The 72,089-nt window shown below is 34.7% G+C and overlaps 1 protein-coding gene across 3 annotated transcripts; it reads left to right on the forward strand.

The window, feature by feature from the left end:
* Window positions 1-3,977: 3,977 nt before the first annotated feature.
* BPG2 (P-loop containing nucleoside triphosphate hydrolases superfamily protein) lies at window positions 3,978-57,407 on the forward strand. 3 transcript variants are annotated; one of them, XM_089813785.1, is made up of 5 exons: window positions 3,978-5,434; window positions 5,676-6,084; window positions 55,100-55,267; window positions 55,682-55,966; window positions 56,650-57,407. In XM_089813785.1, the coding sequence occupies exons 1-5, from the start codon at window positions 4,239-4,241 to the stop codon at window positions 56,698-56,700; spliced, it is 2,109 nt and encodes a 702-aa protein (XP_089669911.1). In that variant the 5' UTR covers window positions 3,978-4,238; the 3' UTR covers window positions 56,701-57,407. The 3 variants fall into 3 exon arrangements, with proteins under 3 accessions (XP_089669911.1, XP_089669912.1, XP_089669910.1); XM_089813786.1 differs by lacking the exon at window positions 56,650-57,407 and adding an exon at window positions 56,396-56,522; XM_089813784.1 differs by lacking the exon at window positions 56,650-57,407 and having other exon boundaries at window positions 55,682-56,318.
* Window positions 57,408-72,089: the final 14,682 nt, after the last annotated feature.

Genomic DNA, 72,089 nt, shown 5'->3' on the forward strand with positions numbered 1-72,089 from the left:
ACCCTCTCCTTAGTGTACAATGTTGTCATACTTATTCACTTTGCCTATTAAACACACTAATTCGAAGAAATTAAAACCCACTCAAGTATCACAAAGAGGGAAACTCAAGAATTAGAAAGAGGGGAATTTCTTTAGAACAATACAATGCTTTGAACATTATTGCAAACCATTCTTCTTGGTTGGAAGGCAATCACGAAGTCTTTAATGATTATACAAGGAATTACAAAACATGTGAGAATCATTGATAATAATAACATTAAGATTCCATTCTCTCAAAATCTACCTTATGCACAAAAACCATTGTGTTTGTTTGCCTCAATAGGTGCAACCACTTATAATATACTCTATCAATGATTCACTGGGAACTTCACATACCGAGAAAAGACATGAACCCTCTTCAAGATCAAGCTCTAACATCTTTCCAAGAAATTATATATTTTATTTACTGTAATTCTAAATGATGTGATGAGCTTCATTGGACCAAAAATTTTAAGATGCATTGCTTGAGGTAATATAAAACATTCCATGCCACAATAAAAGAAACAAACACTCTTATACTTATTACTGATATAAGACAATAACATAAACTAAAGTTCCAGATAGAAAATCTAGTAACATAAATAGTTAAAATTTATTTAATTAAAATATGAAGATTATATAATTTAGTGCATTGACTAAATTTTAATTAAAAACAAAATAAAGACATATTAAAAAAACCTTATAAAATTAATTGATACATTGATAATCTTTATCTAAGAAATTAAGTATAAAATGACACATTCTTGTAAAAACTGATAAAGTACTTCTTTTTTTTAATCTAATAAAACATATCAATCATTTTTATATTTACGCCAAAGGCATTCCCTATATGAACTTCTCGAGCTAATTTATTCGATCAACCACATATGTTTCTCCATAGACATGGATGACCATCAAACACAATCTAGTCATTCATTTCATTGGATAAGACAAACAACCTTCAGAGTTATTACACTGAATAATAATAATTTGCCATTTCTTATGATGAGGCATTTCATAGTCAAAGACCATAATGTGTTAGTAGTTGATTGTGACTCAACAAACTCTATAACATTTGACTTTTTTTTCTACCCTGTGCAAAAATACAAGCTTTGAATCAGGGTATGACTATCATTGAAAATGTTATTAAAAATGCTTTGGTAGACATGTATGCAAAATGTTCGCAAACTGTTCAATAAAATGTCACAAATAAATAATCTGTTTATTAGCGAACATGATAGAATGAACTCAATACCTCATCTTTCAAATATAATTCCTTTGCCAACTCAGTGGGGCTATACAAAGAAAGTACTACACTCACTGGTGTCCATTCATCTCCCTTTTTAGCATTATGATATGAACTAATAACACATTTGGAGAAGGAAACATTCATGTGGGCATCTTGCATTAGGTGCAGGCAGAACATGTTAGCCAATAATGACTTGCCCATATCATATCATCATATGGGCAGGTATGTTGAGCAAGTCATATTGTGCATAGCAAGTTTTCTGCTTCTCATGCTAGACATAGAATGAGAAGACTTTCTTAAATTAGATTGATCATATCATGCAGATGAAGTTGAAAAACAATTTCTTTTTCCCTAAAAAGTGGCGATGCAGAATACGGTTAAGTGGAGGAAAAGGGTGAGAATGTAGTAGACGAAAATGAGAATGAGTTTATAACATTCAAGGGCATGAAATGTGTTTAGACTAAGCTTCGCAAGATTTTGTGGGTAGCTGAGCTCTGTGTGAGTATTGTCAATGATGTTGTAACTCTCCTTAAAGCTTGCAAAATTTCCATACTTGGTGACAACTTCAGTGACATATTTGATTTGGAAATGTCTGAAGGATAGAATACGGGTGAAGCCAAATTGTTAGGACACATTGCCATTGTGTATTTGGACTTTAAATAAGGTAAAACTCTACACTGTTTATGATCACAATTTTTCGTTGATGACTCCTTAAAGAAATGTGTTCTCATAGACTACAATAGTCGTAGGATATGCACAAAATGGACTTGTTGAAAAGGTCTTAGAGACTTTCAGGCAAATGCAGTTTTTTTGTGTAAAACCAAATTCTATGAACTTTTTCAACATCCTCTCTTTTTGTGCCAAAATAGGAGTTTTGTAATAGGGTATGTGTATCCATCAAACCATAATGAGTACATGACTTTTTTCATATAGACAAGGCACATAAAGTATTTGACCGAATGTCTTAAAAAACAAAGAAAGTGATCTTGTGTAACTTGTTGAAGAAACTTTAGACAATGGTAGGTGTAAAACTAGACTCTTCAACCTTTACCAACATCCTCCTTTCCTATCCAATAATGGGAGCTCTGAAACACAGTATGGACATTGCAACGAACCATAAAAGATAAAGGAATTTTGTTCGGAGGTTCAATTGCAATAGTTATGGTAAACATGAAACATAAATGCAAAATGTGAAAGGATAGACAAAGCATCCAAACTTTTCTACATGTCTATGCCATTAGTCCTTAACATTGGAGTCTCTATCAAGAGGCTAGAATGGTCTTCAAGATTCCGGTTCATTTTATGTTTCAATAATTTTTGCATTTACATATTTTGAACGTTTTTTTTTTTTTTTTTTTATCATTTAAAATTGGTTTTTCTTTAACATCTTTTATCTTTAATATCACCAAGATGCTACCTTGTAGCATTGAAACATAAAATGAACCAGGGATACTTATTAAAGAAGATGAAAATGGATGGTTTGTTTAGTCATACTCTATAAAGTTGCGACTAGTGAATGCATCTAAAAATGGATGATGAAAATTAGTGATCAGGATGTATTTCATAGTTGTTCATGAAACATCTCAGATTCTTCCACTCCTCCACATCTATTGAGAGAAATCACCAAATTATAATTATTAGTGACATATACATCTTTATTTGATTAGTATAATGATAATCAATTTTAAAAAGTTTTAAAACAAAAAAATAGATTTAATTTTATGAACTATTTTTAAAATTGTTTATCAACAAGGTCATGTTGTGTTTGGAAAATGGGAGTGAGGTAGATATTGAAGGGGTAATTGTGAGAGAGAAAGAGGTAAGGAAATAACAATAAGGAGGGAGACATAGATATGGAGATGGGTATGGAGGATATATATATATAGATAGAGAAGGGGGAGGGGTGGTGGAATATATAGGGATGGAGGGATAGAAATATGAGATAGATATAGAGTGCGAGATGGGGGAATAAGTATATAGATCTAGAGATTTTAGGGCCTGTATGGCAACGGGAATACAATCGGAATAGGCATATGTAAATTCTTAAAATTTTGAATTCCTCGTTTGGATGCACCAAATCGGAACTGGACTACGAAATAAAATAGGAATACATATTCCAATTTTGGCCCAAAAATGAGGTTTTGCAATTCCACCCAAATAGGTGTTATTGGAATAGGTATTCCTATTCTAATTTTATTTATTTTAGAAAACATAAATTTTGGGGTCCACGAATTCCCCATCAAATATTGGCTGAACCAAACAGAGAACAGGGATACGTAGCCCCATTTTCTATTCTAGAATAAGTATTCTAGAATAGTTATTCCTATTCCCACAACCAAACGGACCCTTATTAAGGTATAGGAAGATTGTAATGAGGAGAGATGGATGTATAGGGAGATACAAATAGATCGAGAGGTAAAGATAGAAACAAATCTATGAAGATTGGAAGGATGCATAGAAAGGGAGAGATAGATAGGATGAGATATTAAGAGATGTAGATGGTAAGTTAGATTGATGAAAAGATAACAAGAATAACTTTAGAAATATTAAAAAATAGGAAAGGAGAGAGAGATGAGATGTAGAGAGGATAAGAAGGAGAGATGCATAAAGAGGCAAATACTTTAATTGAACTTCCATAATTTATGGTGTACCTATTGCACACTAAGATGGGATTACTAGCTACTAATAATTTAACATTTACCCAAATACATCAATGTCATAGATTTGTCACATGAGTTTAGACTGATCACAAATTTGTCAGTCGGCGGATTGGCCTCCGAGTCCAATTGCCAGTCATATGGGGAGTGCAATGTTTATTACGGATAAGAACAATGCAGAGTTCAGCAACATGGATAAGAACAAGTGCGGAGGAGCATAACTGGTTAAGTTGGCAGGACATCGAAGTTATAGTGGTGGGCATTTTGTAATGGTGGTGCAAGAAGAGCAACCAGGTTAAAATGCCAAGGTAAGAATGGCAGTTCATCTTTTAGACATAGCCTTGTTTCCAAAACTGTTGAGCGCACCACCGAATAAATGCGCCATAACGACAACTACAATATGTTGCAAATTTCCAAACACAAATTCGAATTTTACGTGGAAACATTCGCACATTTCTTCACATCATTTGAAGAATTCGAACTATATTATTTGCCACGCTGCTAAAGATGTTAAAGCACGAAAACCCACTTCAGAAAAGATATCTTTCAGGGAGGCTGCCATGGAGGGCATTGGGGATTTCAGTCAGGGGCGAGACGAAGACGCCGACCGTTTGGTATGTCCAGGCTGCGGAGTTTTCATGCAGGACGAGGATCCCCAAGCTCCTGGTTTCTTTATTCGCCCTCTCCAGAAAGATGCCCTCGAAACCTTACAAGCGGAAGGGGATGATGTAGATTTTTTCCAAGAGGAATGGGATAGTGAGGATGAACAGCTGGATTCGGATAAGGGACATCCAGATGAAATTGTGGACGAAGAAGATTGGAGGACAGAACCTAAAGGAAAAGGTTTCAGAGGAGAACCTCTGGAAGGTAAAGTTTCGTGGAAAGACAGAATGGAGATTCTAAAAGCCGAGCTGGAAGATGAATACGAGGAAGTTCTCGGAGAAGAAGACGACGATGGTGAGATGATTGATGAAGAAGACAAATACGAGGAAGAGGGAAATATGGAGGAAGCAGATATCGACGGGGACTGGTCGGATATGGAAGAAGAGGAATGGAAAAGAAAACTCCAACTCGAAGCTTTTGCAGCAGCTGGGCCGGGTTACGGCAACATCACAGACGAAATTATAGAAGAAAGGGCTTTAAAAAGTGAAAAAAGGAAGAAAGTTAAAGCCGAGCAGAAAAAACGTGAAGAAGAAGAAATGGTAGTGGTATGCGCACGGTGCCACTCTCTAAGAAATTACGGCAACGTGAAGGACCAGAAGGCTGAGAACTTGCTTCCTGAATTTGACTTTGAAGCCGCTATGGGCAGTCGACTGATGAAATCTAGAGGCGTTGTGCGGACTATTGTGGTTATGGTTGTTGATACTGTTGATTTTGATGCTTCATTCCCTCGACGAGCTGCGAAGATGTTAAATTCTGCCTTGGACAAGTCGAGAGGGCTGCGACTGGTTTTGGTGGCGACAAAGGCAGACTTGCTACCCGGGCAGATTTCACCTGCCCGATTGGACAGGTCCAGGCTAACTTCTTTCAGTTTTGTAGCACTTAGACTGCTCATTCATTAACTTGTTTCAAAGCTACTCATCAATTTTTATATTCAATGGACATGAGATTCCCTAGATAAGCGTTTGGTGGTTTTTGCAATTCCACGCAAATTTGTTTCGTCAATTTACACGTTCTTTTAATTAGAAAGATTCATCAATCACTCAATGGTTGTAAAAGAATACTCTTTCCTTAAATTCTTCTCGGAACAGGTGGGTTCGGCACCGGGCCCGGGCAGCAGGGGCACCAAAGTTGAGTGGGGTTTTTCTGGTAAGCGCACATAAGGATTTGGGTGTGCGAAATTTGGTTGCACATATTAAGGAATTAGCTGGGCCAAGAGGGAATGTGTGGGTTATCGGAGCTCAGAATGCAGGGAAATCAACTCTGATCAATTCTATCGGGAAGAAGGAACGAGGCAAGGTCACCCATCTGACAGAGGCGGCAGTTCCGGGTACTACATTGGGAATTATAAGAATCGGGGGTATTTTGCCAGCCAAAGCGAAGCTCTATGACACTCCTGGACTGCTGCATCCTTATCAGATGACAATGCGTTTGAACAGAGAGGAGCAGAAGATGATAGAAATTCGCAAGCAGTTGAAGCCAAGGACTTACAGAGTGAAGGTAACTTTCTCTCATTTTTTTCCTTTCTGAGATTTATGATGTTCCTGTTAGATAAAATTCAGTCTCTTTTATCTACCATAGATGATAATAATAGCGCATATAAAGGGCAATTGCCATAATTTTTATATGTCAATTATTTTACTTGATAGTTTTCAAGTTTGAAAAGATTATTTTACATGTTTTATATCAAACAAGAAAGGATTCTAAAATTACCATACACTACACTCTGAAACCTGCACTAGTAAACATGACTACTGAAGACGAATGCTACAGAGATTTTCAAATCTTTAACAAATATGCTTAACCTTATTGCTAAAACTTTAAAGTTGAGAATTCAATGATAAAGATATTTTTTTTTGCCAAATAATATCCGATTCTCAACTTCATTAGATGAATTAATACAAGTATTGTAAATTGTGATGATTAAGTGAGAAGTAGAATAAAAAAATGCATTATGAGGTCATCATTTGCTAATTTTTCGTATTACAACAGCATACCATTTAAATGTGTGAGAAGCCTTTATGGAGAGGGATTGCTCATTGCATTGATTGTAGTAGATAAAGGGTTCAAGGTACACACCCTTACGAGTTCAGTGGATCATTTTTGGAAGATGCAATAAAAATACAAATCTTTTGGTTGATGATCAAAAAGAAATTTGAAGAATTAGCATTGTAAATTGTATCCCCTTACAATTTCACTCTCTTGGGCCCTTGCTTTAGTATGTCAGTCTCGTGACTAAATCCTATGTCTTGGGACCTGATACTCTGCAATTACCTTTCTCTAGAGGATGAGGGCACCTGGCACCCAGCACCCTAGTCCTAAATTGGCTCAAGATCAAATGTGTGCAAGTGTCAATTTCTGCCAGTTGTGATTTGATTTTGATATTTTCATTTGACCTGTGGAACTTGGCTTAATTTAGAATATACCTTGAGAGCCCTGGATAAGGCAATCATTTATCATTTACAAACCCATGTATTAATTTCATTCCAAGTTCTAATGTTCAAGCATTCCTTTTAATTCAAGAGCGGATTTGAGTACAAGGAGCAACAAGCTACGACAATTTAGCTTCAATTATGATTCTATGATAGATTTTGTCATGACTTATCATGTCACTTGGATCATTTGTCTAAATAGCATTGCATCACCACTATTATCAACCCTAAGATAGAATCTTGTGAATTCAACTTCTCAATTCTGACCAGGCCTCTGACCAATTAGGGGTAAGCTCTCTTTTTACATCATCATTTCTGTTTTGTAGTTGGGAATACTAACACGGGGTTGGACTTAGGCAAGCCCTTTACAACACAACCATTTTTCTCACTTTTATGTGTGTAGGTATAGATCTGACAGCCAAAGGTTGCAAATCCACACAGAGCAGATTGAGACAGACAGTGTTAGACTCCAAACGTGCAAAACCCTTGGACTATGCCGAGTAGCTCACTTGTTTGATACTTTTAGGCTGATTTTTGGAGAGAAAGATCTATAGAGCCTCTTGATCCAAAATCTAAAAACCTCTGTTGACAAAGACACCTACTAGGGCACTCATCTCCATAGTCCGACATATTTGGCTCTAGATTTCAGCTATAGGTTTCTTCTCTGCATCTTGTTCGCAGGTTTGTACTTCTATGTTGGCTTCCAGCTTTATATCTTTCTGTTTACACTGCATATTGTCAGTTTCCTATCATTTTACATAGATAGTGTATTTTCATATCAAATTGCCACTCATCTCCATAGTCTGACATATTTGGTTCTAGCTTTCAGCTATAGGTTCCTCTCTGCATCTTGTTCACAGATTTTTACATCAATGTTGGCTTCCAGTTTTGTATCTTTCTGTGTATGCTGTATATTGTCAATTTCCTATTATTTTGCCTCGATTTTGCTTTTTCATATCAAATCATATCGATCAAGCACAACCCTTAAAAATTGGAACAAATAAATTTAATTGTTCGCCTTTCCGTTGGACCACAATTGAACCTTGCTTGTTCCCAAATGAAAGAATTAGTGAATGAATAAAAGCTTACTTTACATTCCTAGGTGAATGCTCCTATTGCCAACCAAAATTTAACCTAAAAGTGTTAGACAAGTGAGCTAATCAGCATAGTCTACATTTCACTTGATCGGTGCGATGGATGGTAGAGACCACACCTATTCAACTTCCTCATGGCTTTAGGTGGACAATTAGTGTTTTTGAGATTAGTACCTTTAATGAAGCTAAAAATGCTAAGACCTTGTGCAACTTGTTAGATGAGGTGTTGATGAAAGTTTGAGTTCAAAATGTTGCCTAGGCGGTGATGGACAAGGCAATTACATGTGGCAACTAGTAGAATTTTCTATGTGGGGCGACCTATGCCATTTTGGAGTCCTTTTCTTGCCTATTGCTTTATCCTAACTTTGAAGATATAAGGAAACTTGGATGGATGAAGAACGTAGTGTAAAAAGTAAGGAATAACAAAACACATTTATAACCATCCATGGGTCTTGAATCTCACAAGCGATCATGTGAATGAGTAGCTCACATACTTGGTAGTTAGATGGTTTATGACTAATTTCATTACATTGTGAAGTATTGTAGCCACACTTCCATCTCTTGATTATGTGTTTGAGAATGATAGGTGGCTGAAGATTCCTTATTCTTGGAAGGCTGAACGGAAGAGGGTCATGGACACCATTTTTGAAGATTCTTTGGCCAAATACATGGAGGAGATTATCAAGGCAATTTTCTATTAGAATTTATTTTTTGATTATGTTATTATTTGCTGACTTTTAAATTAAGGATATTTTAATTTATTGATTTTCTATTTTTAATTTTTCTTGATTTATTTAAATTTTCCAAGATTTCAAATTTCAAAAGTTCTCATTTTAGATGTTAAAATTGTTGGTTAGGTTTCTTCAATTGGTGGATGGGGATATTTTTTTGCAGGTTATTTATATGAGGCCATGGATAGGGCTAACGAAGCAATCCACCATTTGTATATGCCAAATAAGACCAAAATTTGAAGCCATTTTACACATTATTGATCAGAGGTGGAACTGACACTACCACCATTATATTCATGTTGTTCCTCATTATTGGGCTCAAACTATTTATTTTCTAATTCATGTTGAATAGATACGAAGGTTGTGGATGGGCTCAACGCATGCATAGTGAGTATTGGCCTCGATGAAATTCTTAGAGACATCATGCACGATGAGGTGCAAATTTATAAGGGCACAAAGAGAAGGAATTTTTTTTAAGTCTATTCATCTATTAGAGATGGACTTTGCAACTAGATTAAAAACCATATATTTAGTAAGAATGAAGTTTAATGCTTAGTTCTTTTTTTTATGGACTTATAAGACATGCGGAACCATGAGACCCAAATTTGGTGATGGTGGTTGGTAAATGAGATCAGAAATCTTGGCAGTACTCTGGATGATAAGGATGTAATAGAGAAATTTTTGAGGACTTACTGGAAAGCTGCAATGACAAGGTCTCAACATTCAAAACGAGAAAGTTTAGAAAAGAAAAGAAAATCTGAAACAACATTCAAAGTGACAAAGACTGATGAAGATCTAGAGGAAGAGAAAATAGATGAAGCAAAAGCAAACCTTGTAAGGAGGTTGAAGAAAGCAATCGGTAAGTATAAAGATATCTTACCTCTTAAATGTTTTAAATCTGGAAAGGTTGGTTACATAGCTACTAGATGTTTGGAAATAGAAACAGGACCAAAACTGAAATTCAATAAGGCTTATTTTGTCAATGAAGATGCTAGTATCTCAGATGATGAATCAAAAGAAGGTGAATATTTTATGTTGAAGAAGTTGAATGTGAAATGAACCCTGTTGGATCTCAAACAATCTTTGCTGAAGATTTGATTTTTTTTTTGTTTTTGAGGTTTTGCAATTTTTGATACAACAATATAGCAGCAAAATAGAAGAGATTGCAATAGTAATTTCAGCTCAAATATTTGGATATTACTTAGAGAATACACAGCTGAAAATTCCAGAATTTAATATCAACTTAGATACTGAAAATTTTCACAAAATACCAACAACCCTGTTGATGAAATATCCACTATTATCTAACTTAACATTATCCAGAAAAAATATAAGTTATAATCCATAAACTTATAGGTAAGACATGCCTTGAAACCCTTTGAAATGAAGGCTATCAGCAGCAAAAGAATTCTTCAACAAACAAATGCAGCTGTAGATATGAAAAACATTACTCCCGAAGTGTAGATAGAAAATAATGTCCAACAACAGATATAAATGGGTGCTCAACCAATTCCAAATTAATCAGCCCACAACTGCTTCTCAAAAATAGTAATAATAGTATGAGGAGACGCCAAAATCAACCAATCAAATTCAATATGCTGCAGCACTGAATTTGTATAATCAGTTCAACTTCAGACACCATTTCAATTGCTTTACAACAGCAGCAATTGATGAATCGTTTAAGAGGAATCAACGCTCAAGGATCATAGAAAACGACAATTCCAAAACCCTCAGTAGGAATTATATCAAAAGCAATAGACAAGAATGATCAGTTCTCATAATGGGAGCCATATTTATAATCTCCATTGTGCAACTTAGCTTCAGTTACGCACCTTTCACTTAAAAGCCTTTTTTCTTTATACTTAGGCACATAATATAATTTATTAATTTCTTTTTTAGCTCCCAAAAATGACCTTTTCAATGATATCATGAAATTCTGACACATAAGGTCATTGTTTCTTGTGCTCAAGATTTCAAACTTTTCAACCCAATTCCAATGAGCTATGACACTAAGGTGACCAACATACAATACCATAAAACATGACAACCTCAACACATTTAGTTAAATAGTAATAATAATTCACCTGTCTTGCAAAAATGATTGAGGAAGCATCAAAATCTAAATCTGACAACACAGGAGTGATCATTGATGAAGAAAAATGATGGTCGAACCTGACGGAGTGGCTTAGTAAAAATAGACACTCCCTCCAAGAATCTTCAAGCCCATATCAGAATCCTGAAATAAAAATTGAGAGCATCACTCAACTCCTCTAACTCAACTGATCTCATTAGAACCAATTGTTGAGTCCCTCAAGATGAAGCCAAAACACATCATAGGCCATTGGAAAGCCTACTAACTCCGCAAAAAAGACCCTCAAATCCCACTATCAGCTCATGAGGTCGCAATGATGAACTGATAAAGCCAATTGCAAGAACTTGCTAAAAATGGGGACATTACAGAATGTGAACCTCAAATTACTATTAGTAATATGACATTTGCAAAAAGTAATATGGAAATTGTTGGAACTGCAATACATGTTAGAAGAGTTCAGAATGAATGGCAGATTGGGAATGGTTGCTCTAATTATATGACCAGTGAGAAAAGTAAGTTTGTAATTCCTGAGAAATATGATGGTGCTTATGTTAGATTTGGAGATGACTAGACTACATAAATTGCTGGAATAGGTTATGTTACTTTTGATGGAATGCATAATAGTGACAATGCCATGTGAAAGGATTGCGTTGCAATCTTTTTATTGTTGATTAGATGTGCAAAAATGGTTACAAAAGTTGTCTTTTAGGATGGTGGTTGTGAAATTCTAAATGGATCTAGAATTGTTGTCAATGTAGGCAAAATATGTATCAATTGGATGCCTCTACAAGACTTTGGTTGTTATCATAGATCAATGAAAGCTGGCTATGGCATCAAAGGATGCGTCACATCAACTTTGACAATTTGGTGAAGATTAGTTTCACAAGAGTAGTAAGAGATCTACCAAGATTATCCAAATTGGATAACAATGTTTGCATAGAATGTCAGGTAGGTGAACAAGAAAAGGGACCTTTAAGAGGAAAAGAACAATTTGCTGCCGGATTGTTGGATTTGGTGCACATAGACTTAAGCGGTCCAAGAAGTCTACAAGGTGAGAGGTATTTTGTGCTCTTAATTTGATGATTATTCTAGAATAACTTGGTTACATTTGTAAGAGAAAAATCTGAGGCTTTAGAAAATTTCAAGACAATCAAAGCTAGAGTTGAAAATGAAGTTGATAGAAAAACCAAATGCTTAAGATCTTACAAAGGAGGAAAGTTTATTAGTGATGAATTCGACATCTTTTCTGAGATGCATGGGATTAGAATACAACTATTTGTTCCTAGGACACCACAATAGAATGGTGTTATGGAGAAAATGAACACTATGAATTTGATGAGTCCACAAGTAGAGAAACAAAAGAGTAGACTAGAGAAGAAGATGAGCAAAGAGAAACCCAAGATACTCAGGCATCTGTATTAAAAATGCCGAAGTTTGTATAGGAAATCACTTTAAAATGCATATCATTGGAGAAAAGAATAAAAGAGCCGTTACCTGAAGCAAGATTGTTGAAAAAAAAAGTTCAATTGTGTTTAATTTTCAAGAGTAAACCTAAGATAGTGAAGAAACTTGTTGTGACCAAAATTGGATGAAGGCAATGAAGGAATAATGGATTAGATTGAGAAAGATCAAACTTGGGAGCTAGCTCCCTGACCAAAAAACAAAAATGTTATTGGAACAAAGTGGGTGTTACGGAATAGAATGGGTGACGATGGACAAGTTGTAAGAAACAAGGCAAGATTGGACTGCAAAGGATATACTCAGGTTGTGGGCATTGATTTTGAAATTTTTTTTTACTCCTATTGCCCAAATGGGAGCTATTAGGATGTTCTTGACATTTGCAACATTTAACCTTAGTTATTGGGTTCAGACCCTACTGCCCGGATCCGGGTCTGGGTTCACACGGGTCTAGGTTCGCGCCTGGGTTCGGGCAAGGTCCTTAATTTGGACTGTGGGTCATCCTCAGTTCAAATTAAGGACCTTGCCCAGACCTGCAGCAAACTTGGACAAACCCATGACGAACCCTATTAAGTTTGTAGTTATAGTTAGATTGATATGATCATGACTTTCATTATTGATGATAATATAAATATTCATTTATATATATATATATATATCTATATATATATATATATATCTATATATATATATATATCTATATATATATATATATATATATATATATATAATAATAATAATGTATATATTATACATATGGCTAGTTATATTATTTTATACTAACTAATGATGTTTAAACCTTGGAGACATGTCTGTCTCCTTCTCTCATACTTATGTGAGATCCAAATCTGCATTTGGAGTAGATCAATAACAATGGCAATACAATTACATTTGCAAACAAGATCTAAGTTACTTAACATGGTATGGGAGCTAGATTGCTTATGTAATGAAATAAATATATAAGAGAAAATCCAAGTTTGAGACTCATTTAAAGTTTAGGACCCATTAAAATTGCCAACCTCAAGATTCATAGAAGATGATAACCCAATTGGTGTACGCGGAAGCAACTGATAGAAGAATTTGATAATCTCTGCTCTATGGCTTTCGCTCCGGTAAAGCTATCGTATGTGGTGGAATAATTATCTTAGACAAAGCATTAAAGAAGAACATTTAGTTTTGAAGAGGAACAAACTATTTATACATCTTCACACACTAGTGGTGGTTTAAAAGAATAAAATCTTGGACTTGGACTAGATGCGATAATATGGTTGACCCTCCTGGCACGTAATCTTATGCAACAAGTATGTATTGGGACAGGATCACTGCTTGCTACTTATGTTCTTAAAGGAAACAATATTTTAAGGATCGTAGAGCCTACAATGAGTGTCTCAAGATGTCTTACTCTAGCTCAACAATATCACATGAAATCTTATTTTATAAGAAGCCCATCAACAACAAGCAATGCAGCGAAAAATGCAAAATGTTGAGTTCAATCTTGAGATGTCTAAATGTAGTACGAATTGCAATGGATTGATATGAGCCTTTGGAAAGTTTCAGGGCATTAGTAATCTCGCCCGACTCTCTCTACAGGAAGTCACATAATGCTAGACCTCAACTTCGATCCCTTAGTTTGCACAAATAGTTGCGGGCTCCTAGAGTGACTTGTTGTATGAACCCAAAAGATTATTTGTTGCGCTCGACATCAACCCAATGTTGACTTCCCAGTGGCGGATATGTTGAGACTCCCACTCATAAAAGACTAAACAATTGCAATATTGTTTGCAAATTTTTAAACGTAATCCTTGACCCATTTTCATAGTTTACTCATCGCAAAACACTTGAAAAATCAAAGGCAATGCACTACAATCCATCAGACCTTAATACTTAGTGAGCTCAATGTCCCCAACACAGTCGATCATTATCTCAACTAATACAAGTATGGCATATTGTTCTTTGATCAATCCGATTTAATGAATAGAAACGATGATCTACACTTGATGACTGTGTAATATATATTTAAAGATTCAAAGGTAAGTTGGTGTGAAGGATCGAGAAGTCGATGAATTCAACCATAAGCCCAAATCACAAACATGATGATACAAAGAGACTTTCTACAGCCTTTTCCATCATTCGTGGGACCTATATAAATGGGATATGAGCATTCATCGAAGCATGTAAAAGTCAGATTTCTATCAGAAATTATAAGTTGAAAATGCTCGTGAATACACACATAAAAATATTGAACCAAAGTCAGCAAAATGTGTCTAAGAATTGTGGTGTTACCTATGGTTTATAATCATTAAATATATATGGGTGATGAAGCACCTATAAACATGTATACTGAATATGGAAGCACTAAGGCAATACATTAACTATTTGACGCAATCCCTTGAACATATATGGCGTCTATGTATGTGATTATTATTTTTTTGATAGGTAATATTTGTTTTGTATTGATATTGATAAAAAGAGTACATTATGGCAATATGGTTGAGAGCTTTACAGTTTAAACTACCCTTACCTTGCCCTTACAGATACCATTAGATAAACAAAAAACAAAGTATAAACACTCTGATAGAACACACCACCGACCCATACATTAAACCAATCTCTAAAACAAAAAGAGCCACCACCACCCGTGTTGTCAGCTACTTCTTGAACCAATTCGCCGCTTCTTCATGAGTAAAGGTTGGGGTTGAGTGGTCATCCTTCACCGAGAATCCCTGACTCATCCTGCGGTGCTTTCCACTGTCTTTCCCCACATCAGTAAGCAGAGAGGCATCGACCCATATTCCCTCTGTTGTGGACGCGCCCTCATGCAGATGAGATTTCTTAGCAATCTGATGGCGAATTTGTTGTCCAAGGGCTAACGTGCTCTTCTTCGATGTGGCCTTCATAAAGCCTCGCTCCTTGTCCTTTGTCACCCAAATGTGCTCAACCAGGTATTCCATGATCATTTTCCAACCTTGTTCTGCTTTGGGATATGAGTGCCTTGCGGATTTGAAGAAGGCCACACCACCAGTGGTTGAATGGAAGAGTCCCCTCCACTAATCAGCTGCCAAGGTTCAGTACCCATCTCAATTCCAACATTGAGAACAACTCGCTCAATAATGTCATCCAGTCCCAAAAGCCATTTCCTGTCCACACTTGCAGCCACGACCTGGCTCAGTACCTCTTCTTCCGATCCCCCCACCAACAATGCAAGCACCACAAACAACGATGCCACATCCAAATTTGACCTCCTCTTCCAGAAAGCCTCCATATACTCTGGCCCTAATAACTGATGAACGCCTTTCAGAAAGCTAGGGTCATCAAGAACAAAGATATGTTTCAGGTGCCGCGTGGATATCTGGCCTTCATAGGTCTGTATCTGAGAATCCAAGCCAATAGGAAAATTTGCCTCCATTTTTTGTTGAAGATGGTAGCTACGATAGAGATCTTTATCTCTAGAAATATGAACATTATTACCGTTATTGTCATCTTCAGCTGAAAAGGACTTTTAAAGTTTAATTTGTAATATTATAAATGTAAATGACATGTGTCATTCTCATGCATTGAGGCATGAATATTCGAAGAGTCATATTTAATTACAGGGGTTATGAGAAACTCAAGAGATCTTCGGTTAGAATATGAAGAGTCTCTTCTATTGTTATATATTCGCATCATGCGATAAGCATTGTACACTTGAACATTTCATTATCAATAAAGATATTTTTGTGTTGTGTGGCTGGGTTTTTCCCTTCATTCTTGAAGGGTTTTCCCAGGATAATTCTGATGTTCTTTGTTTCAGTTTTTCTCTTTCTATTTGCTGGTTATTATCTTTGATTTTTGGGCTCTAGTTTCAACATTTTTGACTTAGAGAAAAAAAAATGAACTTTTCCTGCCTTCGGCCCAAATATAACTGCCTCAGAACTCTCTGGAATGAAGTACCGAAGCAAGCCTAACACTCCTTTGACACGCGCAAGGGATACATTGGTAACATGGAGATCCATGCATATTGTAGGATGATTAATGTCATTGTAAGTCAAAATTATGATGCCATTCCTTTTAGACTCCAAATTGAAGTACCATGAGTGAATTATTAAAGCTAATGGCCAAACAAATTTGCTCTCTTTATTTAATCACCAAGGTAGCGGAAGTCCTCATCATATTGAGGGCCCAATGCTGAATTGGCACCTAAATTGGCTAACCGATCTACCACTCTATTCGCTTTCCGGAAGCAATGTGAAACTTTAAAATCATCAAAGTCCAAAAGTAGCTCCTTGATTTGCCGTATACTTTCATCCAAATGCCATGCTATTTATAATGATTTCCGAGTCTCCTTCCAAATGTATATGTTTACATTCAATTTTTTCTCCTAATCCCAAAGCTTCCTGGCAGAAAAACATTCTGTAGTGTTATTTGTACCATCCTGCAAATGTTTAGTTGTAAATGCAAGAATGTTGCCCTTATGGTCTCTTGCCACACATCCACACCCTGATACACTTGGGTTTCCCCTTGCTGCCTTGTCAAAATTGATTTTAACCCATCCCTCGTTTGGAGGTAATCATAATGCCATCTCCCTTTTCGAGATTGGATTAGCCCCAATATGCCCATAAATGGGCCATTCTATGTATGTGATTGTTACAACTAATTCAATTTGGTAAAATTACTTTTGAAACTCTTAAGCTGCCCTTGTGCAAAGAGGAAGCCCTTAGAAAACAAAACATATAGGCATTCATCAAAGTGAAATAGAAATAATATTTTTTGACTAGCAATGTGAATAGTCCTCTCAAAATGTTTTGGCCATTTTAGAAGCATCTCCATGTAAATTTGATGTCAAGATAATTGGAAATGGATTATCATAAAATGTTATAAAAATGTGGATTAAATTATAATAGAATGCTGGATTAGAATACTAGATATAGATGATGCAGTAGTTGAAAATGACTTACATCAAAAAGTAAGGAGTTTCCTCATCAGAGAGTATGGGATATCATCGATGTTGATGCACATTAGATGCATGCATTTTTTACGAGACTGCAACTAGGGATTTTGACACATCCGCCGGAGGGAGAAGATGGAGGATATGGTTTTGTCAACTTTCAGTGATATCGATCATATTGATTTAGAGGGAGTAAACCAATGTTGTAATGAAATCTTCAGTGATCGATAAATTGTAACGATCACGAGGACTGTAATTCATGCTACTATGTGAATGGGCCTACCCTTTATGTACATCATAAGAAATTGGTGACTTAAATTGAACCATCTACGAGTCTCTCTTTGATAAATGAAACTTGACGTATGAGTTGTAGAGTCATTCAAGTGGCACAATCATACTCAATCAAGATATTGGCATATTGTGGATGAGTTTGTGTTCACTTCTGCTATTAAGCTAAATGAATGTTTGGACTTTCAATGGATAAAATGAGCAAGTTAGAACTTAGAAAGGAGTTATCATATTTGATACAAAATTGTTCAAAGAATAAGTGGGAATTTTACATTGTGGGGGAATACTAGTGAATGTTCCATTCCTACCTTTAGAGGGGAGATGTTCCATTTTCAAATAATTTAAGAAAAAAATTCTGAACCTTCATGTGCAGATAAGTATTCTTATTTTTGACTTCTATCTCTCTTATTTATAATTTCTATACATGCTATAAAGGTTATTTGCCTTGATCTTTTCCTTTTGAGGATGTTCTTATAGGAGAAGAAAGTTGGTACTTTACACATGCTACCAGATATTGTGCAGACTCAACTTAATGATAGTAGCTCCAAAGAACTTGATGATCAAGATGGATAAAATAAGGCTCTCATCTTTGATGATTGAGATGATGAGATTCTTCTACATTAAGAGGGAGCATGACACTTATTTGAAGGCAATGCAAGAGCTTAGAAGATTGAAACTCGTAGGGAGTCTAGAAATACATGTGGATGACTGTATGATGTTGATGGGCCTACTTCTACGTATATCATGAGGAAGTGATGACTTGTCATCGAAAATTAGAAAATTAGATTTAGAGTGAGTTTGACAGGCATCCTTGGGTGAAGAGAATTTCTGAGGAAGTAACTAGAGGACTTGACTTCCCAAGATCGATGTTTAGAGGGAGAAATTTTGAGATGCAATACCTTGTGGATAATATCTTCTCTATGAGAGAGAAGTATGAGGTGAAAGCCCTTTGTTCCACCCTCTAGTAGCAACTATGGTGGGTTTACCCTTTGACTTGGTTCATGGTGGATATCATGTGAGTTATTACATAATGTTGTTATAATTATGTCATGAAAGATGACGATCTTTCATTGATGTATATATTTAGCGGGGAGTTATTGAAAGGTGACGATCTTATCAATAACTGGACTTGTTATCATAACAGACTACATTAAGTTGTTGTCTCGGTGTGCCGGAAGTTATGATAATGAACAGAAGGTAACTATTGTAAGGTGACAATCTTATTAATAGTAGACCTATCTCCTAACACCAAAATGTGTTGGAGCAAGTGTTATCTTGGTTCTTTGGGCTGGATTTTGCCAAACACCATGAAAATTATTATGGTTCTTTGGGCTAGATATTGTTGCACATCATAACTTAAATCTATTATAGACCACACTTAAAATGTGTTGGAGCAAGTGTTATCTTGGTTGTTTAGGCCGGATTTTGCCGGACACCTTGATAACCAACTTATCATGTTTCTTCAGGCTGAATATTGCCAGACACCATAACTTAAATCTATTATAGACCACCCTTAAAATGTCTCGGAGCAAGTGTTATCTTGATTCTTTGGGCCAGATTTTGCCAGACACCATGAAAGTTGTTATGGTTCTTCGCATCGGATATTGCTGGACACCATAACTTAAATCTATTATAGACCACACTTAAGGTGGTATTTAAACTTATATTAAAGTTATAGTAATTGCTTAATTTCTCTCCTTGCTAAAAGAAAAGGTGGTGAGAAATTTATTATCATTATGAATCTTAGCTTGCAGCTTGCTATGTCACATTTAAATTGAAAACTTGAGATTTTAGATTTGATACTCACCTCCTCAGCCCTAGATGGAGCCACTCTCCCAGATCTTCATGCATATCATTTAGGATTAACAACATAGGCTGCCATATAAAGTCAAGTGTTCATAATTTTCTACTGTCGTGTCATAATGGGCTTAAGATGGTCCTCATAACACTCCAAACTAGGGTCTCTGACAATAATAACATGCTTGATCTGCCTAAGCATGCTATCAAAGGTCTCATCAATCTCTCCAAGGCTAAGAGAGTTAGTCTCAACATAACTATTGACCCATACAACAGGGCCAATGGAATAACAGATTTATTTGAAATGCAATCAAGTTACAAGTTAGAAACAACATACAAATTCTTAATTTCTAAATAAGAAAATCAGCAAATGCTAAAATCAGAATTAATTTTATTAAATCAGCAATAACAATTTTCCAAGTTTCTTACCTAATTGTAAACAGCCAATTATTATCATGGATTCTTTGTTCCACGCATCTTCCATTCGATGTGCTTGATTCATGCCTTCTATTCCACTTTGTATACTCTCCAACAAAATAAAGTAGCTAGCATATATAGTCTCCTTGGGCTTGAAGAATTCGTTCTTGGAATATGTCATAAATAATGCAAGAGATGTGTGATGATTGCAAATAAACATTTGCACATTTCTAGCTTCAGACACCACAACCTTTATCCAATTAAATTTTCCAATATCCTTCAAGGTGTTGCTCAATACATATACACAACATAGTGTCCAAAAAATGTGCCTAGAAGTAGTCTCCACCATCAATCTAATTGACTTACACATCCAGACTGAATTAGTGACCACTTGCACAACATTTGAGGATCCAACCTCTTCTGTAGCATCTTTCAAAATCTAAAATATGAAAGATGCATCCTTCCTTTTCCTTGAACAATGTATAGCTCTAAGAAAACAAGAGCCCATTGTGCTAGTGACAATAAGATTGTTGAGTGATCGATGTTTGATATCGGTCCACCCATCTGTTGGTGTTTTTACACTACTAAGCAACAAAATACTTAATACCAAGACGAAAAGATCAAAATAACCTAAAGATTAGCTATTTCCCATGATCAGTTGGATAACCTCCACATCTGGACCCAACTTTAACAAAATCATAGATGACTTTCTACTCTTTTGGCTCTGCAAAACTAAGACGGGTGCACTTGAGGAATAAAAGATTCAAAACTTGATACTATTTTCACATCTCATTCATTTTTTGACATTTGTTGTTGGTAAATTCTATATTGTAGCTAACGGGTAGAATAGTATCGGAATGGGCGTGTGACGGTTGAGTCACCCCTTCGGGAAAGTATATGTACACCGTTTGGAAGGGACTTTGGAGCATCACCATAATCATTGGAATGATCAGAATCATTGTAATCATAATCATATTGTAAAAAAAAGAAAAAAAAATGACGACAAATCAAAACAGTTCATAATGAATAACGTATGGTGTCAAAGGGAAAGACATAAACAAGTAGTGAAGAAAACATAAGCGGTTGGGCAGAAAGAGCATGGGATAGGAAGAATATCACAAAAATAATGTGTTCCATGGACTTTTGTGTGGGTTTGAGGGTGCTAATTTACCTTATACAGTAAACAACATTCTATTAAAATTCTCATCTCCTACAGTAGATTGGTCACAATTCTTCTTAGATCTACAAATAATTCTAGGTAAAAGTAGCTAAATAAAACTTAGATATCAAACGTAAATAAGTATTGACCAGCTTTGACATTCTTCATACATTTGAAGTAAAATTGATATTGATTTTTTTAGATGTGTGCTTAACATCTATCTATGATCTTTTCATATGCTATTTGAAATAATTGATCAGCGCCTCATCCATTGGGATTCAGAGTCTATCCAATTTTTTTACCTAATTGACTGCATTACAATCAATATTATCGGCAATTTTCACTAAAACTCATTCTTCCACATATCCTTCTTATTGCTCGGAGATCCTATCATATTCACTAAAGCATTTACTTAATTCATTGAATTAAAAGCAATATGAATTGATATATATCCTAATTTCATTCAATTGAACAAGCTTTGCTCATACAATCTCAAAATAACCAGATAATAAAAATGTAGACAAGATTCAGAGAGAAAAGATATGGGGACAGTTCATCTTTATATTAATTCTCTTTGAAAATAATATAACATTGAAATAGAACTCAAAACAACTCAAGATAAGACATTATGATCCTGTAACATTAATGTATTCTCAGATTTTGCAAAGAAAATACATCATAAAACTTGCATCAAGGACTGGACCGAATAAAACTTAGCAAAACTAAAAGTTATACAATGACTCAGACCCTTTCTCTAGCCTTGGAATCTCACTTATATAGTGTGAGATGCAACAAGCTTCAGGCATTGAGAAAACAGACAACTGTCCTTAGGACATAAAGATATTTACAATGTTACTGTCGCAAAAGACAAAAAATGATGCAATAGAATGTCTTTCATCATGAATATTCTTTGGTGGGACCACTTTCTACTACATCTTTTGTTGCTAAGAGGAGTTTATGATTGGCTTTGCTATTGTTGTTCTTCCTCAGAATGTGTGACCATCGGACTTGCATGTGATGGGCCTTGTTCCGGTACTTGAAAGCTAAGTTGAACCTGAGGTACTCCATCCATGCAATCTTGCACTGACAGATTGACAGTTATCATCGGCTGTCCTGTTGCCAAGTCATTTATTTGGGCCCCTGTCCTTGTAACTGCAATTTGTTGCATACCTCTGTCCTCTTCTACTTTTATTGATGTGTCAATTATTTGTACTTCATCCTGTTCCATTTCATCATCATCAATTTCACCACATTCTAATTGTTTTGCATGAACAAAATCTGCCATCCACTTGTCAAAAAGTGTGTCACTGGCCAATTAAAATTCAAAATATCATGCTGCTTCCTCATCACATACTCCCCTAATTTATCAATTTCAATAAAATCTGTTCTCAAAGAATCATAAAATAATTGCACTTTTACAACTTCTTCTGTTGTATTTGCCCACCATGCATTTCCTTTCTCATTTATGACCTTATTCATTTGAAGGCATAACAGGTCATTCAATTCTTGGGCCCATTCCTCCTTATTCTTCAACTTATCCTTTTTATCTATGGCATGTGGGAAGAGTTCAAAATTAATACTCTTATATTTGTCAAGGTAATTTATGATCCTCTTTTGTAACACAATTCTTTTATCATCAAACTTAGAGAGATCATTGGTCAAGTCACAAGTCTTTTCTATATACTCAGGATAAACTGATAACAAAAAAACATAGAAGAGTAACACTTTTATCCCTTCTATTCCATTTATTGACAATTGGCTTTAGGGCATCATTACTTGATTTCAGCTCATCCCAAATATTTATTACTTTTGCTAATTGCTCATAAAATGTTAGCCAGTCAATCTTATCAACTAAATACATGATGGCTTTCCTTAACCTATCCTCATATTGGATATCTAACTCTACATGCAATGCCCACAATTTACTCTTTTCTTCTTCAAAATCCTCTGCAGTGTAATAGTGAGGTCTTTGTGGTGTATCCAGAATTTCAATATGAGGAGTGGATTTAAAAGGCTCCACTGGTGGATAAGGATAAGTGATTTTAGGCCTACTAGACTACCCTTGGTGTCCCATCAATTTATTTTCAAGCTCAATTTTCTTTTGAACTTTTTTATTATAGGCAGTAAAAACTTTCTCATATTTATCCTGTAATTCCAATCTCTCTCTTTTATCCCTCTGAGTTGTGGCTAAAGTGAAATTGGCTGAGCCAACACCTAGTTCTGCGGCTTCTTCACTTGCAGTTTCCTCAATTCTCTGTACAATTAAATTTCCTATTAGGTCGGTATCATCAGGCTGGGAAGAGCTAGTTCTGGACCCTTTTCTCATTGACCAGATTACTAGTGCAACATGATCCTCATTGAACTTGGCACCTTTCATTTCTTTCTTCACCTTCTCATCTGCACTTAATTTCTTGGTAACAGAATTAAAGACCATTGCATCTGCAATATCCCAATTTGGCAGCAGGAGAACCCCAAATGACTTTATCATTTTCCTCCCTTCTTCAGGGGGTCAAGTTTTTTAACTCTTGCATCATTCCTTACTTTATTTGGTTCTGTAGATCTGCCTCCTCCATCTCAGGATGCTTTGTTTTCATTTTATTACATCTATCTTCAAAAAGTCCAATGTTTGTCCTCCAAGCAAATTGATAAAAGGCTCTAGACTTAACAAAATTGTCATCAGAAGTAAACTCATGGCTGGCCTATTCTATAATAGGGTCCAACTCCCTTCCTCTATAATCAACAATAGAGATCAAGGCTTGGCATAGGAGGTTCCTGAGGATTCCCTTCTTCCAAATCTGATGCAGTAATGAAAACTCCCCCTTGGGACCCCAACTGTTCCATTTGCTCCTTAGTGAGCTGTTCATCTCCTATGTGTAATGGGGATTGAATGGGCGAATAATCCTCTGGTTGAGGCACTTGTTTTTCTTCTACCTTTTGCCTCTTGGGCATAGGCTCATCAGGCATCTCCTCCAGAATGACACTGGTTGATCCAATTATTTGTTTTCCTTTATCGACTATAAGCCTTTTATTCTGAATTACATTGTAGACAAGTCTTCTTTGAATAACTAATTGCCCTGATCCTACTACAGGGGTGAAAGACAATCTTCTCATGACCTCTCGGGCCTTATTAGAATAAGAATTAATAAAAAATAATCTCTTCTCATTCATAGTTTCCATGATCTTTGGAAAAGTGATCATCAATTTATTTAGCGTATCTGCCTCTGTCTTGGCATTTTCTGGAGGCTTATAATTCTTATCAAAACAATTAATGAATTCCAAAACCCTAGAGTAAACTTTACACTTCTTTTTGATCTCTTGCTCTTGAAGAGAAAACTCATTCCTTATTGTGTCTTCAGGGAAGTAGGGTTGATGGTCCGTTGCACCAGTTTTCCCTTCGTCTGAAAACATCAAAAAAATCCTCACTATCACAAAAAGGAGCATGGGAGACAACCATTTTATACTGGTCCAAAAATTTATATAAGAACAACTAGCCACCCTTAGTGATCATGAATTGGTGAGCAACAGTATAGGATGGGAAAATTGAGCCCCTATACCTACCAGTCAATTGTGCTTCCTCCAATTAACCTATCTACCATAGTATTTTGGCTATACCTACCTTTAGAGGCACTTGGTAAGGAAGTACATGGGGAGTTCCTTGGAAACCATATACTCTAAAAATTGTAGAAACAGGGTAGGGTATAATATCTGCCTAATTGTGGGATACCTTCAAACCAGAAGGGTTGTCCATAGGCTTGATAAAATCCAGCAATGCCTTGGGAATTCTGGGATTGTCCCTTGATATGAAGTTTCTTAACCTGGATGCGAAGTATCTGTCAAATCTAACAAAGCTAGCCTCCTCTGCATCCCAGGTCATATCTGCACTGGACTGATAGAGCTTCTCCCTCATATTCTCTATTTAGAACCATCTCTTTTTCAAAGTAAGTAACCCATTTAAATAAGAACATGTGCATCAATAATGAATAATGGCCAAATGTTTTCTCCACCTTACTCTTGGCAATCCCATTTAGTCCTATATGTATCTCCTCTGCTATATAAGATGCAAAATCAAAGATGATATCGACACCAAAAGAGGAAATCTATGTCATCATGTATATGAACTTTATGGGCATAGAACTTTGTTCATCCTCACCAAAAACCCTACAAAAATCATGTAAATATCTATGGTCCTAGGAGTGAAAAATTCCTTCTTGAAAGGCTCTTTAATTGAGGCTGTAACAAAGGTCAAATTTCCAATTGTGGCTAGGTGTTCTCTCAATGCACCTTGCTTGACCTGATCCTTTTTAGGCAAATATGCCTTCTCCAAACCTTGAAAATCAATGGGTGCATGGTAATCCGTGATTGGCTCCAAACCAAAAATGTCTCGGATTTCTTCAGCATTAGTCCTTATTAAAAGTTTCCCATCTCTTCTCCTTGCTATCTTGGCTATGGGGTCGTAATTTTGGGCTATGGCTATAAGAAGGTCTAAATCCATGAAAACCCCAGGGACTACTAGTTTACCCAAATCAAAAATTCCAAATATATCCATGGGGGGCAAACAACTTCCTCTCTAAGAACCATTTCTTGAAAAGCTGGAGCCTTGTTTTCAAAGTAATAGCATTCCTAACCCAATTCCCTTTATCATATAAACCATCTACAATCTTGAGCCCAGGGTTCACAGGAGCTAGCATTTTAATTTGGGCTGACTCATTTGTGGACTCAGTTAACTATTCAAAAAATTCATCCTATATATTCCTATTGGCATATTCTACTTTGCCTGAGAAACCCTTCTTTGGAGGCATATTTGATGATAACAATGCAGAAAAACCAGAATTCTCTTAGTGATATGCGAGCTGAGATACTTACTTGGCTCTCTGCTATTTCTTCTTTGAAATTCTGCAATAGACAGCGGATACAGAAAGTTCCTTCACAATTCAACCAGGTGGGAAAAGTTCTTCAATATATTCTTGGCTCTCAAAAAATTAGAAACTCGTTTGCATGGAGAAAAAATCTGAAATCTTGCACTATATCTCTGGTTTTACTTCCCACGGGGAGCCTTAATTTTCATAAATGGATCATATGGAAAAAAGAGGGTGGCATCACCTTCCAATTTAAAAATGAGTCATTGATTTGTGAAAAATCCGACGATTGAGGAATCAAAACTTTAATGACTCAGCTTCTACCTTCCAAGTTGGCGGCCAAACCACTTGAATCCATCCACAAGCTTTTATTTTCACTATTGGTGAATTACACTGGACCCATTTGCACTTTTGGACACGTATCACGCTCTCGCTATGTCGCTAAGAATAAACATTGAGCAACTTCTCATAGCGACATAGTGACCATCGTTGATGATACTTTGATTGGACAGTTAGAACTTTATGATTATTCCATTGTAATTATAGTGGGCCCACAAAACTTCCCCTTGGTCGCCATGTCACTTGCAGTAAAGTGTGAGCAAGTTCTCATATCGACCATGCGACCATCGTCGATCTTGGAAAGATCTGACGGTGCGGGTCAATAGTACCTTTTTGTTAGTACGCATCCTTAGTGGCAACTGACATTTTTGACAAGCAGACATGTTGGCAAGGCTATTAATGGTAGGTAAATTCTTGGTGCCGCCTTTAAGTTTGGTCCCATTGTATTTTCTTTTTGCAGGTGGTCGCCATGTTGCTAATGAAAAAGTTCATACAACTTCCGATAGTGACAAAGCGACCACTGTTGATCATAAGGAAATCTGACAATGTGGGTGACTCACCTTCAAACCACGTTTACTTACTGATTGGGTCTTGCATGTAATATTTACTTGGTCGCCATGTCGCTATCAATAAAAGGCACACGATTTTTTATAGCGACCAGGCGACCATCATTGATCTTGAAGAGATTTGACGGTAAAGATTATTTCAGGTACCTTAGGAAATAATGTGGCTCACCTTAAAAAGGTTCCCAAAAATATAAAGAGGGAAATTAAAATGATCTCTCCCACTCAAAATAAATTAAAAAGGGCAAATAACCCAAAAGTTTTTCTAGGGCAAAATATTTCAAATTTAAACAGAATTAGGGTTTTTCTAGGGTTAAGGAAATTAAGAATGCTATACCCTAATTTTGCAAAGAAAAACTAGAGAATCCATTTTGAGATATACTCAGATAGGCACAAAGTGAAAACATGACCAACACCATCCATGATGATGGAGCATCCTTTACTCATCTATGCTTGTCTCATATCCTCCATCAAAATGCTTACTTTTGAATACTCCTTATCAAGAAGAGTGGTGCATAGTTTTGTCTCTTGGTGACACAAATGAGGGACCAACAACATAGGTATCTTTGCACGTTTCTTTATAATATAAGGAACATGACACATGGAATGGTATACCATGAGGAAAAAAAGCTATCAATAGATTCTTTAGCCTTCTCTTTTGCGTTTATATTAAATAATTGGCAACATTTGTTTCTCTTTTAATCTTCTTTCCTTGTCCTTTAGTAGTAGTGGAAGTGGGAGTGGGTGTGATTGTGATACTCATAGGCATATTAGCTTGCACATCCTCTATTGGAGTCCTTGTTTTCAATACCTCCACCTCCATGTGCAATGTAGTTGCCTCAAGTTTTCCTTCCTGTGGTTTATTTTGCTACCTTTGATCTCTTGACCACCTATCCGTAAAAGATGGCAAGAGACCCTAGTATAGCTCCCAAAATAATGTTTGTGGTACAAATGACACTTCCGTTCCTACTACCCCCCCCCCCCCCCCCCCCCCATTTTTTTCCTTATTCTTTTCTACTCTTGTGGCAAATCGTAGGAGAGGTTTCTTAGGGTTGAATGAGCCTTTTGAAATAAATTTTGAGGACTTGGGAAGTGCATGCAAATGGGTTAGAGGTTGAGGCATCTTCTAAATAAACATCCACATCAGTTGAAAATGAAGACTTCCCTATGGCTGCCTGAGGACTAGGTCTTCTTCTTTGTGATATACGAGTTTCTTGCATAGAAACATCCTTGCTATGACTATCACTACTTCCCTCACTCTCACTGCTTGTCATGTTTTCAGATTTTGCAATGTAATATAGTGCTGCAAGTTATAAAAAGAAGAAGAAAGTATTTCAATGTTTCATTCAAGAATCAAAATGCCCTCCCTATATGATGAAAAAAAAAAATGAAAGATGGAAACAAAGTTAAAATAAACAAAAGAAAAATGAAAGACATACCTAGAATGAAGAAAATATTATGGCAAAACCTCTTGCAACTCCAAAATGCAAACTTTCCTCACTACTGCTGCTGCTGCTCTATGTTTTCTTCTTCCTCTTAGCAAGTATGCTAAGACTAAAAAGTAAAATGAGAAGTAGAGTTAGTCTTTTGTGTTTTTATGGACCAATTAGGGTTTACAATATTTTGTTGTGTTTTTAGAAGCCATGTGGGCCTGCATGGGCAGTTTTAATAAAACAAAAAAACCCTTTTTAATGTTTCAACGTCCACTGTTCGATTGGGAAATAGGGGATTGGAATCTGTCTAGGGGACAAATGAGGGATGACCAAGACATCCCCAATACGGATTTCTGTCACCTTGTATTGCTTTAAATTTTTTCCCTGTTTCGGAGATGGTCCTTGTCTTTTCTTAGAAGAAATGGCTTGGGGAGAGGACCCATATCTGTCAACGCAATCTCTTACTGTCCCCGGGATGGGTGCAAGTCAATAAGGGGACATGTCCCCATGGAGAACAGTTCTGGACCTATTTCAAATTATGTTTTGAGCCGACTTATTGATTTCATATATCAAAGTTTAACACAAATATAAGGATGAATGTGATGGGATAGTAAGGAAGCTGTTTAGAAAGAAGATCCATTAGATGTTATGCAAGGCTATGCAAAAGAGTAAAGTTGGGTTGTGAAAAGAGCATGTGCTGCTTTTGTTAGACACCAGAGCCAATGAGTGAAGGGTTTCTTCTAGCAGTTGCACTTCATTGGTCCTTTTCATTCTTCTTCTGAGGACAGTGAACCCACCTGCAATGAGCATGTTGGTAGTGAACTGTCTTTTCTGAAAGTCAACCACCATTTTTATTCACGAGAATTAGCTTCTCTATGATTTTTTCCATATTGGGTTTTCTACGTAAAATTTTGGTGTTCATTGTGTATGGTTCATGTGTGCTTATTTGTGTTTACTGGAAACTTCCGTGGAGCAGCAAGTTACAATTCTGGAACCTCAAATGTTGTTGATTCCTTGTTTGTTGGCTTGTTTTCTCTATCCTGCTACTCACACAAACTCATAAAATTCAATGTGCACTCTAGTCAAGGATTCCAACACAACTCTCTGGAATGATGCTGATGGAAGTGCCTCTAGCTTAACAATAAGAGTGGCCTATGACTGGATGATAGGTGAATTCTTCACAGCCTGCAAACTATGGTGCCTAATTTGTAAGGCAAACCTTCACAAGATTAATCAAGGAAAGGAAGAAGATCAAAGAATTTTCAAGGATTTATCAAGGAGATCTACAAGGCAAGATTGTGCCATTCTTAGATCAATCACTTAAACCTTCAAAAGATTAATCAGAGATCATAGAATCATAAAATGCAATCGGAAAGGAAAATTTGACAAGGTTGGAGTTTTTTGTCCCAACCTTAGATGCCTCGTAGGGTTTGGCGACCTGGCAGTGGGTGTTGGCAATATGGTTAAGTCAGTTGAGTACTTAGTTGATTTGGTGTTGTCATTTATTGCCACATATATTTTGGTATTTCATTGTGTGATCAAAGATAGAAAATTGCCAAAGTGTTAGACAATTTGCATCAGCACAGAGATAGATTCTGTGAGTATGGATGACAGAGTTAGAGTTGACATGTGCGCAGTTGAGGAAGGATAGCTAACAGTGTCATGATGACGTGTGCCAATGCGCAGAAGTGTACATACAATACGACGATAGTTACAGAGGATTTACCAATACTGGTAATTAACAAGGCAAAATAGAGCACGAAAAAAGATTAAGTATTATGACTTAAGGAATTATTTTGGTAATAAAATAATTACTTAACTATGATGGGACAACATCCTAGATTTTAACCCTGAGTTAATTTTATAATTAGCCAAACGTGTGAAAGCATCAAGGCCGATAGGACAAAGTTTTTGTTAAATGAAAGTTATAAGTAAAGATCATAATATCTTGCGCAGCTAAGTTTGAAATGTAGTGATATGCGAACTAAATGTGAAGGATGTATATGCGATTTGTGAGCCTTGTATGATGCGAGATCTAGTATATGATCAGAAGAATTATAAAGTACAACAATGAGATAGTATTGTATGTATATCTATTTTTGTAAAGAAGCTTAATTGTATATTGCATGTTTGGGTAGTGGGCTCATCTTCATACATTGTGATTGTTCTACCAACTCCTAATAGGGTTGAGGCTTTTAACAGGGCCTAGTCCTCTAACAAGGACTTGAGACACTATCCAGACTTAATAGACTCCTAGGGGGGTCAATATCCTTAACTAAATACTTTTGTTTAGTGGATCATCTTGTGGGTACCATATCCACCAGGGCTTTTCCCTAGTTGGGGTTTCCCTAGTTAACAAATAATGGTGTTATGAGTTCTTTGTGTTTGGTTATATTTACTATTCAACATTATTGCTTTACTGTCTTATGCATGTTGCAAAGTAATTAATAATATCCAGTTGTGGGCAAAAGTTTGTAGAATACTGATTAACCCCGCCCTCTCAGTATTATCTATTTCTAACAATTGGTATCAGAGTATAGGTACTTAGAAGAGGTTTAACAACTTGAGTAAGATCACTATGGTAACAAACGGATTTACATGACAAAGTAAAGAACTAATATCTGATTTCACATAGAAATGAAAGAGTTTTCTTCAACTAACTTTTGAAACAAAACATATTAAATCCTTTTCATGAGACTTTAACTAATTTAACTACTAACAGTTAACTGTGATAACCATTCAACTGAGATAATTAAAATAACGATTAACTGAAGTAACTGAAATAATGAGTTAAAGTAACCGAAATAACGATTAACTGAAGTAACTGAAATAATGAGTTAAAGTAACCGAAATAACGATTAACTGAAGTAACTGAAATAATGATTAACTAAAGTAACTGAAATAACAATTTCCTATATTGCATATTAGTAAAGTAGATACTTGATCAGTTACAAGAGTAATATAAATGCATTTCGGGAAAGGAAAGAAGAAACATACAAGTAACTGGTGAGTCTTTAACTAGTTGTGCAAGCCTCGACTTTTGGTAAGAGGAGAAGCATTGACTTAGGGTTAACCTCCCAACCTCAGACCATATCCATCCTCACACAATCTTTTGAAAAGAAAGACCCTCCCAACCCCGGGATTGGGCTTGGGGTACTACTAGTCCAACCACTTGAGCATTTCCAGTGTTTAGAATGTCCGCAAAATTATGGATGGACATGTTTGAAAAACTGGCACTATTGACATCAAGTAATCTTATGAAAGCAAACATGCCCCTTTAACGACCTTGGCCAAGGTTTTTGGATGGGTTCTATTATTCGATCACCACTGCTCAACTTGACAACAGGAAACAATAAATATGAACATGCATGAGCTATTAAATGATTTCCTTGTTTTAAAATAATTTTTGTTATGGCACATCTGATTTTACTTCCATATTATTTACATATTTCTTTCTCACCTCTTCACCTCTTCCATGGCCATACAACCAGGTCAGTCCCATGTGTTTAAATCTCATTCTGTTGATTCCTCAGCTGATGTAATAATATTTCATGTTTCAATACATCACAACTTATATGACTCGGGGAAAACTTAAGACTTGCAAAAGAGTATCATTCGATTCTGTCATACAGCAACAAGATAAAGATGCAAAAACATATCATGATCAATGGTTCTTGACTCAACTTGGGAAGTTCTGACTTAATGAGAAACTATCTGGTAATATCAAACAAAGATGATATACGACATTTCAAGGAATTGTATCTTACTGTTGTAAATACAAATGTAGTAATAACTAATAAAACACATTATAAATCATTCAGATATGGGAAGCCAACCACATAACCTGGTAAGTTTTGAAGGTAATTGAGCCTTGGCTGGATGCTATCAACCAATTCCTTCACGAAAGTAACTCCGAACGCAATCTTAGTGTGGTTACCAATCACAACTTTCAGTAAAGGTATTAATGAGATTGGAATATCGTGGCAAAAAAAAATGTAGAGGGAGAATCGTGAGGAAAATATGCAGAGAGATATCGTGAGGAATGAGACTCAATGTTTTTGTATCTTCTTGGTTTCTCATGACTTCCATAAATAAAAGGCTTTCCAAGATAGCCAACCGTAACTCATGAATGGTTTTAAAGATTGTCTTCTTGATTCTTTGATATTGAATGCTAAATGAATATTTCGGTTTCTAGAAAAGAATTGAAAAAAATATGGAAAGATTTTGAAGGTTATAAATCAAGGATAATTTATAATATATTTATCTACTTGCACGTAGATGTATTTATAAGATAGCATCATACTATATATTTTATCCAAGGTCATATCTTTATTATGTATATCAAAATACATGTTTTATTTGGAATATCATTTTATCTTCATGTACATGTATTTAAATGTACGTATTAAATAGAATCTTGTATAAAAATAATAATACTATGGTGTCACCTTTATTTTTATATCTATGTGCACGTACATAAATAGGTGTTACATTGGAATGATGGAAATATCAATCATAAGCTGTTTAAAGGTATGTATTTTAATTAAGTTAAATCATTAATGTTTTTTATTTTTATTTAATAGTTCATGCGTTGTCCAAATGATTGTATCTTGGTATACAAGTCGTTAGGTCCTTATCAAGATAGTTAGAGGTCATACCTGTCGGCCAGATAAATAGACTAAGATAGTTCTCCATTCCGTTGATCCCGTTTAGCAATGCTTCTCCGCTTCATCTTCTCCTGCAATCACCAGTGCAACAATTTCCACAATAATAACAAGTTCCATGATGAATCCATAATAACATTTAATGAAGATATTAGCAAGGAATTTAATTATTAACCAAAATTCTGAAACCAAGCAATTGTTAACTACTATCATCATCATATAATAAATAATGGATAATGACCATCATCATTAAATAGTTAAACAAATAATTGACAGCCATAGAATACTATGGTTATAATTAACTACCCTATTCACATGATTATGAAATAAAACCATTCAATTCAACAACTATAATAAATTTAAATTAGGTCAAAAATTTGAGATGTAACATACCCTCCCCCTTATGTTTTTATCATCCCTGATGAATGTCACAACAAAACTTAATATCTATCCAAACCATTACAGCAATTAAAGAACTGAAAATAAAAGTTCAGACTCTAGCCTTGGAGAAAAGATGAGGGTATTTTTGGAAAATTTCATTGCAATCTTCCCAAATAGCATTATCTTTCTGCATACTGATCCCACTAGACCTTGCATTGAGTCACATCTCGATTTTGTAAGCGCAGCTTACGCACCTCAAGTATTCTGAGTGGTTCTATTTCCACCATCCCTAGATCTCGTATCTGCAATAGGTTCCAATCAATTATATGATCATGATGAGTGATGTACCTCATAAGATATGACACATGGAAGACGTCATGCATCCTAGCAAGAGCTGTAGACAGGGCAATTTTGTAGGCCATGGGGTTAATGACCTCCAATATTTCAAAGGGTCCCACATATATTGGGGCCAACTTGGCATTCTTACCAAACTTGATGGTACTCTTTTGAGGTTTTACTCTTAATAGCACCTTTTCTCTCACCTAGAATTCTTTAGGTGTTCTTTTTGCATCCGCATAACTTTTCTATCGATTATTGGCTTCTTTCAATCCTTGATGAATTTGGATTACCTGTTCTTTCATTTCCTTAAGCATTTCAGGTCCAACAATTACCCTGTCCTCTACTCGATTCCAGCTATAGGAGTTCTACATTTGTGATCATATAGAGCCTCAAAGGGGGACATTTTAATGGTGGATTGATAGGAATTGTTATAATCAAATTCTACCAAGGGTAGATACATTTCCCACTCGTACTGCTGATCCATACAATAAACTCTTAAAAGATCCTTCAAAACATAGTTTACTCTTTTTGTTTGACCATCAACATCGGGATGATAAGCTGAACTAATATTTAGTTTTGTTCCTAATGCCGAAAATAATGTTTGTCAAAATTTGGAGGTTATCCTGGCATCCTTGTCTAAGATAATTTTCTCCAATATTCCATGTAGTCTAAAAATCTCCTTTATGAATTTATGAGTGATTTTCGGTGCTCCATTGGTTAAGTTTCCTAGTATGAAATGAGCAACCTTAGTCAATTTATCCACTACTACCAAAATGGTGTTGCATCTATTCTGTGTCATAGGTAACCATTGTACAAAATCCATGGAAATTATTTGCCATTTTCATTCTGGTACCTCGTTTGGGTGTAAAAGGCCAGCTAAGTAACAATGTTCTGCATTTACTCTTTGTCATTCGAGGCATCTTGCCACAAAATCTGTTATTTCCTTTTTCATTCCTTTCCAAAAATATAGAGATTTTATATCTGACAGCATTTTAGTCACTCTAGGATGTCCTAAGTATGGAGCTGAATGGGATTCCTCTAGGATCATTCTTCGAAGTTCAATTTTGTTGGGTATATAAATCCTATCATGATATCTTAACAATCCATCCTCTTCTATCCTAAACTTTGAATACTTGAGATTGTGTGGGTCTCTGATGAGAGCTTGACTGATCTCTGCATAAAATTCATCACGCTCTAGATGTTGCAAAACCTGATCTTTTAATTTGAAATTTATGACAGCCATTGCGGAAATGTCTCCTTCTGCTTAAGGCATTTGCCACCTTGTTTTCCTTACCTTTGATGTAATTAATATCAAATTCATAATCTGCTAAAAATTCTAGCCATCGCCTCTATCTAGCATTAAGGTTGGGTTGAGTAAAGATATATTTTAGACCATTGTGATCGGATCGAAGATCAAAAGGTTTCCCAATCAAGTAATGTCTCCACATTTGGAGGGCATGTACTATAGCTGCCAATTCTAGATCACGGGGGGCGTAATTCTGCTCACAATTCTTCAATTTCCTTTACTCATATGCAATCACTTGCTCATCTTGCATTAGTACTCCTACTCTTTCCCCTAATGCATCTGTTATGACTACAAATTTCTTTTGTGGATCAGATACTCTTAGTATGGGTGTAGTAGTTAACTTTTCTTTCAAATACTCAAAAGCTGATTGACATTTTTCAGTCCATACGAATTTCTTCCCCTTTTTCTAAAGTGATGTAATTGGGTAAGCTATCTTGGAAAAATTCCTAACAAACTTCCTATAGAATCCTGCAAATCCCATGAAACTTCTAACTTCTGTCACATTCCTATGTATAGGCCATTCCTTAATTGCTTTGATTTTTGAAGAATCTACAACTATTCCTTGTGCTGATATAATATATCCTAAATATTAAATTTGTTTATGATATAAAGCACATTTAGACAATTTCTCGTATAGTGTATGTTCTTTCAGCCGTTGCAAGACTTTTTCTAGATGCTCTTGATGTTCTTTTTCATTTTTCGAATAGATTAGGATGTCATCTATGAAGACTAGTACAAACTTATCTAGACAATTTTGGAATATACTATTCATCAAATTCATGAAAGCTGTCGGAGCATTGGTTAACCCGAAGGGTAGTACTGTGAACTCATAATGCCTATACCTTGAATGCATTCTTGTGAATGTCTTCATCTTTGATGCGGAGTTGGTGATATCCTAACCTCAAGTCAATCTTTGAAAATACTGTAGTTCCTTTCATTTGATCAAAGAGGTCATCTATTCTAGGAAGTAGGTATCGGTTCTTGATGGTGACCTTATTGAGCATTCTATAATCTATGCATAACTTCATAGTTTTGTCCTTCCTGACAAACAATATTGGGGCTCCCCATGGTGAAACACTGGGCCGAATAAGTTTCTTGCTTAACATATCCTGCAATGGTATTTGTAACTCTATTAATTTTGTGGCGGTCATTTGATATGGAGCTTGAGAAATTGGTTTTGCTTCAGGTACCAAATCTATGGTAAAATCAAAAACTTGGAATGGAGGTAATCTGGGGAGTTATTCGGGAAACACATCCTAATATTTCTTTAGGCAAGGATACTTCTCTTCAAATGATTCCTTTAATTTTTCCCTAATTTTCCCATCTTCAAAAATGTAATCATCTCCATAGGTGGTGTTTATAGGATTTCTCACATCTTCAACTCTTACTGCGAAAATCTCGCAACCTTTTCTTCCACATTTCTTGAGTTGTATGGCGGATGTCTGCTTTGATTTAATTTCATGTATAACCCCTTTAATGCTTACAGGTTTTTCTTCTAGCAAGACAATCAACCTTGGCCTTATGCTCACTGAGCCAATTAATGCCTATAATAATATCTTAAGACCCAAGAGGTGCTACATACAAGTTCAATTCAGTGGAGAAATTTGGAAAATCAACTCGAGCCTCAAACAGACACTGCTCTACCTTAGCCCTTGACTGGTTTGCATACACGATTGTCCATGGTTTTGCCATAAAACTAGAGCTCTTTGGAAATTTACTTAATAGTTTAGCCATATAAAGCATTCAAAAGCTCCAGTATCAATTAAACTAGAAACAGGGTTCTCGTAGATCTTACCTGGAGTTTCGATCGGGCCTATCTGTTGCTCTACTCGTCGATTGTCAAGTGTTGTGTGAATTCTTTGCTGATAAACATATTGCTGAGGTGAAAGGGGCAGTCGTGGTGGTCGATTGGTATTTGTTTTAACAGGACATTTATTAGCATAATGATCTCCTCCACAAGTGAAGCATCTTGAAGGTGGACCCTTCTTTTCACTGCCCTTATTATTCTTATTTGTATTGAAATTACTTTCAAAATCCTTGATTCAATTCCCTTTTGTTTTTGGCTTGTTAAATTTATAATCCTTAAACTATTTCTTCTGAGATCCAGTATCTGTACTTTCTGTATTCCAATTTGTTCTTCTTTTATTATCCCGGATGGAATCATCTCTCTTGATTTTATATTCTCGTTGGACAACTTTTTATAGAGCTTCTTCCATAGTACGAAGAGTAAGAACATCAACTGCCCCTCTGATCCTATTATTCAATCCCATGATGAATTTCCCAACTTTCAGGTTCTTATCCTGTGGGTATGGTGATACACACTTTAGCAGTTGGGTAAACTTCACCAAATACTTATGTACGGTCATATCTCCTTGCTTGAGATTTTGGAAATCTAGCAACTTTTGGTCATAGAAGGTTTGGGGTAACCAACAGTTCCTAAAAATGGCTACAAACTTCTCCCAGGTAATCTCAGTGGTTTTAATATTTAGCTCAACCTTGGTGTTTCCCCACCATGTAGCAACTTCTCCAGTAAAGTGGTATATTCCCCAAACTATATTTGAGGTTTTTGAAAAATTCCTAATTTCAAAGTATTGTTCCATTTCCGTTAACCAGGCCTCTGCATCCTCTCTAGATTCAAAACCATAAAATTTAGGTGATTTGATCTTCTTAATATCTGCGGATACGTCATTTACTATTTCAAGTTTCTTCTGTTTTTCTTTTTCAGAAGGTGAAGTTTGAGGGGTTTTCTTGCTGTGTTCAGAGACTTCTGTTTCTATTGTGGGAGGGGGCTAGGATTGCATTTCCTCCTTGTCATGCCCCATCTGGGCTGCCATTTCATTCATTCGTTTTTCCCAAGGTTGCATGGGTACGTGGGTACGGGAACGGGTACAGGAATGGGTACGGGTACGGGTACGCATATTTTTCAAAATAGGGGACAGGGGTACGTGTGTAAGCCTAATTTTTTCTATATAATTAATATTTTATAGAAAATATAAAAATCAAAATATCTGTCATGAGTCATGACATTGAGCATTCAAAACAAGAAATTTGAAAATATAAGCCATAAGTCAAATATATATATATATATGCTATTGCTGAATGTTTAAAGTATTTTTCATAATAGGGGACAGAGGTATTTGGGTATGTCAAACTTATTTAAAAATTACACTTTTATATTTATAAAAAATCTGATTTTATGAGTCATGACAATGGTTTTTCAAAACAAGAACAGTGATAAAGTTTGCAAATGTAATGTACTGTTTTCAGTTTCAGATTTGCTATATGTTTGAAAAAATAACACATGATAAATGCTTAGATGCATAACAAAGAAGGCAGACTTTAAACATGAACAAAAAGATCCTAAACCATATGACAATGACATATTGCAAATGATAAACTTTTGACTTGAACAGTGATAAAGTTTATTGTTAATAAGTATCAAAGTTTCAAACTGATTTGGTATTGAATTAAGTTTGATAAACAAGAAGCTAAAACAAAAACAAAAAACCAAAAAAAAAAATTAGAATCTTAATCAAGGTCCTTAGCTATGATGCTCTCCACCGAGTACCCGGTATGTGGGATACGTGTACCCGGTACTTGGGTACGTGGGTACGAGTACCAGGGGTGTGGGTACGAGTACCCATGCAACCTTGGTTTTTCCATATTATCCAACTTCAATTGCGTTTCTTGCAAAATCTGAAGTAATAAATCAGTGGAAGATTGTGGGTTATTTTAATGGATCATGTCATGGCCTACAACGTTCTCATTGCTGCTCATATTTTATTTCTTACTGATTTGACCTAGAAATTATCAAGATCTTATGTCAATTTGTTGTGTTATATCTTTTTTTTATATAAACATGATTTCTACAAGATAAAGAGATTGCAAGTAGATAAAACATAGGGATAAACCAATTTATTTAATCAATTTTTAATACTTCTATGCTGTATCTACAACAACCCTTATTTACAAAAATTTCCTCCTCAGAAGATGTTTACATTATAGATTCAGTCATTCTGAATTTTCTTTATTTTCAGCATTCAATTCAGTTTCAGACTTGCACATATCCTGCACCATCCAGGATCTATTGAAGTGCATAAGAGGATTGGCCTAACGGGCGTTTCAATTTTGAATCAGTTTGTTTTTATAAGTTGTTTTACTGGAAGGAGTCCACCTGACTCATTCCTTCCTCATTCGGTGCAAAGCTTGCTTTAGGGTTTCATTGTCTTGAGGCATGGAACAACAAGTGTAATCGTAGTTTGGTACCTTCCTAATTAAGTATAAAAAGATGGGATGTTGTGATTTCTTGCGAGATGTTTTGCGTACTTGCATCCTGTACATTTACTTTAAAAATTTTCAGATTTACTGGGCTTTATTTAAGTAGTGTGCCCTAGGTTCAATGTCGAACCCAACGCTCTGATACCATATGTAACAAATGGATTTTCATAACAAATTAAAGAACTAATATTTGATTTCACATAGAAATGAAAGAGTTTTCTTCAACTAACTTTTGAAACAAAACATCTTAAATCCTTTTCATGAGACTTTAACTAATTTAACTACTAACGATTAACTGTGGTAACCATTCAACTGAGATAATTGAAATAATGATTAACTAAAGTAACAAAAATATCGACTAACTGAGGTAACTAAAATAATGATTAATTAAAGTAACTGAAATAACGATTTCCTATCTTGCATATAGTAAAGTAGATACATGATCAGTTACAAGAGTAATATAAATGCATTTAGGGAAAGGAAAGAAGAAACATACAAGAAGTAACTGGCGAGTCTTTAACTAGTTGTGCAAGCCTCGACTTTCGGTAAGAGGAGAAGTATTGACTTAGGCTTAACTTCCCATCTTCGGACCATATCCATCCCCACACAATCTTTTGAAAGAAAAGCCCTCCCTACCCTAAGATCGGGCTTGGGGCACTACTAGTCTAGCCACCCGAGCATTTCCAGTGTTTAGAATGTTCGTACAGTTATGGACAAACGTGTCTGAATAACTGACACTATTGACATCAAGTGATCTTATGAAGGCAAACATGCCCCTTTAATGGTGTTGGCCAAGGTTTTTGGATGGGTTCTATTACCCAATCACCACCGCTCGGCTTGACAATAGGAAACAATAAATATGAATATGCATGAGCTATTAAATGATTTCCTTGTTTTAAAATAATATTCGTTATGGCACATCTAATTTTACTTCCATATTATTTGCAGATTTCTTTCTCACCTCTTCCATGGCCATATAGTCGGGTGAGTCCCAAGTGTTTAAATCTCAGAGTTTAGCCAACTCATTGTGCTGATTCCTCAGCTGATGTAATAATATTTCATGTTTCAATACATCACAACTTATATGACTCAGGGAAAACTTAAGACTAGCAAAAGAGTATCATTCGATTTTGTCATACAATAGTAAGACAAAGATGCAAAAACATATCATGATCAATGGTTCTTGACTTGACTTGGAAAGTTCTGACTTGATGAGAAACTATCTGGTGATATCAAATAAAGATGATGTACGACATTTCAAGGAACTGTGTCTTATTGTTGTAAATACAAATGCAGTAATAACTGATAAAGCACATTATAAATCATTCGGATATGGGAAGCCAACCACATAAAAGTTCTGAAGGTAATTGAGCCTTGGCTGGATGCTATCAACCAGTTCCTTCACGTAAGTAACTCTGAACGCAATCTCAATGTGATTACCAATCATGACTTTCAACAAAGGTATTAATGAGATGGGAATATTGTGGCAAAAAAAAATATGCAGAGGGAAAATCGTGAGGAAAATATGCAGAGAGATATCATGAGGAATGAGACTCGATGTTTTTGTATCTTCTCGGTTTCTCATGGCTTCCATAAATAAAAGGCTTTCCAAGATAGGCAGCCGTAACTCATGAACGGTTTTAAAGATTGTCTTCTTGATTCTTTGATATCGAATGCCAAATGAATATTTCGGTTTCTAGAAAAGAATTGAAAAAAATATGGAAAGATCTTGAAAGTTATAAATCAAGGATAATTTATAATATATTTATCTACTTGCACGTAGATGTATTTATAAGATGGCATCATACTATATATTTTATCCAAGGTCGTATCTTTAATATGTATATCGAAATATATGTTTTATTTGGAATATTATTTTATCTTCTTGTACATGTATTTAAATGTACGTATTAGATAGAATTTTGTATAAAAATAATACTATGATGTCACTTTTATTTATATATTTATGTGCATGTATATAAATAGGTGTTACACTGAAATGATGGAAATATCAATCATAAGCCGTTTAAAGGTATGTACTTTAATTAAGTTAAACCATTAATGTTTCTTATGTGTATTTAATAGCTCATGCATTGTCCAAATGATTGTACCCTGCTATACAAGTTGTTAGATCCTTACCAAGATAGTTAGAGGTCATACCTGTCGACCAGATAAATGGACTAAGATAGTACCCCATTCCATTGATCCCATGTAGTAATGCTTCTCCCCTTCGTCTTCTCCTACAATCACCCGTGGAACAATTTCCACAATAATAACAAGTTTCATGATAAATCTATAATAAAATTTAACAGAGATATTAGCAAGGAATTTAATTTTTAACCAAAATTTTGAAACCAAGCAACTGTTAACTAGTATCATCATCATATGATAAATAATGGATAACGACCATCATCATTAAACAGTTAAACAAATAATTGACAACAACTATTTTCATAGAATACAATGGTTATATTTAACTACCCTACACGTGATTATGAAAGAAGACTATTCAATTCAACGGCTGTAATAAATTTAAATTAGGTCAAAAATTTGGGATGTAACACCTACGGATATGGAACAATTAAAGAGAAACCTTGAAGAAACTCTTGAGCAAATCGATCTTCTTACAGAAGAAAGAGATAACCTAAAAGATAGGTATGAAGATACAAAAGATTACATTGGTAAACTGAAAGATAAGATTGATCACCTGAAATCTAGAAAGCAATCGAAAGAGCCAAATTAGTGACAATGATGAAGTAGGAACCCTTAGGAAAGAAAATGAGATCTTGAAACACAAGTTGAAAATTGTTGAGCTAAAGTTGAGTCTTAAGAAGGATGATAGTAAGACTAAACCAGATCTGAAATTTGAGAATGCAGACCTAAGATCCCATCTAACTCAAGTAAGATCTAAATTAGATTCTATAAGAACAGAGTATGCAGAACTAGAAAATACAATACCATTGTGAAAAGAGAATTAACACAAACAAAACAACAATTAGAGAATCTTTATTTCAGTAGTGAGAAAATTGATGAACAATTACTTTTTCAGAGATCTTATGATAATATAGGTCTTGGATAACTTATTGGAGAGAAATCAACCAAGAAAATGGAAATAGATCCAGTTGTTGAAACCCCTAAGACTAAAGAAACTGATCAGAGTAGGATTGAATCGAGCATATCTATAGAAGTATCTAAAGAAGTTGAGCAAGTTGATCTATCTGAGAAACATGATGAACCTAAGAAAACATAGCAAGTTGAATCACTTAAAGACACTAGAAATGAATTCAGAAGTAGATGTTTTATATGCAATGAAGTTGGTCATATGAAGAGAGATTGTACAGGTAAGTCTTTCAAACCTATCAGTAATTTCTATTGTTATAATTGTCATGGTTTTGGACATAAAACAATATATCGTAAGAAACCTAAGTTTGATAGTAATAATGGAAATAGTAGAATGTTTAGGAATACTAACCTTGCAAGAAATGAAAGGAGATCACAAAGCAGATCCAATGATGGAGAAAGACCTAATGGAGAAAGGAACCAGATCGTATGTTACAAATGTAACAACCCTGGACATATTGCAAGAAATTGCAAAGCACCAGATAATTAGAATGTAACCAATTAGAGAAGGAATGCACCTATATGTCAATTATGCAATCACTTCAGACACAACGAGATTTTGTAGAATGGATAAAAGGAATTTTAATAGGAATCCTAACTACAAAAGAAACAATAACAAAAATGATAATGACAGTAATGATGGTCAGAAGGAAACACTTAAAGAGCATGCAGAAGAATTCAAGGAAGTATTTGTCAAAGCAAAGGAACCATCAAGTTCACATACAGTATTGGAAGAAGAATTCTTTGATGCACCTGATGGAAGGTTGAAATAAACAATTTTTTGTGACTCGTCATATTTGAATTAAGCATTTCCAGAAAAAGGCAGAGCATCAGTTCGTTAGAGCTGAAGTTAGAGGTCAAATCAGAATTTGCACAATCAACAAAAGGTAGAAAAAAAAATGAGGAAGTTATGGTTAAGTGCACAAACATTTTTATGATCACAGTAAATCGTACGGAAGAAAACAATCTTACTAGTAAACAAAAACAATTTTTGTGGATGAAGTAGATGCGCATTTAATGTGAAGTTAATTTTGAAATGTTTTAAGGATTGCGAACAAGATTTTGAGTACCATTTGATCGTATGAAGAGTCCTAGAGCATTTGTGAGCGTTTGGATAGCAAATTAAGAGCAAATTGAAGCATCTGAGAGTGCGAAGTTGAAGAAGCCCTAATACGTGATAATTAAGGTATTTTACGAAGCTTTCAGTTGAATTTTTCAGCATAATTAGTTAGCATAATGGCAAGCTAATTTGTGTGTGATGTTAGTAAGAGACCAAGGTATAAATTTAAGAAGCACCCATTTGTTTCTCTAATTGATGAGCCTTTGGGAGCATTTTCACAAATTCCACCAAATGTGCTTCACGTAGAAGATGTTAGGAGCTACATTCACTATAAATTCAAAAGTATTGGAGATGAAGACATTCATAAGGATTTAGGTATTATGTGCAATAGAAACCTAACCTTGAAACCTGAGTTTGCATACTTGAACGAGTTGAACTTGATCAAGTATATGTTCTATACGGAATTTGATAATCATGGAGTAGGATTATCTTGAGTAGCGTACATGAAGAGATGTTATGAGTAGGAGATATACCTATCATAATTGACAATGACATAATTCATAAGGTCACAGGACTGAGCAATGAAGGTTGTAACCCAGTCAATGACAGAAACGTCACGAAAATTGTTGAAACTAATATGAAGATCAAATTTGATGGCAGAAATATGAAAGTTGACCTAATCACAGATATTGGAGCTAGAGTTTTGAGCAGGATTATTGGATATAACTCAATCACAATTAAAGAGTAAATTCTATGCCAGTAGGATTTTTACATGCATCATATGTGATGGCTGTTGAAAAGAAAAAGGTGAACATGTGTGAGATTGTTATGTTGTAGTTGTTGGATAACATAGCAAAGCTGAAGAAATCTAAGAATGCAGTTTTTAGATTTGAATCTTTACTAATTTGTTTTTCCATGCAACCAAACAATTCCTTAGTATGACAAGTTGGAATGGTAATGAGTGCACCATGAAGCTGATCACTCAGTGTTACAAGGCCAAACTTGAAGATGTCAAAGACAAAGATATTGACAAAATGATGAAGAATTTTTCAGTTGGAGATCAAACAAAGATACAAAATCCCTCCATCCCTCCTGCTATGGTAGAGAAGTACAAGGATTAGATGTGTTTTATGGTAGAAACAAACAACTTGTATGGAAGCAGTGGAACCTAGAGTAGAATTCATAGAACCTATGGGTTATGAAATGAGTGAAGAAGTCATTGAGGGATGTGCAAAGATAATACTACAATCAAGAGATACTGAATGTCCTAGATGGAGGACATATGAAGAAAAGATAAAGGAAGTTCACTCTGAATTTCACAACCAAGAAATTAAGAAGAATGTTCAAAAGAAGGTAGAGGCTATTCTTAAAGAAACTGGCATGACCAGGGAAGAGTACAGTGAAGCCTTGGGTATTTCCAAGGAGATGAGGGTCAGATGTGAGACTGAACTGTTGGTAGCTACAGCTCTTGCTGTAGCTAAACCTTATGAAGGAATTACTGTTGTTGGATCATCATCACAAATCCCAAGTGTACCCTATGTCATAGTTGCACAAGTGCAACCTGTTGAAGAACAAACTGGACAAAAGGAGAAAATTGATGAAGATGTGGCAGTAATATCATATGCACAGAGGAAATCAGAAAGATTGGTGAAGGTTAAGGAATAACCTACACCATCCCCTAAAAGGGAACCAAGCAGACTAGAAATGTTCTGGGAAAGAGAAGAAAATCACTGCAGATCAGTGAATTTGATGAGTTTGAGGAAGAGACTAAAGAGAAGGCAGTCAAACAGGTAGTCGGTGAGGGCAAAACATCAACTGGTAAGAAAGCTTGGAAACCCAAAGTAGAAAATCTAAACATACAAATCATTGAGAATGGCAGTTTTGTTCAATTGAATAGATTTTACAGTTCGTATAGTAATATGGATAGAATCCAGTTAGAAAATGCAGTAGTAAGAAATTTGATATTAAGAAACAAGAGATTTGAAGATGTTCAAAGACACATTCCAGAGGATCTATACAATAGATTGATAAATAGGAAAAGGAGTGATTGGAGAAGATAAGAAAATCAGAGAAAACATGATCAAGAAACTTTGTGAAGTCAACTATGATGGAGACTTGCAAGATATATTGAAGGGAATTGAGTCCTTGTTGAGGAATAAAAGAAGACACATTCTTTTGATGGGAGGAAACTATGGAGAAGCAAACAAAGAAACAAAAGAAGCTATAGTCAATTACATGACTTCTATGCCTAAAGCCACTAAGGAGAGTGCACAATCCGATGGAGCAAGCCCTGTGTATGTTGAGGCTAGTACACCTATTTTTGGTGAAGAAGAGGTTGAGGGAACTCAAAAAATTGCCTCACCTCCGCATATAGTGATTGATACTGAATCCATGCAAGTGGATAACACTCATATAACAGTTGATGAAAAGAAAGGAGATCCTTTCAAGGATCTTGACACAAAAATTGTTGGCAATATAATTGAGTACTCTAGCTTAGATGAGGAGAATGATGAGAAAGAAGAAGAGAAAAGCTGAGGATGAAGGAAAAAGGAAGATTGCAGAAGAAGAAGAAGAAAGAAAGAAAGAGGAAGACATAAAGAAGGAAGAAGAAGCAAGGATAGCTGCAATAAAGGCAGAAGAGGACAAGTTGAAGAATACTTGGAAAATTGTGATGCAAGAATCAACATTCTTGCCTAATCTGAAACATGTGGAGATAGAATCTAGTAAGGTAGACTTCTAGCATGAGGCTGACATATCTTATGTTGCACCAGTTCTAGCAGTTACTACATTGCCTGTAGTATATGATGATGATGATGACCAGATGGATCTGATGACTTCATTGAGTAAATTGTTGGAGAAGAACAAGTCTGTCAAGACTTTAGAAAGAACTTTGGTAGAAGTTTTGGAGAGGATGCAAAAGTCAGTGCCGTCTAATATTGATGAGCCAGATATTCAGAAGAAGGCTAAGAAAATGATGAAAACATTTGATGCGGAGTTCACTACTTTGTCTGATATTGCTTTAGTGCAAGCTCATACTAAGCATGATGCATCACTATTTGATACAGTATGCACAAATGTCAAAAATGATTTGCAAACTTTGAATGTTTGCATCAAGGAGTTGAGGAAGAACATAGATGAAGGAAAGAATTGTATGGACAATGTGCAATTTCATACAATTACTTAACAGGATTTGATGACCAGATCAAAGGAAGAATGAGTGAGCTTCAAATACTCACAATCAGATTACAACAGCCAGATGTGAGCATTGAAGGCATTAAAGCAGAAATGGAGGCAATTGATAATGCTATCAGAGGCATTGAATTTGAAAAGGAGAAGGTAATAAAGAGATTCTCTGTCCGTAGAGAATATTTATCTCCTAAGGTTAGCATTTTGCATGGGCAATTGGAGGAGTGTCTTACAACAAAGGCATCCTATGACAATTTTTTCTATACAGATTTGAGCGCATTGGAAGTTGCATCATATGCATTATGCGCACTTATCAGCATATCAGATATAGTAAAAGATAACTGGAAGAAGGAGCTAGAGAGGCTGAAACTCGATTTTCCAGATTGCTTATTAAGAATCTCATATTAGAACAAAGAAAGGTAACACAATTTTGTCTTTTTGGACACCTTTTTCATTGATGTCAAAGGGGGAGAAGAATGTAAAGGAAAATTGTATAGTTGATATATGTAAAGAAGGAATGTAAAAGATGCATATATATATATATATATATATATATATATATATATATATAAGGGGGAGCTTATCTATGTATATAGGAAATCATTGTAATAGGAGAGATGAGGGAAGATGGTAATGTGTAATGATCCAAGTTTTTGAATAAAATTTTGAAGTTTCGAAATTTTGTTAAGGCCACAGTTTTGATTCACCATTTTGGGACTTAGCTAGTTTTCTCATATGTTGTCATCAATGCCAAAGGGGGAGATTGTTGGCAATATGGTTAAGTCAGTTGAGTACTTAGTGGAGTTGGTGTTGTCATTTATGGCAACATATATTTTGGTATTTCATTGTGTGATCGGAGATAGAAAATTGTCTAAGTGTTAGACAGTTTGCATTAGCACAAAAATAGATTCTGTGAGTATGGATGACAGAGTTAGAGTTGACATGTGCGCAGTTGAGGAAGGATAGCTGATAATGTCATGATGAAGTGTGCAAGTGTGCAAAAGTGTACGAACAATCCAACAATAGTTATAGAGGATTTACCAGTACAGGTAATTAACAAGGCAGAACAAAGCACGGCAGAAGATTAAGTATTACAACTTAAGGAATTATTTTGGTAGTAAAATAATTACTTAACTATGATGGGATGACATCCTAGATGTTAACCCTGAGTTAATTTTATAGTTAGCCAAACGTGTGAAAGCATCAAGGTTGACAGGATAGAGTTTTTGTTAAATGCAAGGCATAGGTAAAGATCATATTTTGCGCAGCTAAGTGTGAAATGTAGTGATATGCGAACTAAATGTGAAGGATGTATATGCAATTTGCGAGCCTTGTATGATGCTAGATCTGGTATATGATCAAAAGAATTGTGAAGTACAACAGCGAGACAATATTGTATGTATATCTATTTTTGTATAGAAGCTTAATTGCATATATGTTTGGGTAGTGGGCTCATTTTGCATACATTGTAATTGTTCTACCAAATCCTAATAGGGTTGAAGCAACTCCTAACAGGGTTGAGGCTTTTAATAGGGCTGAGTCCTCTGACAAGGACTCGAGACACTATTTGTACTCAATAGATTCCTAATAGGGTCAATATCCTTAATCAGATGCTTTTGTTTAGTGGATCATCTTGTGGGTACCATCCCCATAGGGGTTTTCCCTTGGCTAGGGTTTCCCTGGTTAACAAATAATGGTGTTATGAGTTCTTTGTGTTTGGTTATATTTACTGTTCAACACTATTGATTTACTTTCTTATGCATGTTTGTGACAATCACTTTTCCCAGGTCTTAATTAACAACTAACATACTCAAAGAAATACAGTTATTACTCCAATTTCATAGGAAGACAGTTATATCAGTCATGTTCATGTGAATAAGATTTATTGTTAAAATCAGTTAGACAAAATTTTCTAATTAAGAACTTAAAACGCCATCAGTGGATTTACCATAGAAATTAAAATCCACATACTGTGAAATTTGAACCAAGAAATTATTGTAGGGATGCTTCTGCAACCACCTAGGTTAATCCACATATACCACTATAATAATATCAAATAACAACTACCATCCAATACTGCTATATCGAAATTAATGACGATTATTATTAAATAACACTATATAAAATTAGGGCATCACAAACCACAATATCAATTAGGGCATCGATTACCATTGGATTATTTAGGGCTTAAATTACCACTAGATCATTTAGGGCATTAGATACCATTGTATTAATTAGGACTTCGGATACCACGGAATTCAATTAGGGCTTCAAATACCATTGTATCATTCCTTTCATTTTGATTTCTTAACTGTGGCAATAACTTAAGATTAAAAGATATACTCATATTCAATATTCATATAAATAAAAGATTGAGATAACAATCCATCTGATAAATCTATCTCTCGCAAGTGTAAAGTAACTGTAATAATGATAAAACTCAATTATTCTTACTTTAGTCTTGCATATACATCATAAAAGTAAAATATCTATTTTCGGTAATCAATTGAATGTATAACTTATCTTTGTCTATTGTATGTCTGACAACTTGGGAAGAGGTGAAACATTGTCAAAGGCTTAATCCACCCAACCATGGACCTTAACTTAATTCCCACACAATCTCTAACGAGAAAGGCCCTCCCTACCCACTTGGAACATTTGTCATCTATTGTGCATCCCGGTATCTAACCTCACCACTCGACTTGACAGAATGAGGTTACAATTAAGAGGTTCATGCATGAGCTATTAAATAATTCAAACTAAAAATGATAAACATTGTTATGTCATAACTGATATTGTTTCATGTTATTGTAGATTCCTTTCTCTCACTTCATCACCCTTTTCCTTGGCTATACAGCCAGGTGAGTTCTAGGTGTTCGGAATTCTTAGAACAACTGGTTCTTTTTGTTGATTCCCAACAAATTCATGAATAATATATATGTTCTAGCTTATCACGATTTGTGATTTGAAAAAGATATTCTTAAAGATTGCAGAATTTATTGTTTAATTAATTAATTTAATCATATCTGATTTCTCTTCTGTGTTCTTGCAGATTTATTCCACCTCTTCACCATTTCATGGCTACTAGCCAATGAATCCTTGGTGTCTAAAGATTATGATCATTCTGTTTCATTTACACCTCTTCACCTTTTCATGGCTTCATTGCTAATGAATCATAGGTGTCTAGAATTTAATAGCATTCTGGTTTAGTGTCATGGATTAAGACTGCATGGTTAATACTATTGTTATTTGATTTAATGAATATGGTATACATAATCATTACAACACTCTACAGTTTCCATTTCGACTTCTTAGTGCTGGTAGTAGTACTCAGTAATTGAAAGATCAACAGAACTTATGGAATTCATGAGAGCCATCAGCAAGTATTCATATAATTATTCCAGTTTTATTATTAATCTCTCTTGACCTAGCTGACTACAATTGGAATTCATAAATCAGAAAGATGGAAGGATAACAGTAACCTGTTATGTATGCAATTGGTATTTAGATTGGCTCTTGGCCTCCTACCGTCCACCAACTAGTATTCTTACTCGGCTTAATGCACCACCCACTTGTGATGATAATGCGATCCGAAAACATGCAGGGTCCAGTGGAAGTGAAAAAATATTGGAAAAGACGGTGTAACAGATTGAATAAGCATTAACGCTGTAAAAGAGTGGTGAGCCGACCTGAACAATCTGACTCTCTTATCGTGACTTGGAAAGAAATGAGCTTGGCTTGGAATGGAAAAACGTAGCTAAAAGGAAATGAATTGAGAGAGTGATAGAGATGCCATCTTGGTTGATTCACGGCTTGTTTTATAGGTTAGCCATGGCTCCTTGGCTTCTATTGGTTTCAAGAAGTCCATTCGAATTCCCAAAGATTGATTCAATTTGAAAAAGAAGAAAAAAAGAAGAGGGAAAAGAAATAAAGAAAAGGAGGAGTTGAAGAGATTATAATTTCATTTTATTATTATAACATTCTTATATACGTTTACATAAGTATATCGATGAGGTGACATCATTAGATTATGATACTTTAATTTATTGGTGCCATTTCATTTTTATTTTTATGTTTACGTATATAGATGTATCTATTATAATAATAAGGTGAAAGATTATGTTAAATCCTTTGAGGTACGTTTTATAATTCAATTTAATTATTTTAATTAAATTATTTTACATTTTTAATTATTTATTTAATAGCTCATGCGGGTCTCACAGATGTATCCTATTTCAAGTCGCTAGGTCCTTAACCCATTTGCCCAGTGATGGTGATGCTCCTGCCTAATTCTTTTCTGACAATGCTTCCACCCTTTCGACGTGCTTCTTACAAGGAAATTCTCTGCAATTAAAGCATATTACCATAACAAGTTATTTAATCATAAATAATCATAACGGCTAACCACCTATTCAATTCCATGAATTCGTGATAAGTATAACGACTAATCATCTTATCATTTCATAGGATTATAACCAATTTAACTATCAATTGACTTCATGTGACTTCAACGGCTATATTTTAAATTAGGTCAAAAATTGGGATGTAACAATGTTGCAAAGTAATTAATAATATCTAGTTGTGGGCAATAGTTTGTAGAATACTGATTCACCCCCTGCCCAGTGTATCTATTTCTAACAATGTGATCTTGGAATTAATTTCCAAGTTATACCAAAACATCCATACCCCACACCTAGCCTCCTACATATGCCAGTTGAATGGGTGCAAAATCAAGTGTTGAAATTTGAAAATTCAAAAATTTATTTAATATTTTTGAATTTGTAGTTTTTTAATCAATAATCAATATATTATGGTAAAATAATGAATGTGTTATTAAACAAATATCATAATGATCTACATATACAAGTATAAGCAAGAATGTTTCTACAACAAATAAAAGAGAGAAATAGAAACATTTTGAAGAGAGAAACAAAAGGAGGAAGTTTCCATATTAAACAAAGAGAGAATATGGAAACATAGAAGATGAGCGATTATTGAAAACAAAATAAATCTATGGAAGAGAGAAAAGAAAAATAGAGAGATTTAACTTTAATACCCTCCCTTAATGGTCAATCTAACTTCAAAACAAAAGTCTGCAAGTGAATCCTCAGAAGGTGTAAAAGGAAGACTCAGGTTGATCTATGAGCTATGTATGTTCTGCAATAATGGCCTGTGGCTTAGAGCCACACTACTTCCATTGTTCAGAAGCAATGCAAGTCCTACAATCTTGGATCACATGACTAAATTTTGGCAGTAGTTGCAGTAGATTTGCTTCTGCTTGGAGCTATCGTGAGACTGAGTTGATGACTAAGATGGGCCTTTATCCTTGTGAAAGGATTGGGTTGTAACTACTTGTTTAGAGGAGGACAAAGGAGCACTGCTACAAAAATTTATTTCCAATGATCGTGTTGAAGAAGTTTGGGGCATATACTTGAACATTTGAAGTCAACATTTGTTGCAATAATATTCTAGGATACCAATTCGTACTCAGATCAGGTGGATGCGGAGCCGGATACGTACGGATATATAGGAATATCTTTTGAAGAATAAGGACATCAAAGATCAGCTTGAGGTCATTGGTCGTACAATAGAGGAAGAGGATATAGTAGTGATCACTCTAAAAAGTCTACCACAATCTTATGAGCACTTTATTGACGAATTAGATGGGATGCATGAGCCCATTTCTGTGCTTGTCATTGGTCAAGGGGTGATTGTTGGAGAAGTATATACTGGTGAGGGATTGGTTCCATCTTTTTGTTCCTGATATCTTTATTAGTTTTGAACAATTTCCTATAGTCTTGGGGACATTTCATAAATTTGAGGATGTCAGTTGTAGAACCCTCACCATCAGTTTCAAGATGTTCCCTAAGGGAACCTCTTTATTGTTGACATTGTTCATGCTCTCGGAAATTATGAGTATGCTATTTTGTTATGAGTGCCTTGGGGAAAACCTACTCCTATTTCTCAAGGGATTTAGGAGGGCTATACGGATAGGACCATGTCATGCAACATGTTCTTCTTGTTTGAGTAGTTCTGGAGTATGGTTGGTTACTGAGGTGCCAAGGTTTATTGACTACTTGGGAAACTTAATGTTATTATTAGTGCTATGCTATGTGTTATTTGATTTGTGCCATATCATGTAAAAGTAATCTTTTGAAACTAAGCCTAGGTTCTTAGTGTTTGGAGCAAACCAATGAATATCAATAAATAGATGTCATCCAACATTGAGTGGTTTATTATATGCTTATTTCACATTCTCAAATTTAGAGAGAGTGCCAATATCAGACAGTACTTATCTAATGATGCAGGGTTGAAAACTCTTGCATCTAGAGATTCGGTGACTGAACCCCTTTGGTTTCATGTGGGCAGTCTCATCCAAGGATACTAGTAAGATGAAAGCTTTCTCTTTTCAATTGGTAGATTTAGTCTTGGGGCAGCTGAAGCAGCATTATACAGGAGTATCAGTTCATATTTGGAAGGCATCCTCTGCCAGGTGCTTGGGTTCTAATTAGTACTTTATTATTATATTGATGTAATTAAGCAGATTTATTATTATTTTCACACCATTGATTTATTCCAGCCAATTTTATCAGTAAAATAAGGCTCCAGGTTTACTGTTAGGGTTTAGTTTGTGGTTTGCATGATCCTTTACATACTGGGATCGTTTTGATTCAAAAAAAAAGAAAAAAAAAGATAAGAGGGCATCTTATAGAATAATTAAAATTAATACATCAGCAATAGTATAATACATTATTAACCAAAAAAAGATTATAATAACTATTCAAGGGCTAATATCATAGTATAGATTTAACATCATCAAATTAATTAATATCATTAAATTTGCAGTCCATAATGAAATTTAGCTGTATTTTTCTGGGGTTAACTGTAAATTTTTATTCCCAATGTTTCAGACCAAACTCCCTGATCCATCTTTGGGGTATGAAAGCATGAGAAGAGAGAAGTGAGTTAGCAAATCCCAATGGCTAAATAGATGGATTGAATATGTTTTATCCTTTATAGTTTATATAAATAATCAATTGGCCAAATGTAATTAAGTTGTTTATCAGGAAATTAAATAAGACAATATATTATTAATAACAAAATAAAACGAACATAAGAATAAAAAATAGCAACGAATTTGGGTCTGCCAAATTCTTCACTTCTCTCCTCATTCTCTCATACCCAAATGATGGACTGTTGAGTTTGATCCGAAACATTGGCACTAAAAATCCACACGGATTTGGAAAGTTATAGCAAAAAATCACCAAATCAACTGATATTAATTAAGAATTAAATCCAGTTACTCATTCAAATAGTGATACTGATGAATTAGTCCATAATTATTTTTTGAGTCAAAAATATTTATCTATCAATGCATAAAATAAGGGGTTACGATATCCAACATTGACTTAGCAGGTTCAGCCATTAAGGATCTTGGTCTAATGCCACATAAATCCCAGGGTGATCATATCTGGAAAGATGACCTACTCCAATCTTCAATATTTCACATTTTCTTTTGAAATCTGTTCTGAATATATATGAAGACATTTTAGTCTTCGTTGGCTTTGGCAAGGCTCTTTCCATGTTTACAGCCTGCAAATGGTTTCAGACACCTCCACAACTCCAGAATCTGTCAAAATGATCAGTAACCAAAACTTACAGGACTGCCAACCTTAAAAATATTTATTCAATGATTATTTTGACTCAACAACTTGATCCCTCCAAATGAAGTCTCCCTCTCGTTTATCAATGTGCAGTTTTGGAAACTTTCAAGTTTTAGTTGAAATTTTATGACGAGTGACTTAGTATAAACAAAGGAAGAAACTGTCACTTTTCTTTTTATGACACCACAGTAAACCTTATTTCAAGACTCCTAAAAGACTTATTAGGGATCGTGACCAATGCTTTATATAGGAAGAAGGGATAAACAATTATCAAACCGTAATTGGGCCTGGTAGTACTCAATTCATTAAAATGTATCACATGTGGCTAGGATTCCATGAAAAAGGGTACCTAATCCATCTTATGGCACACAAAAGTTGCTTCTTGTCATATTTATTTGCCTGTCAAGTTAAGAACCTCAATAATAAGGGATAAACAATGATCAAAGTGAAGCCTGATTATTGATTGGGCCTGGCAGGACTCAATTTATCAACAGGTATCACATTTGGCTAGGAGGCCATGACAAAGGGTACCTATTCCATCATATGGCACACAGAACTTGCTTCATGTCTTATCTCTGCTTACCTGTCAAGTTTTGAACATTAATCATCATTTCCATTCGTTCTCTGTGTACTACTAGATTGTTGTGCAAGAGTACAATAAACACAATTAGATACAAGGAAATTAGGAATTATAAACTCACAAAACAATCCTCATAATATTCAAATCTCTAATGAACATGCATTCGCTATCTTACTTTTTGACAATTATATGGCAAGTTGAAACAACTATATGAATCTTCAGTAATGGCATAAGGAATTATACCAACCACGATAAGCAAATTCTTTGGAGCTGATAAGAAAGAATGTTTTGATGTGAGTCTCTGTAAATATGCAACAGGGAATCTTAAAAATTGTGTTTAATGTCATATTTCAGGTGGGTCAAGCTGTACATGTAGGAGGATTGATGAGACTTGATGTAGACAAAGCTTCAGTGGAGACAATCTATGTAACCATCTGGACTTCAGTTCACGTATCCATGCATTTGGGTAAAGTGGAGACAGCAAATGAGATAAAAGAAAAACATTTTGGAGTTAGATTGCAGGTATATCATACATTTCCTGTTTTAAGTGACTCTTAATTTAGAGTATTAATATTTATTACGTTATACATTTTTATGGATAATATTGCTTTAGAAGGTGATTTGGCCAGTTGGATTTAATTTATTCTTTCTTTTGCTGGATCATAATCTAGCTGTATGTTATTATACACGTAGAGTAATTCATTAGCTTCATATTTCACTTTTTAGTCACTTTTGAATTCAACAAGTGCCTGTTCAACCCTGAAATGATTTTAATATTAATTATCTTCTATTTCTTTCTAACATCATGTTTTCTGCATTGTAAATCATGTCTCATAGTTATGTTGCTATTAAAACTTTATTGCATGCAAGTGACAGCATACTGTTGTCATGTTTGCTTGTCATTGTTGTTTAAAGTTCAGACTTTTGATTTTGCAGCCACCTATTGGACAAGAAAGAGTACAGGAACTTGGTGAATGGAAGCAAAATAAAATAAAAGTGTCAGGAAATACATGGGATGCGAATTCTGTAGATGTAGCTGTAGCTGGAGTTGGTTGGTTTTCTTTGGGTCTTAAAGGCGATGCATGTTTGAGTGTCTGGACATATGATGCAGTAGACTTTACAGTGCGAGAACCATTGGTCCTCGATAAGGCACTCTCATTAGAAAGGCCAGGATTTTTACTCTCCAAGGCAGTAACTGAAGCAATTAGTGAGAAATCTAAGGTAAATGCAAATGATTCAAGTAAAAGGAAAAAAACTAAATCAAAGAAAGGTAACACAGATGATTTAGAAATAGAACTGCTTGAAGAAGAATTAGCTAATGCTTAAATCCTAGCAGTGATGTCTATTTCAATTTAATAAAAGAGGTCATTTTGTATTTTTTTGGTTTTGGAAGATATGAATTAGCATATTATTGTATCACAGACCCATATGAAATTATTTCCATGGAAGCCTAATGAATTTACATAGCCCTTCATTTGTGGGTATTATGTAGCTAAGTCATCCTTTGTCAACCAGAGACTTCTAGAAGCTAAAAAAAAAATTTTAAAGGTGAATATGGAGCTTGTTCGATCTACTGCATTGTTGCCTAGAATGAATGTTTGACTGGTTAAAATCTGTATGTAATTGTTCTTATCACTTTCTTGGAGTCAGGATAGTAAAAACTAAAAAGAATCGAAGTGGTTGTGGTCTGATCATGCTTTCCAAAGGCCTTAATCCTAGATTGCATGGTGTCAATTTGTACTATAAAATTAGCCGCAGTACATTATTGATTCAATCACCTTAATTGTGGAGATGCTGTCATATGAATATGCACAATGCACAGGGCTTGGCAAGATGTATGCACTGGATATAGCTACCTAATGATATTGACTTGCAAACTCATTTTAAATGTTGAAATGAAGCAGTGGCTGTCTACTATGAAAGGATTTCGTTGTTCAAGGTGGATCCCATACTGACTGATATATTGGATTGACAAGGGGTACTTGTATACTTATGTATGAAATGCTGGACTTGGTAAGAAAGTGGACGACTTGATGTAGACCTGTATACTGAATGTTATAAATGGTACTGCATAATGTTACATTAACTTCTTAAAAGAAAGAGCACTCATCAAGCATAGCTTTTGTTACACTAATCAAGTGGTCTAGCTATTCCACAAGGGTGTGCTAGATAAACACTACCTGTTTAAAAGTAGTTGCTTCCAAAAGAAAATTATCTACATAACAGAAATGAGAGAAAATCAAGTTTGCAGAATCTGTAAGTCAGTTGTCAAATGGTCCGTCTATGATTCCACTATATGAAGAGTTGTTATTGACGCAGGCAGAAAATAATCCCAAGATTACTACTAAGCAAGAGTAACTGGAGTTTCTAGCATCAGAAATTTATGCAGACCAAGATGGACAGGTGACAGACTGTAACCAGTTGCTGCTTAGAGAAGCAGTATATGTGAAGTGAGCACTTCTATACCAAATTGTTTTCTTTTTCAATCAGTCTTTTCTTTTTGATGTGTTGCTTTGTATTTTGTTATGCTATATATAACAAAGGCTATATAAGCCAAACTGTTCTTAGTTTGTCATGGTCAGTCTTGACTCTCAACTCTTGGGTGTTTTTGGAATTGCGGCTTCACGTGTATCACAATAAATAGCAAATCAATTCTTATTTATGACTCGGTTTTCATTTTAATTCTCCGTTTTCCTGAAGGAATGTAACAAAAACTTGCATCTCGAGTTTGAAGGTAAAATAAGAAAAATTAATGGACAAATATGGGGTGCATGTTTATTTCATGCCCTTCTATCATTTCCATTAAGTTCCAAACATTGTAGATACGCATATTGCAGCAACTTACTGCAATTCGCTAAATTGTTGTTGATTGGTACATGCAATCACAGCAGGTATAAAAGAAAAAAATGGTATTTTGATCGAACATTTTTTTTTTGACCAAAGGTATTTTGGTGGTCACATTACAAGTTCAAGACCTTTTATTTATTTGATTTAAGATCGTTTAGTTACAAGAGGAATTTGAGGTCATATTAAGCATATTGGTTTATAACACTTGAAAATTGGAACTATTTTGTTAAGTAGGAGTATTTTTCACAACAAGTAAAATTGTGATATTGCTATTAGGATTCAACTGTGTAGTTTTTTGAGTCAAACTCATTGACCCATGTTTCATCAGTAGTGTCTCACACAAATCCATCTCTCATGAGAATGGATGAAACACCTAACACTTATTGCATCTAGGTGATGCTCATAGAGGTAAAACACTGAGACTTACTGGGAGATCCCAATACCACTCCAACTTGAGTGCACTTAACTACGAAGTTCCCTCCATGGTTGAACCCAATTTGCTTTCAACCCATTTGCAAAACCTTCATTATGTGTTGTGCCTTATGCTCACTCATTAGACATCCCCTTAAGCTCACTAGTTGATAAGGAGGGGATATTTTTCAAACAAGTCAAATTGTGATATTGCTATAAAGATTCAATTGTGTAGTTTTTTTTGAGTCAAACTTATTGATCCATGTTTCATGAGTAGTGGCTCACATGAACTTATCTCTCATGAGCATGAATGGAACACATAGCACTTATTGCATCCTGGTGATGCTTATAGAGGTGAAGCCTCGAGACTATTTAGGAGGTTACGATCCAATACTACTCTTGCTTGAACAAACATAACTGCAAAGTTTCCCCCATGGTTAAACTCACTCCACTTGTAACACATTTGCAAAACCTCCAATAAGTGTTGTGCCTTATGAATCATTCATTATAAAGCCCCTTAAGCACATTGGTTGATTAGTAGATGTATTCCACCACAAGTTAAATTATGATATTGCTATCAAGATTTAACTGTGTAGTTTTATTGAGTAAAACTAATTGACCCATACTTCATGTGTAGCAGTTCACACAAACTCATAATGTCTCATGAGAATGAATGGAAACCTTAGCACTCATTGCATCTAAGTGGTGCTCATAGAGATGAAGCACTAAGGCTTCTCGAGAGGTCACCTGTCCTAGTATTACTCCAACTTGACCACACTTAATTAAGGTGTTTCGTCCATGGTTAAACTCGCTTTTCTTGCAACTCCATTTGCAAAACCTTCAACAAGTGTTGTGCCTTATAAGCCATTCATTAGAAAGCCCTTTAAGCTCATCAATTGATAAGTAGGAGATATTTTCCACAAGTCACAATGTGGTATTGCTTTTAGAATTCAATTGTGTAGTTTTATTGAGTCAAAATCATTGACCCATGTTTAATGAGTAGTGTTTCACATGAATTCAATGAATTTGACTCAATGAAACTATTGCTTTAAAGAGTCAGACTTGTTGATAGGTTTACTCATCCTAAAAAACATGTTTAATGTACCAAACAGTACAACATTAAATCTATCAAGTTTTATTTCCTTCAAATTTAGTTGATTAAATGGCAACCTAAGAAACCAACTAAAAATGGTTTGTAACATCTCATAACTCAAAAATAAGTTGATGGTAGTAGAACCGATGATAACAAATAAATGCAAGTTGTATTGATTATATCTTGTATGCTAAATATGTTGCACATAATATTTGTGCAGAAATAATATTATCTAGAATTGTACATGCTTACAAGGAAACAATGAGTGGTTTATTCCAAAAAAGAAAGGATTTGCTGGTTGGCATTGAGACATTCGGCCCAAAATACAAAAGAGAGTTGAGTAGAACATTTGGGCTAAATGCAAGCGTTATTCAAATATATGGTTAGAACAAGTGATGCCTTTTTTTGTTTAATTCAATGGACCAATATGTTTATTATTAGCCTTGATCATCATGGCAAGTTACTTGACTAGGAGAGGGGAGCCTTTAGTGGAGTGGGGCTCAATGGTGGAGATGGTAGTAGAGCACAATCAACCTTCTAATGGAGCACAAATGTGTCATGTCTTTGCTTATCCCTAAAAAGATTCCAATAAATCTAAGAAAGCAACCATGTGATGTCAAATCAATGTACTAATGATTATGAATTAACACACAACTACATGTCTTACTTCTTGGGACCATTTTGAACACCTTAGGAAAACATATGTTGACGTGACATCATATTTGACATTGTCGACTTAACCAAAAAAAATTAACTAGGAGATTTCATGAGTAAGCGACTTTACAAAATTGAGTGTGGAAATATTCATGCTAGATTTTGAGAGGTGGAACGTTGAGTGCTCCACCATAGGCCCCTTCCCCAATATAATTTCTCTTATTTCCCTTATAAATGAACCCTATGATGAGATAGTTTATATATGGTAGAAAGGATGTATACTTAAGAAAAAGTTTGTTAAAATAAAACATTATGAATTTTTTTTGTGTGGAATTTTTGGTAAATCTCCATTACCTCTTTAAGATATTAATTTGGTTGAATTGAGAGATAGGTATCTTAAAAAGTAAAACAAAATATGTTAGAATCATTTATAAAAAAATTAAAAAATATTCACAGTATAGTTATAAGATGTATTCAATTTTTTTCGTAAAAATAGTTTTTTTTTACCATATTTGAATATAAAAAGTATAAAATATTACATCATGTAAATATAGTTGTAAATAGATTTGTTTATACATATTTATTATATATAAAATATAATCCTTCTCCAATTGCCTATTGTACCTTGTGATTTGGTGAAAATAGGTGCTTTGAGAAGGATACTTTTTTGTGTATTTTATATATAATATAAAAAGATTAGAGTTGAGCATTTAGGATTAGGGTTTACATTTTAAAAAAAAAAAAAAAAAAAAAAACATTAACACAATATATATTAAGAAAACTACAAATATTAGAAGTACAAATGTTATTTTTTGGCATTGTTACATTGCTGACATTGTTACTATTGCAACAACAATGTATGAATCAATTGAAATTGAATTTAGTAGTGCATAAAAATGTGTAGAAAAAATTATAATATTTTTAAAAACATATTTTCAATATATATTATATTTTAATTTAATTTTTACCATTTCTTCCAAAAAGGGTTATATATATATATATATATATATATATATATATATATATATATATATATATATATATATATATATATATATATATATATATATATATATATAAGAATTTGGTATAGCTCTGATACTATGTAAGAATTTGCCTAAGACAAAAATGTAATGTTAAGATCTAGAAGCTCAAGAGATAGCACAAGAGAGACAAGATATGAACTATATATATATATATATATATATATATATATATATATATATATATATATATATATATATATATATATATATAGTATAGTATAGCTCTAATACCATGTAAAATTTGTCTAAGGCAAAAATGAAATGCCAAGATCTAGAAGCTCAAGAGATAGCACAAGAGAGACAAGATATGATCAAATGAGAATGGATTAATCAGATAATTCGATGAATACATCATAGAAGTGTTTTGTATATAAAAGCAATCAAGATGATTAGGAGTCATGCGAAGAGATAAGCATACCAACTATGTTGTCTACATGATAACTCATGTGAATATGCGAACTCCTAGGTGTCTACATGACAACTAATATGTTAATGCATTAACCTAAGTAAACTTAAGTAAAGTGTAAATAGTAAATACTTAGTTACACCAACAACCCCTTAAGTGCAACTCAGAGGAATGCACTTAAGCTCATCAAAGCTAGATGAAAATGCATGATGGGTCCCGACTACTAGGCCCTGTTAGGTACCCATGTACAAAATGCAAAAAACATCCAAGTCTCATAAAGTAGAGAAAGAGAGAAAACCTCATGGGAAAAATGCTCCCCCAAAAAAAGAGATGAAAAAACAAGATGCACGGATGGATGGAGTAATTAAGACCCCCCCATTACAACATACGTCATGTATATCCCCATAAGAGGAAAAGGTCCCCCCCATAAGAGAGAAGAAGTAGAAGAAGAAGAAAGGAGACAAGATAGTCCCCCTCAATACAAAATGCCCATTAGTGATAGTTACTCTAAGATGAATGTAGAAGTTGATCCATGACTGTTGAATAATATTCCTCCCCTTAGGAATAAACAATGTGATAGGTACATATGAGATGCTTCCCCAATGTGTAGAAAGAATCCTGAAGATGAATGGTGTCTCTGAAAATTGCTCAATTGTCCCTGTGTCGATACTAACGATCGTCCCTTCCAGCACTGCTAAAAAGAACAAGTTTGGATCTAGCAAGGATGGATGTAGAACATATCTTAAAGAACTAACTATCTCCTTGAATGATAAAGAGAACTCTTGCAATTGTTGTACATAAGGATCCACAATCATATCAACCTTGTAAGACTGATCATGTAGAGAATGGACACGAGGGTCAGAGTGTTCCCTCACAACAATTGAAAAAGGATCATCTTCATCAAAGAGAAGATGTATATCACCAATAATGTCTCCCACATCTGCAATGTAGGACTCCACAAACAAACCTGAAATATCTGTCAAGTGGTCATTCCCTGATGCTGGAACCGGAAGACAAGGTGTACACACCTAAATTGAATTACATGGACCTATCACTGTAGCAATGTATGCATGTGGAATTTGTTGATGTTGTGACCTCGTCCTGCATCTGTCAGAAGGATCCCCCACATCTAAACTTGTTGAATCACTATTATTGTTGTCACTATCAGTTTCCACAATGTATGAAGTATGGAGAGGATTAGAGGATAAGCTAGGTGAACTTTGCTTAAAGTGAACATTCCTCTCTCTAAATATCTCATGAGTTTCAAGATCCATAAGTCTATATGCCTTAACATTTTCTTCATATCCAATGAAAGTACAGGGCCTTGGTGGTTGTGCCTTGTATTCCTTTGAAAAGATGTGTGCCCATGTTGGACAACCAAAAACTCTAAAGTGTTTCACAACCGGTTTTCTTTTGCACCATGCCTCAAAAAGAGTCATTCCATTTAAGACATTATGAGGAGACCTATTAAGTCTATGATTGACACTACTTATAGCTTCTACCTTAAGTGATGGATCAAGAGACTTAGCTTGAATCATACAACTTGCCATTGACTTAAGAGTTATAATCCTCATTGCTACAACACTTGTCTTTTGTGCACTAAATGCGACAGGATTGTGAAGGTCAACACCCTCAAGTTCACAAAAGTCTCTAAATCTTGAGTTCTCATATCTGCTTTCATTGTCCATACAAAAAACCTTGATGGCTTTACTTGATTGCTTCTCAACACGACTCTTGAAGGGTAGAAACTTATCAAACACTTCATTCTTGTGATCAAGAAAGTAGACCTATGTGTAGCATGAAAAGTCATTAATGAAAGTGAGGACATAACGACCCTTACTAACCGATGTCACTGAAAAAGAGCATGCTAGAACAATGTGAACCAAGTCAAGAATAACTGATTCTCTCCAAGACTTCCCTTTTTCAAACTTCTCTTCTAGATGCATATCCATTGAACAAGTTGAACATTCACCCTTAGAAAAGTTGATTGTAGGTAGACCTTTGACCATATTTTTTGAGCTAAGTTGATGAAGATAGAGGAAGGCAAGATGTCCATACTGCTCATGCCATAATTTACTTTGTGATTGTGAATGTGTCAACAAGGCATGTGAAGGAGACTTAGGCACAAAGTGGTAGAAATAATAGAGCCTTGTGTCGTGATTTACCCACTGCAACCAATGAATTATCCTTAAGATTTTGCACCATTACTGAATCAAGAAGGAACTCAACTTTATTTCCACCTCCACATTGAGTGATTTGGTAAATTAAAAAGAGATTAGTGCTAAGTGAGGAACATAGAGAACATCTTTGAACTCTCCATTTTCCATCTCAACTTGTCCTTTCCCTTCAACTTTCACTTGTGTATCATTGCCTACAAAGATGTGAGGTACCTTAGATTGCTCCAATGAAGAAAAATGTCCTTTTCAAGAACCCGTATGATGTGAGACACCTGAGTCAAGAATCCATTCCCCTGAAGAACTTGAACTTTCCATAAGTACTTACCCTTTTCGCTTTGAAGTGGATGGATTTGAATCCTTGGAAGCATTTGGCACATTGATTTTGTTCTTCCTAAGTAAGTTTTCCAACTCATCTATTCTCTTAGTCTTGCAATGATGCTCATCATGATTTGGTTTCTTGCAATATGCACAAAATAGTTTATCCTTCTTGTTGTTGTTTCCCTTTTTGTTGGAAGAAGAATTGCCTTGTTGTGAGGAGGAAGATTGTTGTGTCTCTGATTGTGATTTTGGCTTCCACTATTTTTTTCTTGCTGGTGAAACTTTTTCCGCCTTGATTTGTTTGGTTCTCATTACTAGCCACCAATGCCTTAGACTTTGATGACTTGAGAATTCCCATATTGATTGACTTGGATTGCTCCAACATCAACATTTTTGCACATGCATCAAATGAAGGCTTAGTGAAGGCACTTCCCACAGTCAACTTGTGAGTGTTGTAACTTGAAACAAAAGATGCATATTTTAAAGGTAGCATTTTCAAGATGTGATGAATCAATCTATCATCCTTCATGGGATTACCACAATCATTAAGTAGTGCTCTCAACGCATTGGCTTTATTGATATAGTCTTGAATTGTGTCAAAATTCTTAGGATTCAAGAGAAGTAGATCATCCTCAATTTGGAATCCCTTTTCCTCATCCACCTTACCATACAACTCTTCAAGTTTGTCCCAAGCACCCTTGGCATCCTAAGATGGAAATGTGGAAGAAAAGATCTACATGAATACAATTCCTAATAATTCCTAAAGCCTGGTTGTTTTTAATTTTCCAATCAACTTGTGCATCAGCATCAATGGGTTTTACAATTGTACCATCGACATATAGATTTAAATCTTTTTCCATTAGTCTACTCCATACAATATCTTTTCATATAGTATAATTGTGTGAAGTTAAAAGTGGAGTTTTAGGTGAACCCATGATGCAAAAAATTAAAAGAACACAAGAGCGAAAGAAAGACACAATAACACAAGACACTGCCCCCCCTCCCCCCCGCTTTCACTGAACCAAAGAATACCCACCCCCAAAAAGATGATTTGGCACTTTATATTTTTTGTGGGTACAATAGGCACTTGCCAATTTTGGGCTAAAGTGGAACTCTGATTTTTGACATTTACAACTGAAAATATGAAGCTATATATGACTCAACAAGATAAGACACAAGACCTCTCAAGGATCTTATTTATTGTAAGTGCCAAAAGAGGCCAAAAATGACCAAATGCTAAAAGTACTATGTCCACTCAAAATTATTCCAAACTAATACCAGATCTAGAAAGTAGACAAAAATTATGCACTTTCAAATAAAATAGCACCTGAATGTATCCATATGAGCCCGAATGAAGCTTTTGAAGTTGCAAATATTGGGATTTGCAATTTTTAGAAAAATTCAGGACTATGGATTGCAGACAAACTACACCAATGTGTAGATCACGAAATTCTACTCCAAAACAAAAAAAAAAATTGCTCAAAAAAAGGAGTCTGTATGAGGGAGATATTGTTGTTTGAAAATCAACTTTGTAATCATTTTTCCCAAATCACCACCGTTGCACCTCCGAAAATCCAATGACTTTAGATTTCACCTCAGATGTCCAATTTTGATAAAACAAAAGTCAATTTGGGAGTTTTTTGACCTTCTGAATGTGATACCAACATCTGTTTTGCACCAGCAAGCTCCAATCTTGACCTGCAAAAAAAATTCTCTCTAATGGCTATTTAATGAAACTCCTATGACTTTGATACCATGTAAGAATTTAGTATAGCTCTGATACCATATAAGAATTTGCCTAAGGCAAGAATGAAATGCCAAGATCTTGAAGCTCAAGAGATAGCACAAAAGAGACAAGATATGATCAAATGAGAATGGATTAATCAGATAATTTGATGAATACATTATAGGAGTGCCTTGTATATAAAGAAAATCAAGATGACTAGGAGTCATGCAAAGAGATAAGCATACCAACTAGGGATAACTTTAAGAAACCCCCCTTTGGAAAAATTGTATAAAATTTTGGTGAATCAAACATTAGTTCAGTGGAAAATAATTAATTTATATTAGTGAATTAATTTTTTTGAGTGGGGAAAATTTTAATTTTATTGGTGATTTTTTTGAACTGTATGAAAATTTTAAAAAATCCTAGCGAATCTTTCATTATTGATGAAAATCATGGACATAAGTATACATACCTAGAAACCATGATTTTGTTATTATTATTATTTAGATCCTAATTGATTATCAAACTTGAACATTAAATATATCCCACTTATATAATTATAGTTTCCCTCTAAATTATTGAATGGTGGTAAGGAGGCAACATCCCTATTGATTAAAATCGTTAGAGTATCCTAAATCAATGGCCTAAATCCTAATTTGAGCCAAACTTAGACACATGTTCCAAATCAAATCTATTTTGGGCCAAAGTGAGAAAGGATAAGAAGTTTCATGGAAAGTCTCTAGAATAGAGATGTATGTCAAATCTACATACTTAACATGTAACCTAACTTAATTTTTTACCAAATATGAGCTAATATGACATCGATTAAGATACAAATTGGAAATTGTAGGAAAATATATATAATTTACCGTATGGAAAAATAGATTGCAATGGTGAAGTCATAACTAGAATACAAATATTTTTGTATTATTATTAGCGATTGGCCTAAGCATGGGACCCAATTTTTAAAAGTGTGAGCAACATGGCCACGCCAAAAATTCAAAATAATTCGCTAAATTTAGGGTTCCTAATGAGTGAGATTAGCCAATTGGCGAATATTAGCCACTAAAGTTATCCTTGATATTACCAAGCACATGTCCATCAAGAGTGGATTATCCTCCATTGTGCATGAAAGTACGTGCAACAATGAGAGGATAAGAATACAAATGTGTATCTCACAAAGAGATGTAGCAGACAACATGTGCTCAATTGGAGCGCAAACAACTATGTCGTCTACACGATAACTCATGTGAATATGCAATCTCCTAGGTGTCTACATGACAACTAATATGCTAATGCATTAACCTGGGTAAACTTAAGTAAAGTGTAAATAGTAAATACCTATTTACACCAATAATATATCTATGTGTGTGTGTGTGTGCACACGTGTGCATGCCACATATTTAACACTTCATAAATATTTTATGCAACCACTTCCACATTTGTTTAATGTCTCATGCTTTCGAAAAAACATTAACACTATATGTTAAGAAACTACAAATATTAGAAATACAAGTCTTTTTTTTTGGCATTTTTACATTGCAAACATTGGTATTATTACAACAATGTTTGAATCAAGTGAAATTGAATTTAGTAGTGGATACAAATGTGTAGAAAAATTCAAAATATTTTAAAAAACATATCTTCAATATATATCATATTTTCTTCCATTGCTTCCCAAATGGGTTTAATATTGTGTGTGTGTGTGTGTGCATGCGCATATTTATGCATCTATATTTATATATACATACAGTCATATGTATGTATGCATGTATGTATGTATAAATACACACACACACACACACACACATACACACACACACACACACACACACACACACACACACACACACACACACACACACAGACATATGTATTTGTGTGTGTATATACATGTATATATAAATATACATATACATATATGTATGCACACACGTGTGCCGCATTTAATACTTTATAAATATTTTACACATCCATGTTCAAATATGTTTTATGTCATGTTTTAGAAAAAAAATATTAACACAATATATGTTAAGAAAACTACAAATATTAGAAATACAAGGCTTAATTGTTTTTGCATTGTTACATTGTGGACATTGGTATAATTAAAACAACAATGTTTGAATCAACTGAAATTGAATTTAGTAGTGGATAAGAATGTGTAGAAAATTTAGAACATATTTTTAAAAATATCTTCAATATATATTATAATTTAATATATTTTCTACCATTGCTTGCCAAATGGGTTTAATACTTTCAAAGCTACCAATGCACTCAATCTAATCTCTATGAAGATGCAAACTTCAATTATGGGATTGTCAAATGGACCAGACCAACTAACAAGGATAATTAAATACTTCTACACTTTAGGCTTTGCAAAACCTTGGCGGGTAGACCTTGATTCATCTAAATAAGCTTTGTACCCTACTTATTCTTTGAATTATAAAAAAAAATCTTGCAAAAGGTTCAACAGAATTTAAGGAGATGTTGAATGTTGACTAAACATTCATTGATTTGCCACTTAAAGTGGAGCATGAGCTAAACTATCACACTACATATATGAATTGAAAAGATGATTAAAGAATTTTAAATCAATTCACAACTTAAAACATACGCATATGAAGTATACCAATGCATGTGGCTATCGTAGGATGCTAACTGATGCCTTATCCCAATTGGACAACAAAGTATGAGTGTAAACTTTGTATGAAATAGATTTACTCTGAGCTATTCGCAATCTAAAGAATTATTGTATTAGAATAACCTTTAATCTATAACTTCAACCTACACTACTTATAAAGATCCTTGTATTAAACTAGTGAACCTATGAATTATTTCTAAGCATTTAATTGACCATTGATCAATGTATAAAAATAACTCATATACATCATAATAATGTACTAATTAGTATAAAAGCTTTGAATCATATTTTTCACAACTCACTAATTTGACACAATTTTCACTACTAACTAATTTGACACAAAGGATAAGTTGCGATTATATTTGTATTGATATTATGTAATCACTTCCACCATCCCTTATTCAAAGATTCAAATTTTGCAACTCAAAGGACAAAAACATTGCTCTGTAGAGAATTACAATATACTCATTTATCTTCTCTACAATTGACTGAGACTAATGACTCAATAAATATGGACTTCGAAAAATTTCTTTGTCCCTTCTTAAATGATTGTGGAATTCCTTTTATAGACAAGTAATGCAACAAGCTTTAGATCACTTAGAGTTAAATTTTCAACAACTTTACAACAACAATAGAATAAAATGCAAGCTAATGAATAACTAGAAAAATGTAGCAACAAATCCTTGAACTTGATCTTGGAAACATAAGAAACAATTAGATTTGGCACCTTTGTTCCTAGATATTCAAAATAATGTCATTTGCATAATGAAGGTCATCAAGAACTATCACAACAAATTCAAGATGTCTTTAAAAATATTTATTCTCCCTGGTAAGCATCACCCAGATGTTAGGTCATCCTACTTCACAAAACAAACAAAAATAGAGAACTAAAGAGTTGGGGCCCTCTTTCCCTTATTCATTATCAAATCCCACATGACAACTTCCTTGTTTGTGGGCCAAGTGAACTTCTTCACCTCCAGCAAGCATCTTTCATGACCGTGCATCTGCAATGAATTTGGAGATCCCCACCTTAGCCTTGAAAAGTGCACCCAACACTCCATTGAATCTATGAATAACTATGTCACTACTAAGGTGGAGCAAGACCTCTATATTCTCTATGATCATTTTAAATTCTCCTTTCCAAAAATCAACTTGCTTCAAATGTCATATATTGAAGGAATAAAAACTTGATATTCTTCTACACATATTTTCAATTTACTCTTAATTAATTGATCCTAACCTTTGAAAATGAAAATAAAGAAACAACAATTGCCACTAGATCATTAGTGTCATTGATTTTCTTAGCTAATTCACTCCCATACATCATTGCAATTTCTAATTTTGCCATTAAATTGTTCCTTTCTGATCATTTAGTGAATAATGGTTCCAACAATGTTAATGCAACAATGCACACTTCACCCACTCCTTTTAAAGAAATATGGAAGCTATGCACATCATTCAACTCACTCTTCAAAATGCCAATTCTATGTTGGAGCAACTCTAACAAAGCATATACTCCTGTCTCATCTCTAAATTCTTCCAACATCTCTATTCTATTAGCATACTCTTCAATTTTGATCTTGGCCTCATTAGGGAATGAAACTTCAATAGAAGAAGGTAAAATATTTCCTAGTGCATAAGTGGAAAAGTCCACCATCTTTGCAACATGGGAAGTACATGTCACATTTTCCAATTTCTTAGTCAGTTCCTTAATCTGTTCTTCCATGGATGCACTTTTCATCAACTCCTCCTCGTACCTTTTTGCAACAACAAAAAGGCCATGGCATGTTTCTATGTGCCTCTTTTCCATATCCATTATCTTGGCTTTGTTCATATAAGAGAGGTGAGTCATCATATGTGCAATCTCAATAACCCTGTTATTTTTGTAAATTCCATATCAATTTATCACCTATTCTCTATACCTGAATATTTATGACATGAGGACTTTGTGTATCCAGAGAAAGGGAACAAACAACTAATTTTTTTGATTTAGGATCAAATCTTGATCCTCTCACAAAGTCATCAATGTCAACTTCAGACTTGAATAAATAATTTAGTTGCCTTCTAATTTGATCAATAAAGGTGGATTGGACATCCTACCCAGGCAACAACAAAATTCTACTTTCTTGGACAAGCAATCTTGCTTTTTCAAAAATTATTTATTCACTATCACAAAGATATTGTTGTAGAGTTTAAACAAATTGTTCATTCCTTCTTGCAACTCTCTCTCCCATGTCAAGGTCCTTTCTTAACTTATTATATTTCAATTTGATTAAAAACCTTTTGAATTCATCTATCTTGATGAAGGAATCATCCTCCACAAAATATTTTGACATCATAATCCTTTCACCCATTTGGTTAGCAAGAGGTAAATCAATCTCTCCCACCCCTTCCTTGGCAGGCCTTTTTCCGAGTCTACCCAATTGCTTAAAAATATTTTCCCTACTCCACCATTGCTTATGTAGGGTTTTTCCTAACAAGTTTTCCTAGTTGATCAATTTTTTGTTTCTTTGTAAGTGTCTCTACAGCTGACTCAACCTCATCTTTACTTGCCACATCCACAATTGGTTGTTCAACAAGCCTATTGCATTTGGAAGACATTACGTCTTCTAATTCTCTTCTTCTTGCTTTGGCAATTGTGGCATCTGAGCCATCAAGTCATCATATGCATCTAGAATATTTTCCATCCTATCAAAATAATCTTCCTAATGGTGAAAACCATGGAAATTGGGTCAGTTTCATTTAATTATTTCTCTAATCTCATTAAGTTTCCCTAGTTTCTCCTTCTTTCATGAACTACATGCCTCTCCTTCATGTTTCTGACTACATTCTCTTTATCTAGAGGCTTATGGTCCTTAATGTGTGCTCATGGAGTTAATCTCTTCAAAGAAAGATTTAAAAATTACTCTAGATTATAGAACTAAGAGGAAGTAGTTACCATCCTATATTGTTTTAACCAATTGTTAATCTCATCTAAGGCTTTCTTTCTAATAGAAAATCTGGCACTATGCACAAGCTAGGCAAGAAAGTGCCCTTCCTATTAGGTGCCAGGCATTCCCTATCTAATAAGGTCAATTGCCAAATAATTTCAATAAATACTAATATAACAGGAACACATTTTGGAAGAATATGTGAGGGTTGTGGGAAACCATACACCCTCATGACAGTAACATTATCAAAGTAGTATAAATCTTATAGTGCCTCTCTTATTTCACTTATATATGTCATCCTAATTGATATGACTCTAATGTTCTTTATATTTGAATGACCATGTTGGGACCGACAAGTGGTCTACACCGTTGGGGTGATTTGATTTATGTTGTTGTATTAGTAAACTGCCTATGCTTGATTTATGAGATCGATGTTGTATTTGATGGTTTCACGGAGGTATGTGCCAATGGTTACCTAGATTACTACACTTGATTTTGGTTCCTATAGTAGTGTTCACTCGTGTTTGATTATTTTGTTAGTGGATTTTGACCAAATTTTTATGATGGTGCTTCATGATGTAATTTAGTGTATTTTACATTTGAGGTTATTGATGTTGCTTCAGGATGTCTGTCTAGGTTTGGAAAAATATTAATCCATAAATATTGTTGATTAATAATGTTTTTAATTCCTTGCTATTTCATTGCATCTTTTCATTCATCCTTGTACATTTGTCCCAAGATGTGCCATGTAAAGTGCAACTTTTCTTAAAGTAAGATGAGAACTTCCATTTTGAGTGTTTAGAATTTCTCCAAATTCTAAATTCAAATTTGCATAAGAGAGAAATTTTTTTCTTGTCATGTTTGAGTCAAAGAACAAAGGTATGTTTTTGTTTTGTATTTAGTTACATTGATTGTTTTGTTGCTATTTTGTTTTTCTTCTTTTTGAATAAGTTGCAAGCTCTTTCCCAAGAATGTGAGATTATTTCGTTCCATTCCATTTTCCACCTTTTCATGCAAGTGCATCATTTCACTTCACATCCATCATCACATGCCAAAGCTCATTTCATCTCACTCTTCATATGTGTTTACATGTAT

The sequence above is a fragment of the Cupressus sempervirens genome, chromosome 2 (assembly GCF_028749045.1).
Source record: "Cupressus sempervirens isolate cs-2001-9-10 chromosome 2, ASM2874904v1, whole genome shotgun sequence".
Classification (NCBI taxonomy): domain Eukaryota; kingdom Viridiplantae; phylum Streptophyta; class Pinopsida; order Cupressales; family Cupressaceae; genus Cupressus; species Cupressus sempervirens.

Excerpts from the sequence above, each read along its gene's own strand:
- BPG2 (XM_089813784.1), top strand. The coding sequence starts at position 4,239 with ATGGCAGTTCATCTTTTAGACATAGCCTTGTTTCCAAAACTGTTGAGC. Across the intron at positions 5,435-5,675 it reads TCACCTGCCCGATTGGACAG|GTGGGTTCGGCACCGGGCCC; the intron begins GTCCAGGCTAAC and ends TTCTCGGAACAG. Across the intron at positions 6,085-55,099 it reads CAAGGACTTACAGAGTGAAG|GTGGGTCAAGCTGTACATGT; the intron begins GTAACTTTCTCT and ends GTCATATTTCAG.